Here is a 72,089-nt window from a genome sequence, read left to right on the forward strand (position 1 = left end):
ATGAACATACAGTATAGAATTTCACTAATAGTGTCTGTGTATGAGAGTGCTGAACCATGCATTTCATGATGATTGAAATAAATTCACATTAAGCTGTATGGTGTTAATGGAGAGAATGACCCATTCTGAGGATAATTGTGATCCGCCAGAAATCTCTCTGAAGCCTCCAAGCCTTCCTCAGTCTTCTGGGCCAGTCCTTATCTGTCTGTCTCCGTTGTCCATGAAGCATTTGAACATATTGAGTCCAATTAGGGTTTAATTTCCACTGAAAGCTTTGCTGATAAACCTAATATGGCGCAACTCCACCGTTTTAGATCTTATCAAATTCATGAATGTAAAACACATTTTTATACTGAAAAGGGGTGTTAAGAACACATTTTACATTCATTTGCAAGTCACTTTAAAGTGAAGCAATATTTAATATACGCCAGCACTTGGCGAAACCATCAAAGCATATTGAATTGACCCTCAGGATCCAGACACGGGTCATTTTGCCCACGGTCTGCTAATGACACCATTGTTCTCCTTACTCTCCACCTGGACTGTCGACACACACACACACACACACACGCACACATACTCGCTTAGATCCCAGCCTTGTGAGGTAGGACTTCTTCTGTATGTATGAGAGTCACCGACGAGGAGAGCCACGGTGTGCATCCAGATTTACATAATCCCACACTACGTATTCTATAAAGCCCGCGCCGCCTGCTCTCAGCGAAAGTTCTCGCTGAAACGAGAGCGTCCACCACCGTGGAGGCCGCCACCGGAGGTGATGGTGGCGCGGGCTCGCTCGGCCCTCGGCCGCCTCATTAAAGAGCTATAAAGCAGTTTGACACATACAGGCTGCCAATCCATCACAGCCAGGCCTCTCGCGCTCCGCGGCAGCCTCCGGGGGAGGCACGCTGCAGCGGCTGGAAAGGAGTCCACGCCGAAGTGAACTGTCGTCTGGTGAGCCGGGCTGCCAACACCCCTGAGGCGCAGCGCCAGCGCCCAGATCCAGAGGAAGGCAAACACGTCCCTCAAACTCACGAGCAAGGCAATTAGCAGCAGCCCCTACGGATCTCGCGTTCCTATCCCAATGATTATTTCTCTCATTCACTTCCTCCCTCCCTCTATTTCTTTCTATTTGTATCCCTCTCTCTCTCTCTCTCTCTCTCTCTCTCTCTCTCTCTCTCTCTCTCTCTCTCTCCATCTCCCTCCCATACCGCTTTTTCTTAATTCTCTCAGCGAAGTTTACCAGTCCAAGATTCATAATTCAGCCATCAACACGATTTATATACACACTTTGCAGTCTGTTTCTACATGGTATTCTGCCTGATACCGTTCAATGGCTTCATTCCTCATTATCCTAATTATGTCTTCTCCTAAAATAAAATGACACCAAATTTCATCTACACGGCCAATTAACAAAATAGCAACCTGATGTCCAGAGGGAAAGCCTCTGACAGAATTTATAATTAGATTGTCACAAACCTAATCATCGATAGCGAAGCATGAGTAACACAGGGGGGAAACAGACTTAGTAGAAGCATAGCTGAACGTCATGCTCATTCACACCTTACACTCACAAAGGTGCAGTGTAAGCTGCATAGAAAAGGTGGGGCCATGTTGAGTTACTAACAAAGAAGTCAGGTGGCTGAGCGGTGAGGGAATCGGGCTAGTAATCCGAAGGTTGCCAGTTCGATTCCCGGTCATGCCAACTGACGCTGTGTCCTTGGGCAAGACACTTCACCCTACTTGCCTCGGGGGAATGTCCCTGTACTTACTGTAAGTCGCTCTGGATAAGAGCGTCTGCTAAATGACTAAATGTAAATGTACCAAGCTTGAGAAGTAACTTTTTTTGTTTTACACCAAGAACTGCTGTGAGGACTTCTGGTCTTCACTTCACGAAATAAAGACTGTCATTCCAGAGATAACAGAGAATAGGAATGCTTTCTCAGTCGACCCGGCGGTTCAGTGTACCAGAAGCCCACAGCAAAATCCACCAGCCCAATCCATTATGCCAAGCCTACACTATGTTAATTTTACCTCCTTCATCCAAGAGCACAGAATTCAATCAGAACCACAGTGTTTGCTGTCAAGAGCACGGCTATTCTCCTCGTGCTGCTATCGCAGACTCGAGAGAGAGAGGAATGGAGAGAGAAGGAGAGCAGACAGAGGAGGAGAGAGAGGGAGAGAAAGAGAGGGAGGGGGAGAGTGAGAGCGGTAGAGCTAGAGCCAAAGAGAGCAGAGAGGAAAGAGGCAGATAAAGAGAGAGAGAGCGAGAGAGAGAGAGAAAGAGAGAAAGAGAGAGAGAGAGAGAGAGAGAAAGAGAGAGGGAGAGAGAGAGAGAGAGAGAGAGAGTGGGCGAGCGAGAGAGGGCGGTTAAATTAATAATGAAATGCCAGCAGGACCAGCAGGAGGAGAAGTTGTGAATACGGCTTCAAAGAGCTCCCCCTTCCCGAGTGAGCTCTGGATGGCAGCCCACTCGGAAAAAAACCCACAGAGCACCCTGCTTCCACAGGGCCTGCCCATGCTGCGATATTAATAAATGTCCTTCATTATTTTCCCCAGTGGGATCTTGTTAACCTCTGCTCCCCACTTAATCAATCTTTGAGCAAAACAAATGTTGCCGCCATCCAGCATCGTGTCACAACGGAGCTCATGCGCACAGAGAGAATCAAATACGGATGCTTCACACGGATAAAGACATTGGCGCAATGTTACTGGTTGTCATAAGGGATGTAGTGGTGTGCATATTTCAGATGAAAGGCATCTGTTGAATCAATAGACTTAGAACCAGTCTAGCACTGTCTTATGGTATGAGGGTCAATACAGACCCGTATTCATCTGGCCGAAACTCCCATACAGACAAGCTTTAGGGAAACACTTTCAAAGAAAACTCTGTTTATCACCATGAAAGCCATGCATGCATAAATTGTTAAGCAGATTGTCCAGTGCTGCTGCTAACAAGATTTTTTTTTTTTTACTTATGGGCGTATGTCTCCCATCAAGAGAAAAAAAAACGCAAAAAACATCAATCTCACCGCCGGTCTTACTTGAGGATTGTAAAGCTTCTTTTTTGGGGCATTCATCCGCATATGGAATAAATAGTGTGTATAGCCCTTAGGAGGTGTGAAATATGATGAGTGATGGGAAGGGTCATAAATCACAATCATATTACTAAGACTTTTGTCCTCACCTAATCCTCTTCACGTCGTGGAATTAAATACCTGCTTGCCATGGGGGCGACTGTTTGAGAAAAGGATGACATGAAAATAAAATTTTATCTCTCATAATGAATATTTTTGGGCTGTTATTGTTCTGGGAACCCCTTTCATTCTCATATATGTGAGGGGGAATGTCCCTGTACTTACTGTAAGTCGCTCTGGATAAGAGCCTCTGCTAAATGACTAAATGTAAATGTGACGACGTTTTTTTCCAATTGGGGAGTGGTAACCTCATTCGTCATAAGACCTTCTTTGAGGTCTTACCCACATGCCATTCTGAAGCAGCATATGAGTAAATCCTAGTTCAGTCATGGCACTCGGGCAGCGCGCTTCATTACACTCATTAGCTACACCTGTAGTTAGCCTGCTTCAAGCCCATTGGCCCAAGTCCGATAAGGCAACATTATAAGGCCGCACGGATACGCCTACACTCATTACAGGTTGTTGTATTATTGTGCTGCTGCCTCCCGCCAGCATCTCCATCTCCCCGTGTTGTCTGTATGTTACTATCCATCAGGTAGGATTATTTCTCTATTTGCTCCCTGCCTCATATTCTATGTGTGTTGCTCACTAATGCTAGAGGCAGGGAGTGCTTCACCTACATACATCCACTCTGCCAAAGTCAAACTTATTTCCAGGTTATCAATTGATGCTGAAATCTTCTAATACATGTGTCTTGACTGAACTGCACTTGTCAACATGAGCAAAGGATATCTCATCAATGATGACACCTGCCCCAAGGTACAGGTTGAGTACAAGGGCGAGACCAAGAGCTTCTATCCAGAGGATATATTCCATGGTTCTGGTCAAGATGAGATTGCAGAAGCCTACCTGGGCAAGATAAGATTTTATAAATTGACGAAGCAATATTTTAAACAGCCTGTTTTGACATTCAAATTGACCTTGGGTCTATTGTTATTTCTTCCTCAGACTGTTAAACAATGCTGTAGTTACTGTGCCAGCCTACTTCAACGACCCTCAGCGCCAAGCAACCAAAGATGCTGGAACCATCTCTGGCCTGAATGTTCTGCGCATCATCAATGAGCCTACCGCTGCGGTCATGGCCTGCGGCTTAGACAAGAAAGTGAGCTGCTTCAGAGACCCATTTATTTTGTTTTTTCGCTGTGATGAAGTTTATTCCTGCCATTCGTAGTTTCCACCAGAGGTTGAAAGACCAAAGATGGCCCAACACCTTCCTTGGATGTCTGAGCGAAGTTGCTAGACCCTGCTGTCTGCCTTGTTAATTAAATTTAAATTAACCGAGTCCCCTCTTATGCAACAGGTTGGAGCTGAAAGGAAGGAAGCTGATGCAAGACTTCTTCAAGGGCAAAGAGCTCGACAAGAGCCTCAACGCTTATGAGGCTGTGGCTTATGGAGCAGGTGAGGCAGAGTCTCTTAACCTCAGCTCCTCTCAGGTCGCCGTGATGAAGTTTATTCCTGCCATTCGTAGTTTCTGCCAGAGGTTGAAAGACCAAAGATGGCCCAACACCTTCCTTGGATGTCTGAGCGACAATAACCCAAGTTGTAATGTTGTTCCTGTAGGTGGTGAGGATTTTGACTAAATCTGATTTGTTTTCAGCTGTCCAGGCTGCCATCCTGTCTGGTAAAAAGTCTGAGAATGTCCAGGACTTCTGCTGGCGAAACCCCCCCTGTCCCTGGGTATCGAGACCACTGGAGGGGTCATGACCGTCCTGATCAAGCGTAATACCACCATTCCAACAGACCCATACCTTCACCACCTACTCTGCAAACCAGCCTGGTGTGCTTATTCAGGTAAAAGGACTGGATGGAATGTATTTGAAATCCTTCCTTCGCTGTGATGAAGTTTATTCCTGCCATTCGTAGTTTCCACCAGAGGTGTCAAAACCAAAGATGGCCCAACTCCTTCCTTGGATGTCTGAGCGAGATGTAGTTGATTTTTGCTTTTTAGAAGGGCCATGCATACTTTGCTCATACTGACTTTGACCAACAGGTTTACGAGGGTGAGAGAGCCATGACCAAGGACGACAACCTGCTGGGCAAGTTTCAGCTGACTGGCATCCTCCCAGCTCCTCGTGGTGTTCCTCACATCGAGGTCACCTTCGACATTAATGCCAACGGCATCATAAACGTGTCTGCTGTTGACAAGAACACTGGCAAAGAGAACAAATACCACTATTACCAACGACAAGGGTAGGTGTCCTGAACTTTAGTGTGATCTGTAGGAGGGGGGTATCACCCACTAAACTCTCCTACCAAAGTTTCTTCAATCTAGTTTTCCAGGACATTTTTCCTCATCTTCCTTGAGGGTTTAGTTGTAGTCCATGGGCATATGTGAAGCCCTCTTGACATGCTTGTAAAAAGACTATACATTTGTTTTGCTGTGCGTTAATGGATTCCTAATTTTCCAGGTCATCTCTCCAAGGAGGACACTGAGCGTATGGTCCAGGAGGCCAACAAGTACAAGGCAGAAGATGACGTCTCATCCAAGAACTCTGGAGGTCCACTGTGGAGGATGAAAAGCTGACCGGAAAGATCAGTGAGGACAAGACCGAGATTCTGGAGAAGTGCAACGAGGTCATCAGCTGAGGTCAACCTAAAGCCATTCCATCGTTTCCGCAACTACCTCTACCCCTAAAACATTAGTGTTTACCCTCTCGTTGCCTGTGCAGCAGAATGCAATTTAATACAGGAGTTTAAAGGATCATATTTGTATTGCAACATTGTTAGCAAAAAGACATAACCATTGCACAACTAAGCTGTCAATTTCACATCTATGGAATATTTTTAATTGGCTTTCAACTGCCTTTATCACAATGCCTTGATAAAATATTCTGTGACCTTCCACCTCAAGTTGGCTTGGTTGATGTTTATTGATAACATTATCTGAAACTGTACACTAAATGCTGAGACTTGTGAACAGGAATTGTTCCTATTGCCATAAGTCAAGTTCATCCTTGTATCAGTGGAAATTGATTGTGCTTCAATCACTAGTTTTCTGGTAATTCCAACTCCAATTTCCAGTCTTGATTTGGTTCAATAGAATTAAAGAAACACCTTGCTTTTCTGGAAACCGCTTAATTATTTCAATGAACTGGGAGGTGCACTAGTATAATTTAATATTTGAAACCCATTTTACAAAGCTTAGTGATTGGCAAGCAGTCACAGACAATTTAAGAATTGACAATAGACAATTGAAGACTTGACATTCTTGAACATAGCTGACAATTTGGACATCAGTGGCAATATCAGTTGGATCACATGAGGTGATCAATATAAATAAGGTGTTCCAGCTTTATTGTGGATGCAGACATGCTTCTCATGACTGCATTTACCTGTAGAATCATTGAGATGGATACATGACTGTCTGGCTTTCAGCCTAGGCTGCAAAGCTAAAGATTGTATTGCTCAAATGAGGTGGTGGGCTGAGGCTCAAAATCGTGCATTGATATTATAGTTCACAACTATATTCATTAGCGAGTGCAATGATTTGAATACAATGCTTTATTTTTTTGCAAAGATATAGTTGAGTTGTCGATTTAGTGCTGCAGTTCAGAGCCTGTCAGTGTTCCAGACTGGAGATCATTAACTGCACCTTTTTTAATGAGGACACAGTCTTCTAATTAAAGAGAGGAAAGACTTGTTCCAGGCGGTAGTCTTTTACTCATGCCTTCTGGATCCGGTGAGAGCTTTCATCCAAGCGTGCTCAAATCTGTGATTAAAAGTTGCAAGGAGAGAGGCGTGTTTCTTGTTGACTGAACACCGTAAATGATACTGTACGTTCCTTGTTGTCCATGCAAAACAAGGCCAGAGCTAGCTCAAATTGTCTATTCTTGGCTCGGCAGATAGAGGCTCCTTGGTTAAATTCAGTTGTCGATGCCTTTGGAGGGTAAGATAAGAAACAGCGGGCCACGAAAAAAAGAAAAATAATTCTGTCAAAGTCATATCGATCACCTTTGTCTTCATTATAGTAGGATGGTTAAAATGATTAGGGATCCGGAACTGAAGGTAATTCCTGAAATTGAGTCTCCATAACAAGGATTGTTATATAATCAATGTAAATGATCCTACACACAGGACCTATCAAATAGTTCCTGATGAAAGGAAACGTAATCAAGGAGTAACTGTCATCGTTTAAGATTAACTTTAGCCTTTCAGCGCCATCTCTCCACAATTACTCTAGCCTTCCTCCAGGGTCAGCTGGTGAGATAGCTTTACCTGCAAGGAAAGTTCAAATGATGAAACCTGGTGACAAAAAGCTGCCTGTCATATCTAAACCTGCGTCTGATGTCCGTTTTCACTGGACATCTACATGAACCGATGTGCAAGCCTGACTGTTTAGAGGATGAAAGTATATTACACATTTCTTTTTTTCGACTGACAGGGTTATACAAAACTAGAACACTGAGGACGTCTGACTGAAAGGTGCATCATGCCAGTCGTGTTAGGATTGCACCGCAGCAGTTAAAGTCTCTCTTCTGAGTCATAAAAGGTTAAAAAAAACACACATAAACCTTTTAGACTAGTTGTGGAAGAACTGAACCAGAACATTTCACCAATTTATATTTCAGCGTCAACAGAAAACACATTGGCTTTGACTTTAGACGACCGGACAGAAACAATTAACTTTTTAAAAGCTTAGAAAGGATCCACAGGGGCCACATGGTGACCTCTAAAGTGTTTTCAGTGTGTGATGCCAGTGACCGACATTTAAATGGACGATATCTGAGCGTGCTCTCATATGAACCGGACCAGAACGAACACGGGCTTACAGTCAGATCGTTGTTTATCATTATTAAACCGGATTACGATGCTCAGCAAACACCGACACCAAACACACTCCACTCACTCACATTTCATTTGATTTCAGGTGCCGTTCAACACCTATCGCCTATGAATATTTCATTTATTTCCCCGGATAGGGAAAAAGCAGATTGCACTGATACATCCAGGAATGAAGTCAGATAACAGACGTCCCTTCGCTCATGGTCGACCGTCAGAACGAGAGCCTGTGCTTTTGTGATATACCATACAGTAGATACCATGCATTTTTCCTACCCACCCTTCTTTTACAACAAAGTTGAAGTGGTAACAGATTATGCATCCTATTGCCATGGCTGTAAACTTGTCATCATTGAAACCAACTAAACATGTTTGTGGTTATGTTTCAGGCGCTCAGAGAAACTCAGAGGAACTCGGAGTGAACTCTTGAGTGATAAAACCTCACTGGGGTGATCTCTGTGTCAAAAAGCCGGGGAACGCGTTGCATCGAGGTTACATTCATTACATAGCAATATATTGCAGGTGCATGGGAATATGTAATTCAATGGCAAGTCAAGTTTATTTGTATAGCACATTTCAAAAACAAGGCAATTCAAAGTGCTTCACATAAAGCCATTAAAAGCATCAAAACATAATGCAAAAGAAAATAAGATTTATGGCGGTAAGCGCGGTCGATATACACACACGGAAGCGTGAGAAGGCTCAGTATAGGGGGGGGGGGGGGGCAAGGGGGGAGTTAAAGGTTGTGTTATCGAAACAAGATCATTGTTAACATTTTACCCCTTTCACTTGTATGATTACTTGCTACACACTACAAGGCAGTTCCTACTGTGTATGACTACAAGGTTGTCACTTTGGGGCATTCATGTATGGTTAATAACCTTAAGGTAAAGTGAAGCCAGGAGCTGATTGTCAGACAGACAGGCGGATCATTAGCATGCATGCTGTACTTAAGCCTTATTAGATGTTTGCTGGGTGTCTAAGGAGTCAGGGGACAGTTTCCCTAAAACAATTAGCGACTGAGCGCTAATGTGGCTAATGTTAGACAATGCCGAGATCTTAACGACATTACAGAGTACTCCCATCAACCTGACGCCTGTGGAGACAATCTAGCCGGAGAGTAGAGAGGTCATAGATTCCTCCCCCTCCTCCTCCTCCCCCCCCCCCCAGCTGCCTCGCAAATGAACGATGGCTCTCCACAAGTTCTGAGATGCGAGGGGTTACCACGGTGATGGATGGCGGTCCCCCCCGAGGAATCGATAGCATGCATACCTCCGAGAAGGGGAATGCCTACATATCTCAGCGTTGTCAGCCCGGCTTGACAGAGGCGGGTGACAACGGAGCATGCCCAGAGTGATGCCTCCGTGTCCTCAAACATGGGCGGCGGCCATGCTGTGCCCCGACGAGGGATGAAGTGGCAACCAGACACTTGGCTACCCGGGATCTCAGGAGGGATGATGGAGGGGAGGGTTAGAAACATGCCACTCTGTTTTAATAGAGGTGGCGGGGGATTTGTTAACACGGGCTGTTAGATCTTTGCTATCTTTTGAATCCGTCTATCTGATTGTGTTTACAGCCTGGTTGATGATTAATGACCTTGCTGCCTACCAGTGTGGGCCTCCTTCAGTCGGAATTCCTGAGATACCACATGCAAAGCAAAGTCAATTAAATGATTGGGTGACACTGTCTGTTATCGGAACCTGGGACTTCACAGACAGACCACTGCCGTGGTCACTCATTTGACCTTTAATTATCTTTCTTCTAAACTTTTTTAGATAAAATCCCCCCGAGCCAATGAACACACGCTGATATCCTTTCAATTATCCTAATCATTTGATGAAGGAGAACTTTCAATTCCTGTACAAGGGAAAAGGTTGGAAACCTTTCAGCGGTGAAAACCCAACGTTTTCCCCCAAATGTTCTCCTGTCACATCGTAATATTACCCTTGAAACCCTGCCTTCTGCTATTGTGGTAAGGTTACCTATTTTTTACTGAATTTAAGTCTATGATGCACAATGTGGCTGTTCAATCAGAATTTCCAGTTTCTCCGGAAGGGTGGAGACAATTTCAAGCTTTTGTATCCCAAGAGAGATAGTCTAAGGTCACTGTAATGACAGTAATCTTTCCCCTCTCAATAGTGCAGTCAATGAATTATTTTTTTCTGATCTGTTTGTTTCTAGTAATCAATTGGACTGCCTGTTAAGTATAGGATCATTTTATTCTGAATGCTTCTCGTAATTTTACATCCAGAACATACTATTTTTGTATTATACTATATTAACATTTTGCATGACTCTATTTGTGGAAAAGACAGCCTACCAAGGAAATTCAGTGTCTTGCATTTTCTTAGAAGGTCTTAAAGGACCGTTTAAATTATGTTTGATGATAATGAGATTTGCTATTTTAGAATTGTTCCTAGAACTTGGATAGCTAACCTGAAAACGGATGCCGACTTCCATTGAGAGCCAACCACAAACAGTGAAATTAATCATTTTTTTTGGAAGGGGACCGCTTCCTAAACGACATTAACAAAGCAGCTGATCGGGTGTTGCAGAAGCTGTCCCTCTGACACAGAGGCATTAGTGGCAAAATAAACAGATCTGCGACGGAATATTCTCACTCCGGCGTTCTGAGGGCTGAGCATCTGGGGTTCTGTTAATTAACTTGGCATTAGCAACGTTTGTTTTTTTTGTTTTTCTTTGGAGCCCAACTCATGGGAGAGTTTTAGAACAGTTAAATTAGAGCCGGGGAACTTGGGAACGCGCACGTCAGTTTTCCGGGCAGAATTTCAGACTGTCGAACCTCGCGAGATCCAGCCTCTCCTGGAACGGCGGCGTAATTCAACATGGCTGTCAATCATCGTTGAAAAAGGTCTCCTTTTATTCATTGTGTGTAAGTGGGATAATACGATGGCTGGATTGCCAAGGGTTCTATTGTCAATGGGTGTCTTTTTTTAAATGATCTCTAAGGCTTATAAAACATGTGTCCAACTAAATAAACTAAAGTTCTGGCATGTCTGAAGGGCACATCTAAAGTTACAGCAATTAATCATGAATTGTTTCAAAATCAGAAAACATCAGTTGTTTAAAGAGATCTACCATGTGGTTTGGTTTGTTCCTTTCACTTTGACTTTTCTCTGAATGATTACAAGAAAATGATCAACAACATTCGGTTGGGAGTCAGGCTGTTGAAAAATTATCTGAACACAAGACACAGAGCCTATCACTGCGACCTATCATTACAGAGACTGTCTAAGTAGTGGTGGGTTTAATAAATGACTCAACGATACCGAGAAGCTGCCTCCATTTGTAATGTCCTCCACATGCCCAATCACGGATTCCTCCAGCTGCAGCTTACAGTGCTAAAGATGTGTCTGAAACCGGCAGTAAATTATATTTTAATGGGAGCGATACCTTTCGCTGACTAGTGCTCTTCTCCCACCATGCGCACTTTCCCCGGTGCTGTCACCGTGCCGACGTGCCGTCTTCCTGTCCCCTGAGTCGTCCATGTCAGCTGGGGGATCCTGGATTTGTCACACTCGGCCGTGAAATACGGTTAGTGACAGGAGTCCCGGTATACAAGCTCACCTTCCATGTGTTGTCAGATTTTTGTCTCGACATTCTTCAAAGCCTGTGCTAGCTGTGGTGAGGGGAAAGTTCCCCCGGAACCCGTCTGGAACTCTGGGAAGTTCTCTATCGTCGCAGGAATGGAGTGCTTCCTCTGTGTCACTGGTGAGAAAACCATGACAACGTGGGGCTGTTCCTGCTGTCATGAAAACGCACACACACACACAAAACAAACAACAGCCTGTTCTGGCTGTACGACCAGCTGAAGCTACAGCAGCGTGTGGGACGGGGCTGTGCGTGCCGGGCAAGTCACAAAGATGCTATCGTCAAGGCCATCTTTTCCGCGCCAATAGCAACGTGTTTCTGCCATGCAGTTTATCTTAATACATCACTGGTGATGGATGGATCACCTTTCCCTCTAACAACCCTGTGTCACTTCTGACAGACCTACAACCCCACTGCTCCTCCGGTGATAGCCTACCTGCCCTGGCCGAGGTGCCCTCCCCAACACACAGGCTCTCACAGAGCAGCTTGCATCCTTCAGGATCACATGACAGCATTGTTCATTACTTACAGTGGTCCAACATAGCAGGTCTTAGCCCCACCGACTGCCTTTCAATAGCTCAACTTAATAATGTGTGCATTCAGCACAGGCTTTTAGGGAATTGGAAACTGCCTCCTTGATCTGCCGTCAAAAGCTCTTTGACTGCCACAGCTGCACCTATCAATATACAATATACGGTATGCATATCACAGTTTGGACCATCATTTATATCTAAAAGGCTTTGGTGGTGTTCATCTTGTTTATTCTGATAAAGTTGTTGAATTCAAAACTTTCTTAAGCCTTACATGCCTGTGGAAAACTATGAAAAGGACTTTATCTCTGCAGGACTGGGGGATTTGATCCATGCTTGCGGAGGGGTAGACAAAGCAGCTTACCTTTCTCATCCTCTACGCAAAGCTTATCAGTCTCGAAATCCCACTGAATTAGCAGCCACACTGTTAAGCACTGAGGCTCCTGTACCGGGATGATTCTGATGAAATCTATGATTACCATCCCGTTGTTGTCATTCCAGAGAACGTTATTGAGCCACCCAGCCAGGATGTCGGCAGACTTCCTCTGCACTCTTTCATTTTGTGGCGGGGCTGACGGATGGCATGCTATATATGTTGTTATCGCACCTCAATTATCTCGCTGAAGAATCTGAAGTGATGTTCGGCGGAATTAAAGAACCAAGGACACTGATTCTTGATGGTTGTTTGTTGGATGCTAAATTCTGTGCATACAAATGTGTTGTTGACTTCTGTACTTTAACCCTGGAGTCAGGTTTTCAGTGCGGCTACCCATTTATACAGATAAGGAAAGCCATCATCAAAAATGTATGGTACAACCTGCACCTTCTTACATTTCAAACACAGTCTGGACCTCTACTAAAGATGGGAAGTAAGATGAGGTGAGAATAATCTCAATGAGGGCGTCTGGCTATTGCTTCCAAGCCCCTGGGGAGCTCAACTACACCGCCTGTTTCAAATGGAGAAACGATAACTGCCTGGCCTGATACTGGAGCGCTCTGGGATGGGATAACCAGAGAGATTGAGCTCAAAGCAGAAAGCTCTTAGTTGCAAAGAGCAAAATCCATTCCACCGGCCCATGGAACTGAGTTATCTGAACAAGATGTCCTCCACACCATACTGAGGGATATTGAAGAAGGCCGAGGTCATATTACACTTTGGTTTCAGAGGCCACCAGCTACTGGTGAGAGTGGTTATTTGTATCGGCTGTGGAAAAGTGAGAGCCCAAACTAAGCAGAGATCATCTTTAGCATCTTCAGAGTACAGAAAAGCTTGATGGTGACAGAGTACAAGGAGGGATCCAGGATCATATGCTGTATCATTGCTACAATGCTATCGTCATGCATAATACATGTTCTTTTTCGACCCTTTGATGCAAGGTCTTTGGACGAACGCTTCTTTCAGTCTCCCTGCATGGCTGTCCTGAACACTCTGTCCTCGCATTGACTCTCTGTCCTTCATCTACTGAGCCAGAAGTCTAGTTATTCAATGCCAGCTCCTCTCCCCCCCCCCCCCCCCCCCCCGACAATGGTGTCTGATTGAGAATGTGCTTAAAGTGTGAATTTGTCACATAGCCTTGCTCATCACAGTCTTACGAGCTAAAAATCCACTGGGCCGTTTCAGTGCCACCAGACCCTCCGTGGATATCCGTTTCCAGAACATCACTCATTAATATGCTAATGGAACTCATTTCGGCTTGATGCTGAAATTAATGGAATTACAGTACTTACTGGGTCAGGGAAGGGGGGTGGGGGGTGTGGAGTGTATGGGATATCATTTCAGGCAGAAAGCACTTTCATTTATTTTACCAACATCATTTAGTTACTGTTTGCAATTAGGTGGAGGGATGACATAATCAATATCTATGTTATCCCAACACACATCAACATGTCACTATTCAGTCTTGTGGCTGTGTTTTGTTGCGGCTATGTTGGATGTTATTTCATTATGTAACAGATAAGGGTTGAATGAATGGGCAGAATTGTCAGTTTAGAGGTCGGTTAGACACAAAATCTTGTCTGTGTGTTAGAGTTAAAGCCCTTACTGCATTAAATCCCTATATAATCCCTATATCATCACATAGGGTTTGGACTTATTTACGATATGTTTCGATTATTAATTGTAGGTTTAGATAGGCCACAACGGATTTGTCAAGATGAGCAGGACCTAAAGATGCCAATGTACTGTAGCCTACCTGTACCTATACTTGAAACTTAAGCTTATAACCATGGCCCTGTTCAGGTGCATGGGTAGCTCTCACAGTTAGACTTTCCTCCTTCCTCTTCAGTCCCTGACCTGGAGTTGTTTTTGTGCTGTATTTGAAAAGTAAAATAGCAAGCATAGACTTTGTCACTTAAAGTGGAAAGAAAGACAGTAAAGGTAAACAATACATGTAGCCTATGGATCGCAGCGAACTCGACACGACAAACAACGAAGGTCGTGCTGGGGAAGATGCGTCCTTTCAGCACCAAGGACAGCTCAAAATCCATTTGACTGAATCTGAGTTGATTCCGCGGTAGCGAAAAAGCTCCATATGCAACACAGATGCATGCCCAATCATGTTGCTTGTGTTGTGCTTGGTGGAAGACAATTTATGTTGATGCTTATTTGTTTAATGTAAACTACCATAGTCATTGTGGAGTGCCAGCATTTATTTAGTGACTGTCCTGGGGCTCTGGGAATTCAATTTCATGTTTGCTCTGCTATGACTCATCGCTCAGATAGAAACTTTAGGGCGAAAGGGATTGTGTGTTTTGTCTTTTCCTCAATACAGCCAAGGCTAGTGACGGCCAGACTTGATGGCTGTATTGTCTGCTTCCACCTGATATAACAAAGTATCGGCCCTGCACACGTTTTTTTTTCTACTAACAGCAACAGCATCCCAAACTTATTCTTGCAAAAGACTGCGGTTAACTCCGATAAATACTAAACAGTTTGGCAACAGTGACCATTCCTATACACACACACACATATATATATATATATATATATTTTGCAGGCTACTAAATTCTTCTTAATGTTCCTTCCACGTCAAGAATGTATAACGCATGCTCCTTTAGCAGATATTAGGCTACAAATGGCTACATGTGTTTGAAACATGTGACTAAGTGAGAGAGAGGGGGCAAACGGGGAAAATGCTGTATCTGCTGCCGGCGCCCACCTAAATTGTCTCCTCTTCTCTCCCAGACAGCGATGCGGAGTAGGCGGGTCAAGCAGAGCGCGCGGGCTGCCGCGGACTTTATAAAGGAATATTTAACCACCATCCAGAGGCACTTAGACATTCCGTGAAGCATTACCGAACCGCATTCGTTCGCATCTGCCCTGCATGAAGAGCCCACCGGTGTTTAGTAGGAGTAGCGTGCACGCATTCCCAATCGAGTAGCGTTATTGCTCGCTCGCTCGCTCTCTCGCTCTCTCTCTCTCTCTCTCTCTCTCTCTCCCTCTCACCCCTCTCTCCTTTCTCTATCTCTCGGTGGGTAATTTCATTTGGTAAAGTCATTATCCCCTGAAAGGTCAAAGTCTCTGCTTCCAGGAACGTAAAATTATATTCGGATAACCTGACTTTGCCAATCGTTCCATAATGAAAAGCATTTCGTTCCAGAAGTTTTCCAGTGGGCAAGAGCGGTAGAAGAATTGCTCGGTTGCGCAGAATTAAATGGTAACCTTCTATTGCCTTTTTGGATTCTTTTTGGATGTTACGAGTTTTGTATCCACGGTTCAGGCTGTAACTCGTTCCCCCCGATATTGACTGCATGAAATGAGATTGTCCACAATTTTGGAAACTTGAGGAACAACCACATCATACGATTCTAGAGGAGAATGGGAGATGCGGAGTTAAACTTTCTCTGCTGTTCAGAAGCACGGTGAGTTGTGTTCATCTAGGGGCGGTGTTTTAATACATTCACAATATTTTACTAAGCCAACGACGTAAATGTACATTTTTTATTTTGAGTCCCAATATAATTGTCTTGCAAATGTCTAACGCATGTTGAATTGTCTGCATATACCTCGATTCTGATCCGCGTGCGCGCCCCCACGCACACACACACCCTCACGCGCGCGCACACACCATCTGTCTCTTCTTCTCAAACGAGAAGCAGCCACACATGGCAGCACATTTACATATATGACAAGGGTAGCGGACTCATCCTTCCTGTCACCATCCAACTCTCCCATCTCTCCTCTTCCTCCTCAATCCCAATGTTTTAATCACTCCAGCGTCCATCCTTGATCCTCAGGGACTGTTGGCGTGCTTGCCTGCAGTGGTTCAGATCTCTAACAGTGATGTGCTCTGGAGCAGGTTTGCCAATTGCCAGTGAAGCAGAACAACCAGCTCCAGCCCAGCCAAAAACATTTTTCCCTCTGATTGAATAAGTCTGTATTTTGCACGGAGGCTTTCGGGGGGCATGAACATTTGAGCGCTTGTGTTTGCTTGTTAATCTGGTGACAGAATGAAAACCAACATGCCTGCATCAAGATTGAATAAGCCAAACTTGTCTATTTGATAGCCTAGTTTTCTAACCAGTTAATCGGCCGTGAAATAGGATTGCTATTCTGCTCATTTCATTTAGGACACGTATTTGAATTCCTTTTTGTTATTAGTATTATTCAGGCTATGGTATTGCAGTTTCTCTGTTGAGCTTGTTATCCGTGTTGTATATGCGTCCATAAGGGTCTCCCAGCTGCTGTTCCCTTGCTCAGGAAGCCAGGGGAGGATTGTAGACAGGAGGAGCTGAAATCTCTGTCCATGAGATACAAGAGACCCAGTGTTCAGCAGCTCTGATGCCCATCCTGACCCGGCAGAGAGAACTCAGCCAGGACCTGAAAGAAACACTGTCTGTCTCGATGAAGAGAGAGTTTTCTAAACGTTGTCACCTGTTTGTGGAAGCAGAATCGATTCGGCAGGGTTCAAGAATCCCGTCAGGAAAGAGAGCGTGGTTTTAAAATCCGGTCAGGAGAGTGAGCGTGTTTTAGAATCAGCTAAGAGAGTGTTGTAGAAGGTGGAAACCTGCATTGATTGATTTAGAGGCAGTGGAATCTAAGTCTAGTTGTGTGTGTTGTTGTGTTGGAATGGGTTTTATACACACATGCCAACCTCAATTCTATTCAAGCCCCACCAAAACATCCATTTTGAGGAGTAGTACATGTTTCCCATGTCCTACATACACATCTACTGAATGCTGTTCATGATGAGGTTCAACCGACAAATCAAATGTGAGCCATTGACGTGCTTCCTCTGTAAGATGTGACCATAGATCGGAGGCATCAAGAGTTTGTGTAACCTGTGTAGCACTTCCTTCAGTCCAGAGTGGGGCATCTCAGCAGGGGTCCCCGAGAATCTCTGTCCTAAAGTTGAGCAAAGACAAGCTAACAAGCACTCCCATTAATGAACGAGTCATGCATGGAAATACCACTGCAGCAATTCTATCACATCAACTGCTCACCGGAGAAGGGGAGACGGACGATCGAGTCCAACATTGCGAGGGGACGAGAGAACGACGAGGAAGGGAATCGAAAAAGAGAGGCACGCAGAGAGATAGGAGAGGAAGGCAAGTCGTAGACAGAAAGAAAGGGAGGGGATAGGCGTCAAGTAGTGCAGCTTTGGCAGGATTAAGGGGCCTGTTGAATACCTACGGCCCATCATTTTATGACAATGAGAAAAACTGGTGGAGCAGTAATGCGACGGCCCTGACTGGGATCTGAAGTGACAGAGGAGAGAAAGAGGGAAGAGGAGTCAGAGACAGGATGATAGGTAAAGGGGGGGCGGGACAAAAGAATAGATCTTATCCCTGTCGGCTCCTGTCCTTCTCCATCTTCACGAGATAAAAAACAGAGAGGCCGAGGGCGGAACTGGCTTATTTCAACAAAGTTTTGCGAGACAGAATACATGCATATTCATTTGTTCAATTATTAAAGGTTATGAAAGCTCCCCCTCTCTCTCTCTCCCTCTCTCTCTCTGTTTCTTTCCATCTCCCACTCGCTCTCTATCTCCCCGCCTCTCTCTCTCTCTCCGTCTCTCTCAATGCCCAACAAATAATTCACTAGCAATTCTGTTCATTCCGTTTAAACTTTGATTGTTTTTCTTACTGGTTCTCATTTAGGAGGAACCCTTAGACCTTTCAGAGGCAGGCCACTGACTGGAGGTTTTTAAGAGAGCTCTATATGTGTTTTACTGCAATTCATAGACACTTTTCTCCTTTCTGTTTCCAGCCCCACTGTGATATGCAGCCAAATAAAAATGTACAAGTGAGAACTTTACGAGCCGAATAGCCATAATTAAGGTAGCTTTTCCCACATTGCTTTTCCAGCACAGACTTCACAAGCTGGATTTTTATGTTGTTTTAATCGATTTGGGGTGGATTTTTTATTCCACTTCCATTCCAAAAAATCCAATTCCAATATAACTCAGAGTTTACTCCCTTTAATTTACACAAACACATACACACACTCAGAAACTAATTGATTAAATCCAGTTTGAATGCTGAGTATCCATTGTACTCACCACACACATGTATTGTGTCTGATGAAACTTCCTCATCTCAGCAGGGAGGCCGTAGCAAGGTTTTGCTTTACGGCCTTGCAGAAGTCCATCGTAGGTTGTTTGTGTTGCACTGATGGGCGTGCGATTTTCGATTTAGTCATCAAATACCGCAGGGATGATACTTATATAAGACTATATACACTGACTGACACATGTCAGGAAGAGGGGTTGCTTTCAGTGTTGGCGCGCTTCTTGTTTCTGAAATAGTAGCTAAACTTGAAGAGCGGTCAATAAAAAAAGGAATCCAACGATAATAGCAGTGGATTCTTGCTTTCATGTGACACCCTCTAGGTTCTTCCGCGGTGTCCTGATTGCAGGGATAATACCGTCTGCAGAAGTCCATTTGTCACTATGACGATGAGATTGGAAGCCCCCATCTTAGCCACTGCGCCTGAGTTGCGCTGCATTCAGGTTACCATATGTATGTCAGGGCGTCCATCGGGACCACTCTGCCTTTTGTGTTGATTTGTAAACGGGGAACAAGTGTGACCTGCAGACATGCAGATTGTAATTTCACACAGAAGTGAGCCCCCCCCCCCGGCGCTAGAGAGAGAGGTATTGTTGACAGTCGTGGGAGGAAAGATAACTAGGTTAATTAGGGCCAAGAAATCTCGTTAGTCAGCACTGAAGGGAGGATGTATGGTTTATCAGTTCCTGTTTCGACACTTTGAAGGCGGTTTTGGGGGTGGCTGGAAGACAAGTTTGAAAGTACAGGAGTTACAAATTGGATCCTGTTGAAGCAATTCTAATGAAACCTTTTAATCAAATCCCCGCCAACCATTCACCCCTCCTCTCCTCTCCGCCCCTCCTCCTCCCTCTCCCCCCCCTCTCTCTCTCCATTGATATGCATTCAAACTGGAGAAACGACAAAAAGAAAGTCGGACCAATTTGCATAGTTGCAGAAGCCAAGGAATCGCAATGCTGGATTCCTGAAGGAGAATACACACACACACACACACACAGAGCCCAGTGTCAACATGTCGCCGGTGTCCTAACGGATAGTGCCTGAACAGATGTTCAGAGGTCTGAATGCTCTGTATCCAGCCCCATCCTGTGACTCTGTCTGCAGAAATGCTTTAGACAGATTAGGTTGGGGAGTGCCCAAATCTCATCAACCATGCAGTATCTTCCAGAAGCCAGAGCTGGACTGAACGTTGTACATTGTGGTTAGCCAGAGTCTGGAGGAACAGATACATTCCTGTAGAGAACATTAGGTGCCAGTCAACAAGGCGGCTGATTTAACAACACAACACAATATTCTGGTCACGTCGGCACTTTTATAGGACTTTGTCCAAACTCTTTCGGGTAAACCCCAAGGTGTTGTCTAAGATTTCTTTCCGGCAGCGGGGACAGAGTCAGTAAAGTAAGCCACTAGTAACAGACACCGTGGTCTTTTTTTTCTGTGGGCATACAGTATGTGCATGTGTGCTTGGAAGGGGACGCCAGCAACCGCAAATGACCGAGGACCCATTTAAATATCACACCCAGGAGATTGCCCCGAATCCATCGAAATAATCCGATTGATTATGAAGACGTTGATTTGTCCAATGTCATTCTCCTGCTCGGTTGGACAAGGAAGATATGAGAAAAGGCGATGACAGATATCTCCCACGACGCAGTCACAGAACAGTGAGGCTGAGATGACATGAGTCAGCTGAGCCAGGATTAGAGAAGCCCTGGTTTGGGTTAGCCGCCGTGTTCAAATGAGACCCTGGCATTTCCCTCTAAATCCCCAGCCCTGCACAGCTTTTACATGTCGGGTGTCTTCATTTGGCATTTCATGGTTTGCTGGAGAAGTCAGGTCGTACATTTGTCTGGGTTTGGCAGACTATCTTTTGGTGCAGTCTTGTTATGGCAGGGAGTGAACTGGACTGGAGGAGAGAGGTGAAACAGTTATTCTAGACTAGCTGGAACTACCTGAAGGAATGCCACATTCATAGAGGCATTAAAACCGGTACCTTGTCCTGAGTGTTACTAAGTATCACCTTAATCTAGAATGGCTAATAGTCAGTTGCTCCTAATGAATATGCCTCGTTGTAATGCTGGACGGTGGTCATAAAAGCTGTACAGAGTTTCTTAGCAGATGGGCATTAAGTCATCTGAATGGCCATTTGTCTAAAATGCTTCTCTGTTTTAGTGCCAGAATATCAGTAGTTCAAAAAGGAAATAACCCCTTTGCCACACACCCAAGAGAAATAAACATGACCTTGTCACATGCACCATTTAAATGACACATTGGATTCTGTGTGTTTTCCCACTAATGGAAACCCGGTATATTTCCTGCACAAACAATGCTGAATGGAAAAGCTTGAGTGAAAAATGGCGTGTCGTGTGACAAGGCTGAGGTGATTGTGCCTTCCGACGAACGCGGACTGTAAATCTAACCCCTGGGATGGCCTCCAAGCGCGGGCGTTCGGCTAAGAGAGGCAGAGGAATCTGTCCCTTCTCCCAACAGTCATTCAGTCATGGGAAGGCATTTGTTTAACTTTGAGAAAGAACCATCCGCGACGAAAGAGTTAACTCGTTTTTCTTGGACTTTCGGCAACTTTTATCGTGCAACGTTTCGCGCGCACGGGCTGTCGTCTGATCGGCCCATCGGCACATCAGGATCACCTGAGTGACTCAGGCTTCTCTGAATGCAGCCGGTCTTGGCATCCTGTAAGAACAACCATTTCGGTTGGCTCCCCTCAAAAGGCGGATCTGAAGGCTTTGGATGAGCACACACGCACTTTAGCGCACACGCACAGCTTGTACTCAGTCGGGGCGTAGTGCCCGAGGTTAAAGCAGGACCCGGTTGTGTACAATCATATCCCAGTGTAGCATGTGGAATGGTTGTGCTCTCCCATTCCTGATAATGAAAAAGCCTTTTTACTCGACAGACATTCTATTTGTCGTGCAAAGATTATGCATGCTGCTCGCGGCTCGAACGTGAGCGTTTTAAACCGAGTTTGATGACATGGTTGTGTTTGCGTACGGGTGTTATCAAGTAATACCCTTGTAAAGTGGGAATGACATGTACGTGGCGTCATCGCCACAGATAATAACCACAATCGGCCTGCTGTGTGTCTGATAATGAGATTATGTGGTTGCAAACAGATTCATGTTTACATGCAGGACTCTCATATTGAGCAGGTTCCCACGGCCAGAGGGGAGAGCCGGAGAGGGAGGGAGTGTCGGAGAGAGAGAGAGAGAGAGAGAGTCAGAGAGACCCAGAGAGAGAGGGAGTGTCGGAGAGAGAGCCAGAGAGATTGGGGAGGAGAATGAGATCAACCGAGAGAGGGGGGGAGAAAAAGAGGGAGAAGCAGACAGAGAAGAGAAAGAGAGAAACATGGCGAGGAGGAGAGAGATGGAGAGACAGTGAGAGAAAAAAAAAAAAGAGTAAAAGTGAAAGATAGAGAACCAGAGCCAGAGAGAGAGAGAGAGAGACAGAGAGAGAGAGGCAGAGAGAGAGGCAGAGAGAGAGAGAGAGACAGAGAGAGAAAGGGAGGGGAAGAGACAGAAAAGGGAGCACCACAGAGAAAGAGAAAGAGCAGAGCAAGCTTCTCTTCCTGTATCAGCTTTTGGCGTCTTGCCTGTGGGATGATGGGATTAAACAGTCTTTAAACATGACCCCTCTAGCCTGCACTGATATTAACAGGGCGGACAGTCCCCTTTGTGCAAGGTCACTTTTTCACAATGGCTGCCAAACAAGAAAGCACTGTACACCAAAGCCTCTGGTATGAGCGTGGAGACGAGGGGGGCTCTGTGGCATCAGGCATTATGCAAACATGCCTCCAACCCCTTCAAATCAGAGCAGGGGGAGAGGCAAAAACACCCTCTCTCTGTTTAACAAACAGGCGAAAGTTGTTGTTGAAAGAGTAATCGTGGAGAAACGCACACACTCTCCTTTGGCATCGCAAACCCCCCTCCACCCCCCACCAACACGCCCCCCGCCCCCCTCCCCCCCCCCCCCACACACACACACACACACACACAACTACCCCCCCAACCCCTTATCCCTGCATTGAGAATCTCACACTGTCCGGATGGTGTCTTCCTGCTCAGTAACACCACAGATCCCCCCCCTCCACCCCCCCCCCCTCCCCGCCCCCCACTCTAACCCCCCCTGATCAATATGCATGGCCATGCACTACTGTCTGCACTGACGAATTGGATGTCATGCAGCAAAACACCCGAGCTTTTAAAGCCGGTGTAATCACAGCGAAAAAGCATTGTAGATTGAGATGGGGGGGTCTGTGTTCGGATCCACTTATCTGTGAATTACACCCACTGTTCCATTTCGTCCTGACACACGCACATACACACCCCCACACACGCACGCGCACACACACACACACACACACACACACACACACACACACAGGGTCAGACAGGGCGAGACAGCAGAGTGATGCCCGGAAACATAGACTGAAATCAATTTTGGAGTGAATGCCAATGTGACTCATCTCAGCTCATAAAACGACCAAGTCCACATCTTCCTGTGAGGTCAAATATCGGTAATTAACCCCCATCTTGCTTTCTCTCTCCCTCTCGCTCCATCTCTCTTTTCGTCTCGTTATATCTCTTTCTCTCCGTCTCTGGAATTCCTAAACCTTCTGCTCCCTTTCGACACACCCACCCCAACGCACACACCAGGGCCCCCCGACACACACACACACACACGCCTACACACCCACCCACACAGTCCTAGTTGGCACTGGCGCTGTTTGCGAGAAGAAAAAAAAGGATTTTTGAAACCCTTCCATGCATGTGGTCACATGGCTGACTTCACTTGATAGATTGTCATCAGAATAGTGTAATGGGACTTTTTTTTTTCATCAAAGCATCTGGCTCGGTCACAGCTGCTGGGGATGATTGACAACCCTTAGGAGGGAACTGAAGAATAGTCTAGGCCCTGGACAAGGGCTACACCGGCAGGTTTTCTGACAACACGACTGGTGATGCGCTATGGCAGTGTCACGCTCTTCCTTCACTCGTTGATGCAAAAGAGCGATTTGTTTTTTAATACCAATTGGCTTTCGAAGGTTGGCATTTCGGCTCTCTCGAACGCCGCCTCATCATCCATCACGGATGAAGCCTGTCGAGGCACAGCTGCATACGAGTCAAATAACACATTGCGAATGGAACCCAACGTGTATACCTCAGGAATGAACAGCAGAGACACTTGTTTCCTTTTACAGCTCCCTGCCTGTGTGAGTCACGGCGCAAATGAAAATCTTTGGATCCGTACCGTCTCGGATTGTCTGACTCAATGTCCATGTGTGTTGCCTGCCTGTCTGCGTGTGTGTCTGTGTGTGTGTGTGTGTGTCTGTGTGTGCTCTCTCCCACAGGTGCTCAGGGGAACGTGAGGGTATGCAGCTCCCCAGGTGTTCCCAGTGGAGGAGAAAACTGACGTGTGACTGTGGCTGCTGATCGCCTCCCCCTCCTTCTCCTCCTCCTCCTCCGCCTCCCTCGCTCCCCCCTCTCCCCCCCCCCATCGCTCCCCCCCCCCCCCCCCCATCCTCTGATGGCTCCATGGGGGCTCCCCAGCCTCCGCCTGCACTGCTGGGCCTGGATGTGGCTCCTGGCCGCAGCCGTGGACAGCCTCCCCAACGAGCAGCCGGGCGGGCCCCTGGACTGGCTCCTGTCGGACAAGGGCCCCTTCCACCACTCCCAGGAGTACACCGACTTTGTGGAGAGGAACCGCCAGGGCTTTTCCACCCGATACAAGATCTACAGGTGAGCACGTCTCGAAGGGGAAGGAGGCGAGATGCCCTGGGCCCCGTCAGGCGGACGGAGGAAACGTAAGGGAACATGACAATGAGCAAGGCAGGGCTCAAAGACAGTCAGCTGTGACGTCGTAGTCTTGCCGGATGGCCCTGAGGGTCGTTTCTGGCGAGTCTGTGGTGAAGTCGTGTTCTCTGTAGTTCAATTCCCCTGAGTGATCCACACAACTGTGGCTCGGCAAGAGTAGAGGAGGATTGGCTTTGATAGTTAGTTTTCCTAATCGTTTGATCATTTCTAGCGCTTTGAGGGAGAGTTGCCTGCTAGTTGCGGAAAAGGCCATCAGAGGTGCTCTCTAATGCGTGTCGGTGATTTGACATACGAGACCAAGGTTCATAAAACGACACGGATCCAGGTGAAATGTAACAGAAGAAAAGATGTAGGGCAGTCAATCAGCACAGGTGCTCTCGTCACATAAAACAGCCACATGACTTACTGGTTGTGATTGATAGCTGCGGTGAGCATGAACAGTAACATGCATTCAGCGCTACTCTCTCCCCTGGCTGAGGTGCTGGAAAAGGATACTTCAAAAGTTTGTTTACAAATCCCCTCATTTCGCTGCCGAAGCGCCATGCGCCAGAGGCACCTTGTTATTTTGCACCAGGATGTTATCTTGCGAACATTTATTAGGCTTCCCAAAGGCTCTGGTAAGTAGATTATGTTGATTGGCGCCAAAAAAAAAGAAGAAGAAGATTTGTCACGATGTTAACACATTTACAGGTATTGGTTTGCGATGGAATGAAGGGTGTAAATTGCGTCATAAATCAAACCCATCATCGCTTGGCAGGATATTGAGCAGGCGAGAGGAAATAGCAGACGGCAATGTGACATCTATGGATCGGCGCTGGGGTGTTTTACGGCTCGGGCGGCTTGGCGTGCGCGTCAAAGCTTTTTCATATTTTCTCCTCTGGCTCAAGCCTGGTCCATCCCAGCCCCGCCACGCGGGTGGTAAGATTAATAGTCTTATCGCGGGGCCGAGTGATTAGTGAGCTCTTAATACTTATTACTCTGCATTATCACAGACTCCCCGGAGAGGGTACTGTCTGCTACAAGGTTGGGTTTGAGGCCTCCGAGGTTACAGCCAGCCATGATATTATGAAACCCTATCTGTTTTGGATAGGCTGATCATCTGTACCGTCAGATGTGTGCTCTCTGTATCAAATCCCAGACCAGCATTGTAGGTTATTATACGAGACCACATTTGTTTTGACGACCGCAGTTGCTAATGTGTATAGCCATTAAGGCATTGCTGTAGCATTTCCATTTCGAAGTCCCATCATACTGGGTGGTTGAAAGATCATTATTTGACGTTTTTTTTGTTCTGCTGCGTTCTCTGTTTTCGAGTCAGGACCATGACGATGTCAGGTGTCACGAGTAACTACCTACCTGTGATGGCTTTCCTCGCCTGGTTGGCCATCTCACGGCTGTTAGAAGCCGCTATACGTTTGACCTGGATCGAGATCGCCCGCGTCCAATTAGAGCGGGATGTATCTGTTCCGAATGCAGAGCAGGGCCTGTTTAGAACCACAGGGACAAAGCAGGTGTTCACATGGAAACAGGGGTGAGGTCACACCCTTCCCCGCCCCCCCCCCCCCCTCGCCCTCCCCCAGTGGCCCCTTAGCACCGAGTTGTAGAACATTGTTACTGATGTTTCCAGTCTGTTCTCCTCTCTTAATCTTCCCTCAGAGATTTCCGTACGTCAAGGATGGTTCCTGGCCCTCCACATATCAATGATGGGCCGTAGTCCTAACAGGCTTTCTGGGAAGTGGGATTAAATCTGATGTTTTGCTTTTTAGCTAAGCTTTCACCTATGATGCTGTGGACATTTGTGGGTTTAAACAGATGAGATGGTAATTGCTCTGCTGGATGTGTCCCAGTTAATATGAAAAATGTCAATATGTCCATTACTAATTCACAGTGATAGCAGTATAGCCAAACACTCCTGTCTAGCTCGGTTTATTTGCTTCCAATTACTTTACGTTCCTGACAATCTATTCCCTGGCCAATACTTTATAATTTCTGGGAAAAACAGACCTGAGCAGATTAAAAGTGACAATATTCTTTTCAAAAACTGCATCTCCTCCTCTGCAGTTTGAACTTCTGCTAAATTCTAATAATCCTCAATGACAGAGAGAAGATGAATAACTAAAAGTGGTGCTTCTAGTCACAGTGGTGTGTTACGACAACAACTTTGGGATAATGAAATCTCACCATCTCATACTTCTTTCAAATTTCCACCAGTGTTACTGATTGAATTTGAAAGTTTTTTAATGAGTCCTAGGAAATAGTCTGAGTTTTTTTTCTTCTTCTGTGGTTCATCACAGCAGAGACTGCTTTGGCAAGGGAAGTATATGACTTCTCCAGCGAACACCAAGAGGAGGAGGGGGTACCGTTCGGCCACCTGTCGATAGAAGCCGTTACCATGGGAGCGTTGCCATGCACTAGGGTGCCGACACGCATGAACATATGTATCACGTGTGTCTACCGTGTTTTAGCCACACTGCTTGTGGCGTGCCGTACATGGATGTGATGCTTGTCAAGGTTATATCTAAAAATAATAGATTTTAGTTGGATTTGTTTGTTGGAATAAGCCATATACAAACACTTGAAGAATGCTATTATAAAAACATATTTAAGCCTCTCATATGCTTATGAGATACTGCGTATGAGATCAAACACATCACCTAGATATTGGATTATGAAAGATGTAGCTGACAACTCCCTGATAGCTGACAGGAAGCAGTTTGAAATCCTGTAGAAGATGTGAGACCCATCCCACTATTTTTATTCTCTGTTCAGTTTCAGCTCTGTGAAATAACCTGATGATGTCAGTAGGAAAACAAATTTGCCATGTCACCTTTTAGATTGTTTTTTTTTAGTTTGCGAAGATGGCCTAGATATCAATAATGACTACTCCAGTACCAAGCAAGTCTTTAGACCCCTCCCCCCTGGTTTTAGCATCATGGTGAAATCCATTTCATTTCGTTCGTTCCCTGTAGGATGAACCATTTGGCCTATCGGGGGGTTTAAGATAAGACAGGGCTAGCTTATCATAGTCAACGATAACTGGAGAACCCAACGACAGAACGGATTTCAGGATTCACTTTCTCCACCCGTTCCTGCTCCCCTGTGCGCTTACTTTCAACGTGCTGTGTCTTTCAACTAGTGAGCCCTCACGCCACAGGAAAGCAAAGTGGAGCTCTGTAGAAGCCCAACTGTGGAGGGCAGTTAGTTGCACGTTGCGTAATGAGCTGAAGACGAATGGCTACACTACACATATTTGTCCTAAGAATTATTCACGATCCACATCTTAAAAGCACAATGTCAAAAGTAGGCGTGTGGCCTGTTGACACAGCAAAACAGTGAGCAGACCGTGATCCCACAGTACAGGAATTTCGCCAGCCCGTACCACAAGAATGCGCGAATGGCTTTGACTTGCGCTTTATTTATTTACACAGCGTCTGTCAGAAGCGAACAACTCTATTCTGATGAGAATCCTGACAAGGAGTGCGTTTCAAGCATCTTCCTAATTCTCAAAAGCTCCGTCAGAGGCGGAGTGAATTTAGGGGCTCACCTCGGATGAATCAATCAAACATGTCGGGGCGGGGGGGCGGGAGAGGTTCCGTCATTACTCCTGGTTTAATGTGATATATACCCTTTCAAAAGACCCCTCTCTCTCCATCCATCATGAACAGCCAAGGTTGCCCGGCCTTCTCTGATTAGAACAGTCAAGCCTTTACCTTCCAGTACGATGCGTCATTTAGAACGGGGATTGAACAGTAGTTCAGTGTGCGTTATATTTCCTACATGATCAACATTATACAATTCCAGAAATGCCAGTTCGTTGATGCTTTTATCCAAAGTGCTTAATAGCGCTGTAAGTGCAATTGCAGCTCCGCGTTGTGTTATGTGAGGTTGTGAATAATATATGTGCGTAGAATGTGTGAGTGCCTATGTACATTTGCTTCAGTCGAGACGTACACTCAAGTCAGAGAGAAAAATGAAAGACAAGAACGAAACTAGGAGGAAAGCTGGCAGTAGAGCTTGTACTTGTTACATTTTACAAGGCCGCGCAAATTGCCAATTTATGGCTGTGTAGTACAGTAGCCTGAAGCCAACAGTGGCAAGCAAAACCATGCTCTGTTTGACCTGATTCACTGAAATATCATCTCAATCTGTCAGAGGCAATTAAAACGAACAAGCTCTTTGGTACTGTAATTACTAAAGAACAACAAATTAACACAAACAGTGATGGTATCACACTCAAGGTTGCAACAACTGGCTTCACATAATAGCAAATGGAAACAAAACAAAGTCAGATTCACTGAGGATTATTGAAATGTTTTGTTTAGCTGTTGAGCGTTCATAACTTTCACATGCCAGTTAGCATTTTCCGAACACCTTTCTCGTACTTTTTCTTTTACTAATAGGTGGATTTCAGGGATTGGGCCATTTCTATCGGTCTTTTCTTTACTTCTTCAGGGGCTATTTTTGACAGGAGGTGAAGAATCATGATGTGACTATTAAGGAGTGCACCTGACAGCTGCAGGTTTTGAGGACTGTTTCCTCCCCGGCCACATTCCACCTCCGAACGATACCTGCTTTGGATCTCAGCCTCCTGTAGGCTACTGTTGCTCACCATCACTCCACTCTCTCTTTTATTCCTCTCCCTTTCTTTAACTCTACCTCTCTCCCTCTCTCCTAGACCTCTCTCTGTCCCTATCGTTTTCCACTCTTTTTCTCTCATTCTCTCTCTCCTCAGTTATCCCTCTCTTTCTCCCCCATCTCGCCGCCCTTTTTCTTTCTCATTCTCCATGTCTTTAGCTGTCGCTCTCTCTCTCTCTCTCTCTCTCAGAACTTTAAGCTAATGATGTGGATATGCGATGTGGCAGCTGCCCCTGAAGACTCACCTCTCCACGTCCCTGCCAGACGCACTTTCATATAAAAACACATCATTAACCATGGTCTTGTTTACCTGACACCCGCCTCCAATGGCAGTTTCACATATCCCCCCACCCCCCACCCCCTGTGGTCTGCATGTGTTCCAGGGAGTTTGGGAGGTGGAAGGTGAACAACTTGGCCGTGGAGAGGAGAGACTTCCTGGAGTCGCCGTTGCCTCTGACTCCAGATTTCGTCCGCAACATCCGCCTCCTCGGCCGTCGGCCCACCACCCAGATGATCACCGACAACCTGATCAGGAAGTACGGAACCCACTTCCTGTTGTCGGCCACGCTAGGAGGTAAGCTAACCTGTCTTTGTAACCCTGTGAACGTTATGCAGGTGGTAGAAACGGTTAGGGCAGCAACGCATCTGAGGTCTGGGGAGAAGATGTGAGATGAGCCAGCTTCACCAGCAGAGCGCTGATTCAAAACGCTGCGGCACAATGATTTGATAGGAACAAAGACAATTAAAAAAAGCTATTTTAGTAAATCTGCATCACGTGGACTGGTGTTCAGTTGATAGCTGGATGTTTGAGAGACAAGGTCGGAGGGGGGTGAGGGAGGGGGTGAGGGAAGGGAGTGAGGGAGGGGGCTTGAGGGAAGGGGGTGAGGGAGGGGGGTGAGGGAGGGAGGGAGGGCACTTGGTGCTCTTTACGGGAGAGGATCTCATTTCAGTTCCAAATCCCTGTGCATGTCTAGAACGCGGACAGAATGGCTTTCCTTTTAGAGAGCAACACTTGTCGATTACTGAGGCCCCTGTTGCCTGGACCCTGGAAAGGTCTTGGTTATGATTGAGTCCGTGTGATGCGGAAAAAAAAGAGAGAAAAAAAGAAAGACAGATCTTATACAAGCATTGCAACTCCAAGTTCTGGCACACAGCCAATTCAGAGTGGTATGAAAAGATGAAAATGAGGATCTGGGACTTTGGGGCAGAGCCAGACATGGGTTGTGTGGGTTGTAAACGGGCTGCCTCTCCGGGCTCGCAAACATATGGACTTCATGAAATACCAAAAATAGAGACTAGAGTTCTCTTGTAGAGAAAGGAAAGCCAGACTTTTTTTTTCTCAAAGCCACTACTTGTGCTAAAACAAACGTTTCCAAGCACCCATATAAATCTTTGCGTCAGACGATTGATTTCGCTAATGAAGCGCTGTATATTTATCGATGCAACTCTGTCACTTTGCGAGACGAACAATGTGCACAATGTCCAAACAGTGCCGCGATGTGAGAAACGTCTACCCCATTGTGTTTGCAGGAGAAGAGGCCTTAACGATATTCGTGGACAAGCGTAAATTGAGCAAGAAGGCGGACGTGAGCGATTTCTCGGGCTCTGGGAACTCTTCCTCAGTGAGTCTGGAGGCTCTTCACCAGCTGGCGGCCTCCTACTTCATCGACAGGGAGAGCACCCTGCGCAAGCTGCACCACATCCAGATAGCCTCCACCGCCATCAAGGTAAGCTGCACGCCCCTCACCTATGGACTGTCGGATGTGATGAAGAAAGGGTTTTGTCCGTCTCTTCATAAACGGAGTGATTACGTTCAGTTGAGTTCTGATGGAAGTATTATCAATCGTATTATCAATCTGCAGATTGGGAGAGAAAACCAGACCTCTGACAATACATGGCAACACAACACCAGGCTTAGGTCTCAATCATGTCTCTCTCTGCTCTGAAAGCCGGAGGACCATCTTTTATAGAGCACAAGAATGTAAACATAGATAGTGACAGTCAGGAAGTTATGTAATTACAACAGTGTTAGAGAAAGAGACTCACAGCTCCCAACGCGACAACTCTCAGACTAGAGAGATCATAGTTGGTGCTCTCCTTGTAGTCATGACAAGGGACGTTTACCTGAAAAACAGTGAATGACTGTGTACGGTCGCTCGGTAGGAGGGCGGCACTACTGGATAGGAGGGAAAAAGTAAGTCTACAGACGTGTTTGACTTCCAGCGTGGATAATGATACGAGGGCACAGTTACAGAGAACAGCGTGTGTCAACTTCACAGAGCCCATCGCGAATTGTTGTCCACCCCCCACCCCCCCCCCCCCCCCCTCCCGTCCTGCGACAAGGCTCGAAGGTCGGTGCGGTCTCACCGCGGCGGTGGCGGTCAGACGTGCTTTGCTGCTTCCCCCGCCTGCGAGGTGGCGGCGCCCTCCTCCCTTTCAGGCGCGCCGGCGTGACTGACAGGAGAGAGCGCCGCGCGGGGGAGGACCCCTCGCCGGAGGGGAGCGAATGGCAGCCCCCCGTCATACTCTGGCGCTCAGGCATCATTTCCTGCGGTGGCGCGGACTCCCGCGCGGCCGGGACAGGCACCGCTAAGCGCTCGGCTGTACGGGGAGAGAAATGGAGCGGGTTCCGGAAAATCGAGGGGGGATGGGGGGGGGGGGGGGAGAACTTCAGGTCCCCTGCTGCTGGTGTGTGGAAGGGAAATTTCGGAGCTCATTTCAGAGGAAAAGCCAGTTAGAGTTCTGTTGTGCTGGGTAGTGGTTGTGGAAATCTGGTGCCCCTTCAAGGAGTCACGGTGTGTCCTCTGTTCAGAGCGGGCTGTTGGTATAATGAGTAACGACTCAAGCTGTTTTAAAGCGGCGGGGATCATTTTTGTTATGATTTGACAATTTTCCGGAATAAATTGATGTCGATATCCCCACCTGACCTGAGCAACTGTTGCCAGTGTGTCTCCGGGAACGATGAAGAATGAGACCGACTTTCAAAGCGGCGGGGACTATCGCAACAATGCGTCGGCTTCGTATTGACGTCTCTGAGGGAAGACTTTGAAGATCGTCACCGGGGCCGCGACGACACGTTTTCTCTGTCGACGCCACGCGCCTCCCGTCTCCGGCTGGGGAGCCGCCGTTTGCGTTTCGTGGCCGCCTTAAACAGCCTTGTCTTTTCCTCATTTCCTTCGTTTCACTACCACTAATCTGCCTCAGACAGGAACGGCTTGTTCTTGTCAACACCGTAGATGTTGGTTTCGCTCCCTCAAGCCCCGAAGGCCACGAAAAAAAAAAAAAAAAACGAGTCGAAGTCCTTTCCAGAAGCCTCTCCCTCACCAAACAGCCGTTCTGCTGGGATACAGGTGGCTAATAATGGGCCATTAGGCGTTCTGTAGTATGACAGAATGTATCTGCACCGAATGGCAGCTGCTTTCAGTGGAGGAAATTGAATGCCCCGCTCATCAGTCAATGTTCTGCCATATGGAATATCCTGTGGTTTATCAAATAACGGTCCGTACAGATTCAATATTCGAGGGTCCTGAAAAGTTGGCGGTTGTTCTTTATTTGCTCCTGTTGGAATCCCTCACAGAAGAAGTGTGGGATTCACAGTAAAAAGTAAAAAAATCACGCTCAGATGCCTCCTGATCGCTCCAGTCCTTCCCCCCCCCCAGTCACCACCCACCCCCCTCCAGACCCTCCCCCCAATCACCACCCGGTCAGCCCCTCCAGTCCCTCCCCTCAGGCTGCTGTTCTCGGGGGTTCGACTGAATCGCTCGACGATATTTCTCTTTTGCGGTGTTGAGTTCTGCCTCCTCTGGGCTCTTCTTGATTGTGCTGCTGATGGAATTGACGACCATCGATTCGCCTCATCCATCAGTCACCACCCACCAACTGCTCTGTGACGGGCCGGTCACGGGCGCTTCTCTGGGCTAACGATGGTGGCCCACTCTCACAAAGGAAGAAATATGGGAATCAATCGGTGTCTCTCTCTTCGTCTGTCGCTGACTGCACTGGCAACACTAGATGGATCATAATCAGTTCCTCTCTTTGCCAATGAGGAGAGGTTCCGTCAAAGATGGCCGTGGCTAAGGTCAGTTTGGCTCCCTCAGTCTGTAGACGGGAGATAAATATCACTGCGGAGATGTTGGCCAACTCTAGCAGTGCCATTGGCTGTCCCATTCGGTGAGCGTGGGCGTGTAAAAAACAATCAACAGTTCCTCGAGTTGCCCGAGATGTCAAGAGAAGTGTTGTTCCTCGTGAGAGCTATCTGCATGTAGACACGGCGCTTTAGAAAGCAAAGGGCACTTTTCCCGTGCTCCGCACCGCGAGTCTAAGCAGGCGCATCCTCACTCTGGTGACGGTCATCTACCGCGGGCCTCGGCGGTGAGTCACATAGAGTAGGAAGCTGGCTGAGGATTAATACCGCTCACCAGGGAACGCGTTTGTTTTTTCCTCCCGTTCATCTAAATCTCAGTCTTTCCAGGACAACTGTTTTTCTCACTCTTGTTGAGATCTTCGGGGTGCTTTGGGGAATCGTCTGCCACAATGGCATCGCCTCAGGCAGTGAGAGGGGGTGTTGGGGAAAAAAACGACATGATTTGAAAGAAATCCACGCACACGGCCATTTAGAGGAATGCCAAAGCATGCAAACTGTTGGAACCTAAATGTATGCTGCATGGAATACATTTATATAACACTCTCGCTGGCTATGTTGATGTTTAAAAGGAATTCTTGAAAAATGTGTCCTGTTTGTTGTTGCCCAGGTAACAGAGACCCGGACAGGCCCTCTTGGCTGCAGTAACTATGACAACCTGGATTCTGTGAGTTCTGTATTGGTTCAGAGTCCAGAGAACAAGGTTCATCTTCAAGGTTTGTGTCGTTTTTGCCTTCATGCCTCATAGCATTTGCATGTCAGACTCACAGAGCAAAACGGCGCAATTTGACGATGTCCGTCAAATGCGGCCGTTTGGTTTTCAACAGGGTTGCAGGTGATTCTGCCCGACTACCTGCGCGGCAGCTTCGTCCGAGCGGCGCTCAGCTACATCGCCTGCAACGGCGAGGGCGCCTTCGTCTGCAAAGACAACGACTGCTGGTGCAGGTGCGACCCGAAGTTCCCAGAATGCAACTGCCCCTACACGGACATCCAGGCCATGGAGGAGAGCCTCAGGCGCGTCACGGAGACCTGGGGGACGCTCTACAGAGAGTTCGAGGATTCAGGTGAGGGGATGAAAACAGGAAGGAAGGACCTTGTCACGTGACGCGCCGCTCGGCGCGCCCGTTATAAATGACGCTTTCTTCGAAAACCGCCGGGGTGTCGACGCGGAGGCCCGTCTTGAGGCTTTGAGAAGAAAGGGATGACGTTTCGGTAAGGGATGAAGGGGGAAGGGTGTCGTCCCGCGCTCGACCCGGTGAGAGATGCGAGGAGGATGAAGGGCTCCAGACGCTGCACTTTACGGGGCTGAACCGTCTGAATTGTGAAACTTGGCATGCGATCTGCGCGCCACAAATCAACAGCGTGGCAGGGTTGGAAAATAAAAAGCGGGGAGTTTACAATATGTGTGAAGGAGATTAATCAGCTGTAAACCTCATTTATTGCCAGTCCGGCATTTTGCTATCACCAGAGTAGGACCTTATGAATGAGAGCACTTAGCACAATGTTTGTGTATTGCTGCGGTGGTGGGTCATCTCGTCGGGGTCATTAATGCAGGGGTGAAACCTAAATGGATGCCTTTTTTCCTCTTAAATTTGGCCGAAAACATCTCTAAGTGCAATTACTTTCAAAACTTTATGTTTTAAGAGCAGAGGGAGACAGACTGCCAGGTCTGCTGAATGTCGTAAACTCGCCCTTCACTGAGCGATGTCAAAGACGCTCAACTTTCTGCTTCGCTCAGCAGCAAAACATGCCAGGGGGGAGGAGCGTCTCCGTGGAGACGGTGGTGTCAAAGCGGTCCCGTTATCCCTGTTGTCCTTTAGGCTTCAGAAATGTAGTGGCTACTGACATTTTTTGGGGGGGTTAGGATTAGACTACTAATGTTTGTAATGGTTCTGAAAGCATCCTCGTCGGTTTGTGGCAGAACAGACTGCCTTGAGCATGGTTTACACATTTCATCGCCATTCTGACTTGTCTCACACAAGACCTGTGGAGTCTTCACTCTGTTGTAACAACCCGTCCACCGTCTTCTCGACAGACGAGTTCAAAACCTTTCTGACGAGGCTTCCCCAGAACATCTTCCTGAACTCGACCACGATCCAGCACCTGTGGTCCCTGGACGGCGTGTTCCAGTGGCGCTACGAGCAGCTGGAGAACAACATGCGTCTGCTCTTCAGGAGAGCCCAGCGGGTCGTCTTCAAGCTCTTCAGCCTCAGCAAGAGGTGCCATAGACAGCCCAGCATCCGCCTCCCCATTGGACGGTGAGCTGCCCCGCCTACACCAACCACAAGCCCCACCCACACCTGTCAACACGAGTCAAACGACACTTTTACCGCCGACCCGGGAAGCTGATAATCCCGCCTCCTCTAAGAGGGAGAGGAAGGAAGGCTGCATGTTTGTTCTTTGTTTGTCTACGTTTTGGGGTGGTGCGCCCAACGTAAAGCTGGCGTCACATTCTTGACTCTTTCTTTTTGTTTTTTAAGAGGTAAATCTCCATAGGCTACTGAGTCAGAGAGTGGAATGTTTGTCAGTTTGCCTGGGAGTGGAGCGCAGCACTTGAAAGGTTCCACTACGCCCCGCTCCCTGCACTTCAGACAGATGAGAGATACGTGATTGATTCCACTTCCCGGGGCCAGCTCCACTGTGCTGACAATTATGAAGGGATCATCCACTGGGAGAATGCAACTCGGTTTTCGAAGTGGAATAATGATAAGATTTCGAGAGTTTGTAAAAAAAAAAAAGTACAGTTGGCGCTCAAACTTTCACCATTAGACCTAATGATGCAAGTGGGGCTCTCTGGTCGTTCCTGGTGCTGTGCAAGTGCCGTACACCGCCGTCGATCATTTATCTCTTGTTTAATGGCCGTTTAGATATTTCAGAGACGGTGTTTCAAGTTCTGATGTGTGAGACGTTACATTTAAGTAGACGTTCACGCTCCATGTTGCTCCATTTCTATGATAACACTATCATCCCTTATAAGATATAATAAGATATGTAACATATCGTCAACCAGTGAATCGACACAGGAACGTGAGTGGTCTATGTCAAACTCATGTCAAATTAGACGAATGCGAACATTTGTGCTTGTACATGTGTTTGAGTGTCCCTGTGTGTGTGTGTTTGTGTGTGTGTGTCTGTGTGCGGGCGTGCCTGCGTCTCTCCCAGGCCCCAGTCGTACTGGCTGAACCACTTCCAGTCTCTCCTCTACTGCTCCGAGAACAACCAGCTGGGCTCCTTCTCCGAGGAGCTCCGCAGATGCTCCTGCAGCCACGAGCACAGCCCCTGCCAGGCCCCTCCGCCGTGCTCCACCGGGGAGGGCCACGCCTGCGCCGCCTGCGCCCCGGACAACCACACCCGCTGCGGGAGCTGCAACCCGGGCTACGCCCTGGTGCAGGGGCTCTGCAGGCCGACGGTGGCCGACTCCACGGAGAACTACCTGGGCTTCGAGACGGACCTTCAGGACCTGGAGCTGCGCTACCTTCTCCAGAGAGCCGACCGAAGGCTGGAGGTAAACGACGTCGTTCGGCGGACACTCTTACACCTTTCTTTCCATTGCAACTGAGTTCTGTTATGATACTGAATGATTGGGAACCACTGAAAGATCAGAGCAAAAGTGTATCGTCTTTGCCAGCCTACACAGGATGGTCGGATACATTGAGGCGACGGCTTCACCTCTGTGTGTGTGTGTGTCTGCCCGCAGGTGCACGCCATCTTCATCAGCAACGACATGCGCCTCAACAGCTGGTTCGACCCGTCGTGGAGGAAGAGGATGCTGCTGACGCTCAAGAGCAACAAGTACAAGTCCAGCCACGTCCACATGCTGCTGGGCGTGTCCATGCAGGTGTGCCTCACCAAGAACAGCACCCTGGAGCCCGTGCTCACCCTCTACATCAACCCGTTCGGGGGCAGCCACTCGGAGAGCTGGTACATCCCCGTGAGTGAGAACAGCTTCCCGGACTGGCAGGCCACGAAGCTGGACCTCCCGCTGGAGTGCTTCAACTGGACGCTCACCCTGGGGAACCGGTGGAAGACCTTCTTCGAGACCATCCACATTTACCTGAGGAGCCGGATCAAGACGCAGGGGGGGGGCGGGGCCGTGCCCGGGAACGACACTGTTTACTACGAGCCTCTGGAGATGGTGGACGCCTCGCGGAACCTGGGCTACATGAAGATCAACAGCATCCAGGTGTTCGGCTACAGCATGCACTTTGACCCGGAAGCCATCCGCGACCTGATCCTGCAGCTGGACTACCCGTACACCCAGGGCTCCCAGGACTCGGCCCTGCTGCAGCTGCTGGAGATCAGGGACCGAGTCAACCGGCTGTCCCCTCCGGGGCCCCAGAGGCTGGACCTGTTCTCCTGCCTCCTGCGGCACAGGCTCAAATTAACTGCCAGCGAGGTGGTCCGTATCCACGCCTCCCTCCAGGCCTTCGGGGCACGCTTGCCCAACTCTTTGGATTACGAGACCACCAAACTGTGTAGCTAACAGCTGTCTGAGGATCTCTGAGGAGGTGGGGGCTTCCAGGAGAAAGCGGAGGGCTCCGCGACACCTGGATCGCATCCTGAAAGTGTGGATTTCGGTTGCGACAACAACTGACTGGATTAGCATACAGTGCCACCAAATAGTGCAGTTAACTGTGTGGGGGGAGAACGGGGAACAGATGGAGAACGTTCCGGGATGTTTGCTTCTTGTTGAGTGGCAAGGACTCGCCACAGGAGAAACTGTCAGCTGGAAGACAAACAAATGACAACCATTAACAACACATCTACAATTTCCAACATGTAATTCTCTTGGTATTAAATTGACCATCTTGTTCAAACGCAGACCTTCTCATTTACACAGTATCCACCGAACACGAATGAAGAGAACTTTGAAGATATATGGTCAAATATGGTTGTTTGTAATTTTTATATGTTCTTTTGCTTCAGTGACAGTGCTATTTCCATGATGACCAGAATACAGTGGTGTCAGTCAGTTTTGTAGATAAATTGTTATTAAAATATCATGTAATAATACACGAAATGTGAGGACATTTGTTCACCTTTCCCACAGCTAAATTTCAGCTTTCAGAGTCTGAACACTAATAGGCATTAGTTGAAATCCCTTAACGGCACAGTGAATTCAATTAACCATTGCATAATCAGGTTGAAATAAGCATGAACCTTCATTAGATTTGTGGACACAGAATCCTGATAGTTCGTTTCCGCCTGTGTATGTAATACTTTAGTTTACGTTGTCATAGAAACACTTGTGAACTGTGTCAAAAACAACACCGCAAACAACTATTTACCTCGCAGCATGCACACACCATAGCTATACCACCGGTGTACCTGAAGCTGTCCACGTCTAAACTCGAGGCACCAAACGGAAGCTGTCTGCGCCGCCATCTGGTTTTCCAGCTAAAGCGACGGGTCTCTTTGACCCTGACAGACTAGATAAACTTCCCACGTTATAGCCCACGGCGAGACGACACCAGATCAACGTCCCTGCCCTCGGACGCCCCCGGGCTCATCCCCGGCCGTGCTGATGTCAGGGGAAAGGTGTCACATCTCGTTTACTAACACGGTTCCCCGGCTGGATCGCCTGGGAACCTGTCAGGGCGGAGAGAAGGCAAGGTTCAAGCACTCGTGAAGGTCAGCAGGGACCGCCTCCATTTGGCTGCTCCTCTTATCAAACCCAAACCGTGCCACAAGTTCAAAGCCAAGGAGGGCCGGGAGGGCGATGTGAGGCTCGATGGGCGGCGAGGGCTTGATGCTTTGCTGAAGGTCAGGACGCCCTTTTCGAATAGGTGGTTGTCACTCAGGAGGAGAATAATAACCGCCGTGAAAAGCCCCCCTCCCCGCACGCTGCTCAGCCGAGGAGCGCCGGACGCCGTTTCTTTTGTGCGTCTCTCCACCCGTGAATACGCGGCCTCCTATTCCGACGGCGATCTCGAGATTGGGCCGGAGAGCGGGCGGCTCCGATAGTCGTCGTGAATGTCAGCGTGAATGTCGAAAAACGTCAACGGTGAAAGGCGCCCACCCCGTTTGAGGTGCCTGCAGCCATTTTTCACGACAGACAGCGAGACACCATACTGCATGACCTCGCATAAAGTCCCAAAAGGAATGAACCTGACACTTCCAGGGCTTTTAGAAACCAAAGGCAATTTGGTCATTTGAAAGAAAAGACAGAATAGAACAGGAACCATTCTCGGGAAACAATCAGGCTAAATAAAATGGACCCCCAGGTAGTCACCCGTAATTATGAGGTTTGACGTTCAGTTTATTCCGCAATTACAGGGGCTCACATCCTGGAGAAGAAGGTAGCCCTATATCCAGAACTCATTACTGAATTATTGTTAATCAAAGAGCTTTTTTTCCCTCCCCACAGACTCGAAGTGGGTGGAGAGAGGCCAGCTACGATAACAGAGGACCTGACCTTTCTTTAGCTGCCAATCAGCAGCGGCGGTTTGACTTGCCTGTTCTTCTGTTCTGTTCAAGGAGAGATGATTATGTTGGGTTCACTTTTGACTTGTAATTCAAGTTTAATCATTTAACCCAACACAGTGATTCTGACATATGTTATTGATTCATGGGATTTGGCAATTATCTATATTTTAGTGTAGACGCAAAGCGCGAGAAGGAGAATTCACAAAAAATAAAACAAAGATAAGGAACCAAAAGGGTGCTTTAGTGGAGAGGGCACCAGGACTGCTGTTTTGGGATTGTGGAGGAGGTCTGCATGAGTAAATAATCCTTCAGATTACTTAGTTACAATACATGGGATGAAGAGGGAGGGAATGAGGATGGAGGGATGAGGAGGGAGGACATGAGGGAAGGGACTAGCGCATTCCTGGTAGATCAGTCTCATCCATCCCAGGGACATAGCAGTGGACCGAAACAGAGAACACAAGAAGAAAAGACGAAAGGCAACCGCCGTCCGCCGATAGATCGATACGCTGCTTTATTACCTGGGAGAACAGAAGGTTCTGCAGACCAGATCAATATCCACGCGAGGAGGTGGCTCCGACGCTGAAACCCTCTGGCATTTTGTCCCGTCGCCACCCCCCCCCCCCCCCCCCACCCCTCCCCGTCCACATCAGCGCCAATATATTACTATGTGCTGCTTTCTGTCTGATGTGTTCTGTATAAGCGCAAATCAATCCTGACTTTTATTCCTGAAGATGAGGCGTCGTGAAATACATTAGCTCAGGTGTCAGCTGAGCGCTATTCATTAGCAAGTGTAATCACACAGTCCCGCTATTCTCAGTGGGGCAACTGCACGATCACACCTGGAAAAATGTACAACTGGTAAAGACAGAGAAGGGGAAAGTCATAAAAAATATATGGAAAGATATCCTGTGATATTCGTAGGATAGGATTAATTAATCATAAAGAGAAGTTGTTTGGCTGATCTTCTCTGTGAAATATTTTGAATTTTTTGGGGGCTGGGTTTTTTTGTGGTGGAAAGAGGCACCATAGGATCCAGAGGAAGGTGCCCTTCCGTTATCAAAACAGTGTGAGTGTGGAGCAGCATGTGGTCAGTTCTGGGAATGAAACACGGCTGCTGACAGCTCTTGTGCTTTCATCACGCTCCCCACCTCTTCCACCACACGGACTCAGATCAAGTTCCTCGGACACGGACGCGCCGTGCCCGACGCTTGAGGGATGTGAGCTCCCTCGTTGACTCGATGCTAATTTCAGAGCGTTCTGCAGGGGGGACATTATTGTTTTTTTTGTTTATTTGTAAATCTGTCAGGTCATTCTCTGCGTTTCCGGATCATTCGGTTTGCAGCCTACTCCCACAGAACACTGTGCTGATCAGATCAGATAGGGACAAAAGAATGTGGATATGAAGACTGACAGACAGAGAGAAAAAGAGAGGGGGAGAAAGAGATTGAGGGAGGGACGAAGCAAGGGAGGGAGGAAGGGAGCGAGAAAGAGGGCACAGAGAGATAGAAAGAGGGGACGAGTGAGAAAGAGACAAACAAATGGAGAAAAACAGAGCAAGAGACAGAGAGAGAGAGAGAGAGAGAGAGAGAGAGAGAAAGGGACAGAGAGAATGTGCCTCCAGTTTTCCGTGCCTTTGCATCTCCGGATCATAAAAATAAATTTACATTCATTAAACATCGCATTCACTAGACATAAAATATCTGCGAGGGGAGTCTGTGTTTATTCTACCAGCTCTTCATCTATGTTCTAGTCAATAATACAACGTCTTAGTCTGTCATGAATCACCCACATTTCAGGCCTGAGAATACAGCATCTCGTTGCCTCATTCACTGGAGCCCACCGTGTGAGAACGTTCCGGAAAAGAGTGGACTTCAGGACAAAAGCATCAGACCTGATAGGATAATTTGATCTGAGACCCTCGTCCGACACAGAGAAGGGAATGTTTGTAATCCAGGAATGGCCAGTCCCAAGCGAAGCCAACCTAATCAGTCAAAGTCCGCCGAGATCCATCTTGCGAGGCAACATCAATTACCGAAGAATTGCTTTAGGGATCTGCAGAACAGGCTTCCAATGCTTCACTTATTAGACGATCCTTTGCCAGGGCATGGACTCATCAGAACACAGGAGTGTCAGATTGAGAACAAAGTGATTTATGAACTATTTGGATTCGTGGCACATATTACAAACTCCTGCCCTGTCATCAACGCCTGGCTGTCTGGCAGTGAGTGAGGAGATCTTGGTGACAGCTTGATCCCTGAACCCAATGTCTGAGATGTTACTATGGCGCAAAGATCGATTGTTTTAATTATTTTTATCTATATATATTATTTAATTATGTAATATATATTTTATCTAAACCATGTATTTGGGTATTTTGGTGATATTAGCTTTGAAAGTTTTGCTGGTCAGATGATCTTTTTTAATTAGGAAACTTTGGCTGTCAGATGATCTTTTTTAACTAGGAAACCACCAAAAGAAGGTTCTTGACCAGTAAGCCTTGAAACAAAAATTATAAAAAATTGGTATGACACAGGCACTTTCAAGGCCTTTCATGAATGCCTCAAGTGTTTGTGAATGATAGCTGGTGGTCTCTGTTGTGCTGGTAAATGCCTTGATGGAAGAACTTCTCTCGTAGCAAGCTTGGCATCTCCACGGCAATCAGAGAGCAATTTGTGTTCCATCAACATGAGTAATTACGGTTGAATTCAGAACATAATCAACTGCCAATCAGAGGATGCATTGTGAAGTACTGTTGTTGTCAAGGAGGCAACGTCTGAGTTCCCGTCTTGTTATTGAGGATCGGATGATGGCAACAACACAACGTTTGGAATGAGCATGTGAGCAGGTGCCAAAATCCACTGATTTGCATGTGCTAAATTAAACAATTTACTCACTTGCCCACTCACTTGCCCACTCACGCACTCACGCACTCACTCACTTTTGGAATATTCTGCTCACGCTGACGTCAACTGCAAAACTTGAACAAAGTCCAGACCTACAGTTGATACCGCAGGCATAATTCATCCATGTCTCCAACCAGAACAGGAGAGAATCTGCCTCTCTTGGATTTGAAATTTCTCTTTTATTTCTCGTCGGGGGATGTGAGTGATGGAGTTTCCACCTCTTTTAGATTTCACAGCGAGGGGTTCATAAATGATTTATCCATGAAAGTACGGCGCTGCAGAGATACCGATGGGCGCACGATCTGCGACTTTAATTAAAAATGTGTCATCATTGTAATCATTTTTATTCATAAACAAGAGTCACCAAAAGCCACTTTGGAGAGTAGGAGAAACCGTTTTTATTGATTGAGAAGAGATTAGAAATTAATGACCCGTGTGGCCCAGATTGCTGAATCCATTTCAATTAATATCAGTTTCACTTTGCAGCTGTGTTTCAGGTGTACCAGGTCCCGCCTTCGCCCCAACCACGCTCCACCGTTCAGAGAGAGTGATTGGACAAAGTGCTCTGACCACATCACGATCAGTCCGAGAACAAGGATCTCCCGGAGTACCACCAGTCCATCCTTTACAGACAAAAACTCAGAATGGAAAACTCACTTCAGGACCTATTTTTTCGGAGGTTATTACGTCTCTGCTGACCTGTGATCTGGTCAAGCTCATCAAGCCACATATCAGACATGCGATTTGTGTATACGTATATGGAGACGTACATATGGTACAAGACAGCTGTTCAGACGGCGCAAGCCTTGTGTCACTGGTCAAGCCGCCATGCTACCCCCCCCCCCCCCCCCCCCCCCGTCTGCTCCAACGGTCGCCAGGGTAGCGCCACAGCACCGAGAAAGACACAGCTCTTATTAGGTATCGAAACCCAATGTTCTATCATCTAGCTCTGACTTTGTTTGACAACACGGACACACTGACGGGAGCGTGTGTGCGTGCACGTGTGTGTGTGTGTTTACCTGTCTGTAGGTGTGTCTTGCCAGTTAGTAGGTAACCATCTCTCTTGAGAGCACTGGAATTGGTCATTTGAATCCAAATTGAAAAGATGAGGTGATTGCTCAGTCGGAGCCAAGTTGACATCTCAATAGGCATGCTCTCATCACAAGATAATAAGGCTATTTTCACCGCGGAAAGGAGACCTGCAGACCATCTAATCAGAGAAAAAGGTTTTAGCCAAATTGTACCAAAGAAGATGCCTATTAGCGAAGCTCAATTTGCATAATGTCGTCTGTCTGATGTATGATGAATATGTCCAAAAATAGATCAAAACTGCCGTTTGTGTTTGATGAAATTTTACCTTGATCAGGTTGAAGGAATGTGTCAGAACAGTGACAGACTGGTATCGGGCGCACATAAATCATTGTCATGTCATATATTAGATATCCATAAAAATATCTGCAATCTAATTTGACATTGTTTCACCATGTATCATAAGGGAGTTCTGAAAAGACATACGTATATAGATATCAGAACAGCAGAATGCCTCAAATATCTTTTTTAAGGGTTTCTCAGGGAAAATGATCTCTCCCAGGCTCAGCTGAAAGACTGCTGTGATGCTTTTATCACAAAAAATAAAGGTCACAGCGGTATGAGATCGATGCAGGGTAATGACAAGGTGTCCACCATATGATGGAGCCCCTGATCATCCATCATCCCTCCTCTTCGGCTTGCCCTGGTTAAAGTGTTAAGCCACCCCATCCCCACAGCTTCAAATGTAACACTCTCACCATCTCTGTCCCTCCTGCACGGCAACGACAACAACAAAAAACCAAAACAAGAATGCTCGGTCCTAAAACGGCCTTTAGTCCGAGTTTTTCAAAGTCGACTGAGTTTCAAACTTTCGAGCCCTGCTGATCACAAGTGTCTCAGATGGCCTCCAAACGCCAGTCCAGACTGGACCCTGGCGCCCGAGTCGCCAGCTGGACCGTATTTAATGTCAAGTGGCTTTGACACGTGAAGCAAATTAGACTCTCAGCCCAAGAGGGACAATCTGAGAGCTGTGCTGTGTTTGACATTTGAGTCATTTCGACGAAGGTTCCTCTCAAACGACAGACATGTAGTGTATGCAGAAAGTGCGGCGTAATTATCCGTCTGATGAAAGGGGCGGTGTTTTTCCAGGCACAGTGCAACCCTCGCAACATCTGAACTCCGGTGCGAGGATAAACATCTTAACCGCTTTACTTTGCAGACGTCCACAACATCTAAAAGAGCTGTTGCCATCATCATCATCATCATCATCATCATCATCCCTTTCCCCTCCACTGACTCCCAAAACGTTCAGATTATTTGGTGTTTACTGAGAATTATCTTTCAAGGGGCTTCAGAAAATGTACAAGCATTAATTACAAACCCATTAAAATACCAGATTGATCAGGAACGCAGTCATTATACGGTGACATTCCATTATTTGATCCTCCGTGGTGTTCTGTATGCGAGGGCGGCAGCAGATCCTTGTGAGTTTATGCAAAAAGAGCATGAAAGCCATCTGTTTACAGCGGCTTGACACGCAAACTGAATATTGATGAGGATGCCTGTGCACCGGGCGATGGCTTGCTTGATGTCAGCTTGTGCCTCTTAGAAACGAGTTCAAACAGTGGGACACCATGTACCTGATGTCAGGAAGATCAGTCTCACAGCAACAAACACAGAATCCTTGGTGCGAGCCTTTGTCTTGGACCTGGTGGTGAAACTAATGCTATCAGGGTGCATCAGGTACCTGCTTGTTGTTTTATGAAAAGGTCAAAACAGACTGGGTTTGGCAGTTGGTGTCAGATACCGGGAAAATATTCTACTGTGAATCTGGTGTTCAATCGTTTTAAACACTTTCGGCAGCTCTATGTGGCAGATTGATTCAAGAGTTCATGGAGGGAACTTTGAATTTAGAATGTCTGTGTGGGTGCGAAACTCACATTCAGACATCGGTCGATTAATTTATATTCCCGAAGTAAACCCAATCTTCAAGGTGGCCATTCACTGACCATTTATTTTTCCATTTCAATACTCATTTCCAGAAATACTTCAGTGTATAATAAGATCTAACCACAGGAAAGTCAAGGTTATTTTCTAAGTCCAGATGGCAACAATTAGGTTATTCAGCTTTTTGTCTGAACACACAAAAAAAAGGTTTCTTAAGAAAGTAAAGCTCCTTTGAGACATGGCTACTACGATCATCTGGAATGGCATGCCACAGAAACTGTACGTCAAAAGCCTTCACACAGGTTGAAGCTTAACATAATTGTCTTTTTGAAGGACAAGCTCATTTGGAGCCATTAGGAATGCATCACCTTTGAGTTTGAGCAGTCACAGTGTCAGAGTCATAAATAAATCTGTCGATGAGGTCAAATAGGAGACAGTCATCCATAGTATGTCCCAACAGCCACTCTTCTGATTCCCCTCCACACTCTCGCACGGAAATCAAAGAGTGAAACAAAAGCCACAGGAACAGGGGATTCGACTCAAAATCCCACAAAGTCTCGGGCGAATAAAGCAGGGCTTGAAACACACTTCTCTCTACGAAAACGGACTTCTCTGAAGTGTCAACAAGCCCCACGACTTTGCAGACTCACGGTCACAATCCCAGACATGCCTTCTCACAAAGAGCTGGCGTTTTGGCGCCAAGAAACTTGACAAACAGCTGTATTACCGGAAAGCAGGAGGAGAACCCCCCGTTAACAAATACAAAGTTGTCAGCATGGATAAGCAACTCAGAATAAGAACTGTCTACAAATATGACGCTAAAAGGGTCTGCATTGTGATCACACTCAACATTATTGACCCAACTGATGCTTGATTAAAGTTTATTGCTCCCTTATGTACTTTGAGCAGCCATAACAGATTGCATGGGGCTTTTTACATCACCATCACAGTGCCGATTGAAATGGCTTCCTTGGGATGCCACGCCGGGAGAGATTTCCACCACGGCTAATGTGAGATACCATCCATCACATTGTGAGCACCACGAGAGCGCCAATCTGGAGCTCTCGTGTAGAAATTCAAGTCTTGAAACGGGGATATTAGCAGCCATCTCTCTCCCACCCCTGAAAAAACAAGGCGTCTCTTTAATCGAATTTGGCTTGGCTGTCTACTCATGACGTGTGATTTAAGGGACTGGCGACTGAACAGCTGCCACCATCAAGGACCAGAAGAAGAAGTCGTTTTTTCTCAGTCAGCCAGCGAATTACCCAATATTCAATGGCAAAATAATACTAGCGGCGGTCATGTTCATAACCCAGCATCTGCACTGTAACTCCACTGAATCAGAGGAATCCATGTGTTTCCTCATCGTTTTGAAACAGACGCCTCTGTGACAAAAGCCAGAGGGGTTAGCATGCTGATGTTACAACAAGAGAACAAGAAAAGCAGATGGGAAAACTATGAATTAGCATTTACCCAAACAAGGCCATACACCCAAGCAAAACCACTAAGCAGAAGGAGCAGAGCTGGAAGGTAATGTGCATCGCACAGTTGTAGCCGGGTGATTAAAAGCAAACAAACAATAACATGTTTTATTAGGTTTAATTAATCTTTTATTCCCTGCATTTCTGATTGTGTGGCATTGCGTCTTGTACCCTAGTGTAAAGTACCATTGTTAAAAGCTTTTTGTTTAACGCAGCATTTAAAATGAAGAAGAGAAAGATTTTGCTTTAAACAACAACTGCAGGTAGGTTTGAAAGAAAGCAGTGAATAGTTGCCTTGTTTAGACACCACAGGGATACGTATAAAAGATATCAACCTGTTTTAATTAATGATGCACTTTATTGTAATTACACTACATTGGGAACTAGATCAAAGGAATTATTTAGAATGAGGAGTTTCAACCCCATAGCCATCCACGGAAGCTGTGTGGAAAGGGAGAGAGAGAGAGAGAGAGAGAGAGAGAGAGAAACGGAGGGAGAGCGAGGGAGGGAGAACGTGTGAGAGAGAGAGGCCTATAATCCACCAGAATGTGCACTGCTTGTGAGCAAGTGAAGCGCTATTTCTGTGACAGTTTTTGTTCCCCAAAAATGGGCTTCCAGCAGGCCTGTGTGTAACCAGAAGACAACCTGCAACCTGCAGTCAGTCAAGAAACTTTGTAGGGCAGGGGCTAAAGAAATCGGTTCCTTCATTATATTGATTAGCATGTCCCCTTCCCCAGGAAAATACCTAAGTGTTAAACTCTGTCTCAGGCCCTATGAAGAAAAAGACGTGGCATTTCCTGGAGGAGGTTTAAAAATAACATCCCATTAAAAAGTATGAATCCCAACTCCAGTGTCAGAAAAAATAATATCAACAGAAAATCTACAGAAAGGGAGACAGTGCATCTCCCTGGCTTGTAAAAATCAATATGCTGTAGTGATAGATCTTAGTGAATGTCAAATTCACTCTGTGAAAAGAAAAAATATAATCCATGTGTAGCACCTAAAGGCATCAATATTGTAGCCACAGTTTATATGAACTATAACTCAATTGAGTTCTATTAAAAAAACGTTTTTGTGTCCAACCCAGTCCACATTGAAATAAATGCTTCCCATCAAGGTTACACCAAACATATTAATTTCTAGATTTGATGAGGCCTGCATACTGAGTGCTGAACCTGCTTATTAAACAGTGCACAGAGAATGTTAATGGCGGCCATTTCGGAGCCTCCCGTGGAGCGGTTGCGTCTGGCTGCATTTTCTGAGTCATTAGCGCCGTGCCACTGCAGAGTGGGTCGCAGCCACAGCACAGTGAGGTCAACAGGGAACGGGGGGAACAGAGCTATTCCTAGCCCATGTGCGAATATCGGCTTCAGAACTCTCCTCGTCCTCCCTCTCTATTCTCCTCCTCAGGAGGGGCGGTGCAGTGGCTCAATCTAAGCTGTGTCACCTGGGAGGTAGCCTTTGTACAATGCACATCTATGATGGTTTGTTCTGTTTCAATGGCTCTATATATTTGCAGACATAAAGATGAATGGCTGACTGTGTGCATTGATTTTTACAGCCAACATGAACACCAAATTAGGGCGTTATCTCGAAATTCCTTCGAGAAAAAATGAATCTAACGTTTATTTTATATCTGCTTGAAGAAGATGACTTCTTGGAGTGACCTGATTATTTAGCAGTGAGATGGTAACGAGGGCATGGTGGGAGGCTTCGCATCGAGAGAGGGGAGCGTGTTTGTGAGCGATGCTTGTGATGGAGCGGTTCTGAACACTGCTGGGATCAGCGCTCGTTCCTCGGCTCTGAGATATTGCGTTGACCTCTGCGGCCCGTATCCCCAGATTACCTTGACATCTGCCAGGCGGGTTTCAAAAAGCTAATTAATCCCTGGCGACCTGAAGCTGGGACGATTCTGCTGCGAAAGCAACTGGTGTTCCGGGGTAAAGACCCACGATAGGTCACACCACGCCGCCTCCCTCCCCTGTGTTTCTCATCCGACAGAGTTTTTGAATTCTTTCTCAGGCATGTCTCGGCCCGACATTTCATATTTCACATTTTGAACCGGTGGAACATTTTTGAATCATTTATATTTGGTTATTTTTTATTTTGTGACAAAATATTCTCAACCGTAGGTCAGACTAAATTAGTAGGTAATAAAGACTTCGTTCCATTTTCCAACATGACACGTGTGTTCAGTACGTCAGTGGATGATTCCTCTGCCTTTGGTTTTCTGGTCACCAGATACCCACAACCCCCTCTTTCACATGGGTTTCTTTATCTCATGGCCTTTTATAGCCCATTGAGTATTGTAAACAGTTTACACCGTGAGGCTACATTAATATTCATGAGTAATGTTATGCAGAAAAAACACAACAAAAAAAAATGGAATAAATAAAGCATTGCCACATTTGGCAATGTCACCCCCAAAAAGTGCTAAGGGCCCTTGGCTCAGCTTGTGATTTTTCTTCCATGGCATGTGTAATTGCTACAGTCAGGAAAATACCAGGCCTCAGTGATATTTCCCAAGGTCCTTGAGGGACACAGATTCGTCCCTGTTGTGGTTTATTTACCACAGGTTGTGAAAACTGGGAATACTCGAAGATATTTACTAATTCGTTATTCTCGTTTCGGGCAGGTGAAGAGAGCCCAGGGCAAAATTAGCTTTAACAGCAGTGTTCGCAAGGAATACCACCGGGAAACAACAACCCTTTTGGTTTGTCATTTTACAGAGACAAGACTGTTCAGATGCTCCACCAGGGGAAATCACTAAGATGTTGTCGACATACAAAATGTACCTTTGAAGTAGGCTGTTCTTCAGGCAAACCACACATCACTTATTCTTCATTATCAAACAGACAGGACAGGAACGGTGTTTATTCTTGTAAATTACGAGTTACCTGAATAAATCATGCAGCGTTTGGCTTCCTCCCCTTAGTGAAAAGCAGAAGACATACTTCCAGGCTATTTTGGTCACCCACAAATTATATAAAATGTATAAAACTATTATTCGTGCTTCAACAGGATATGACAAAAGGCATTTTTTCTCTAGATGTAGAAGCCAAGGAGTATACCTTCACTGTTTACGTAATATATTAAAGAAACCATCTTGTGTCTTCAGACTCACAGAACCAGAGTGGCGTAGCAAACTGCAGTCAGATGCGATCTGTCAGAGAACTCGAACATTAAAAATGACCATGCATGTACCCTTTTTCATCAGCTCCAGCGAAGCACAGCCCTCAAATAACCTCCACCACCCCTTGGGTATACATCCCAGAGAGGCTGACCCCTTCTCTTGCAACCTCCAGACTGACCTTTCACCTCTCTCCTCACCTGTCCATTTCCCTAGGCTCCAGGCCTCCTGTCCTCCTCTTTTGACCTTCCTCTTTACCTCCCTCCCTCTCTCCCTCCTTCGTTCCCCTTGCTGGCATCCCAGGAAACCTCGGCCCCAGATCTCTCCCCCGGTTCCCCCCCAAGCCTCTCCAGCTCTCCCTCACCTAACCTTCCTTGCACCTGACCCCTGGGTCCATCTCACTGTTGATGCTGGTATCCTGCTGCTCCCCCAGGTCCCCCATGACCCCCATGACCCCTGCTGGACAGAGGTGACGGGACGCAGCTTTTATCATGAAAGTGAAAGCCACACAAACATGTCCGGTCATACGAGAAGTACACACCACTGTAGCTTGATGGCGCGCCATAAGAACAGGCTGTTATGACGAAGCCCGCTAGCGCCCGCTACAGGAAGCTAGCTTCATGACCTCCTGAAATCCAAGCGGTCATATTTAGTGGATGTCTGTCGTGTTATGCAAAAATAGCATGCGAAATAAAATACTAATCACCCTTGTCAGAGGTTTATGTGAATGTGCCTGGCATGGATTGAATTTAAAATCAGGGTAAAAGCTTGGATTTTGGTGTTAAAGAGAGGTTTTAGAGAGATGAGGCCCCCCTGCTTGTTTGGAAGGAGGCCCATCTTTCGACCTGGGGATTGGTCAGGCCCTAGGCCCCGCCTCCTCCCCTGGGGGGTTCTCATTTCCTGGTGTTGTTATTGTGCTGATCAAACGGCATTTGCAAGAACTATGCGCGGGGTTAATGAATCGTGAAAAATATTTGATTCAGCGTTTCTCATAATCCTTGATCTGATTTTATGGATGAACAGATTAATTTACATGACATTACAAAAGTGGAAGGAGTTTCCCACTCATCCATGCAGTAATGTAATAACAATAAATGTAGCATGGTGAGTTTTCTCTGCTTTTACCAAGCTAACTAATCATATTGGGAGGTTCATTAGACTGGAAACTGTTTTTGTGTCATACGAACATTTGACATATCTCTGAACTAATTTGTATTTAATTTGATCACTATGTTTTTGTCAACAGGATATTGATGTTAATTGTCATTTACATGATTTCAAGCCTGTATAATAAAGCTCACATATTCACACAGTTTACAGATATCATTTGGCATCAGTCTATTTATTTCACGTTAATCTATTTTATACTAGCTATACAGTACTGGACATTATTTACATAATGTTGGTTAAATAATTTTATTTCATATCTTGTATTGTCCATGCTTCTTGTCTGCACTATAGAGAAAGCCTGACAACAAGCATTTCAGTGCAAATAACTGTTCCGTGCATTGGACCCTAATTAATCTTCATATATCATATACATTTTACCTCAGAAACACACCCAGTTGCATTTATGTGTTCCAGGTGACAGGCTATGCTTCATATAGAAATCTAATTGGCAAGTGCCCACCCAGTAAGCGACAAATACGAGGATGCATAATAATGTGGGAGGTACATTAAATGACACCATATCACTGCAGTTTATCCATGATTTTCATTCCCGTAGGAGGCAACAGGAAGTTTCCAGAGTGTAGGAGGAAACACAACAACTTTTATCCACCTCCACAGCTGTACAACTTACGAAGTACGAATAACAACAGAAGGAACAAAAACAGCCTTAAGACCACCTCTTAAAACCACCCTCTCCAAATCCACCCCCACACCCCCCATAATAGATTGTCTTTATTTTCAGTTACCACACACTCCTCTATTGGAACATATTTAATCTCCAGGCAGATTGTCTCCTCCCAGGTTATCTTGATGGGGGTAGTGTTGCGACACAGCAAGGGTAATGTCCCTGGCCTTGCTTGTACACTGCACGGTCTAATGGACAAATAGAGCACTGTGCACCTCTTAAAAGCCACTGGGCGCCGGACTGTGTAATGATGCCAGGGGCTTGCTGCACTTTACAACCAGGCTGGATTCTTACCATGGAGATTAATTGCTCTTGATTTGTTTGATCCGACACTCTGCCCTTCTGAAATCCATTTGCATATTTTGCTAGCCACAATTTGCATGATCAATATGCATTGAAAGCTTTAAGGTACAATAGGTAAGATTTGTCAGTAACAGAAGAGAAAATAACAGATTTTGCCTCCTATAAACATGTATTGGAAGATGATGAGGCCATCTGAGAGTTATTTAGCAACACAGATAGCTTGGTGCCAGTGGAATGTCATTTTATTATTTTTGGAGCGGCCCGCGACTTTCTAGCCAATTATGTTCCAGAAATCCTGTTCCAGCCAATTACCTTCAGGGAGACAGGCCTTCCTCATTGGCTAATTTAGTTAAACCCGTTTCAGTCAAACTTGAGCTGGAGGAAAGCACGGAAGTTCAGTCAAGAATTAGGGACACTGTTTCTCATATTAATTTATTTTATAAAATTAGCTAGTGGAGCTTTAACAGATAAGGTTTACTGATGTAATATGTTAGATTTTTGGGGGCCCTACAGTCATTGTATAGTTGAATGACTGGAGTGGGAGCGGTGCATGTAAATGCCTGAAAAATGTAAACTTAACATTGTGTGGAGGATCCATGTAATCAACTGAGAAGCGGTGAAGCTATAATTGAGAGAGGGTGAACCTCTTAACTGTTTTCAGGTCAAGCAGGAGTCGTTTTTTAAGTCAAGTAGGTTCCAAGACAGTCAAAGAATCATTGCCATTCATCACCCTGTGCAAGGTCACCTTATCTGTCAGTGGTCTTTTCATCCACCTCTTAACTTCCATATACAGTAAGTCTCCTTCAGTCCGGCCCTAGAGAATGTGAAGTGTTCTCATCTTCTGGTCTTCTTCCACCCCTCCCTTCTCTCCCTCCTCCTCCACCTCTTCCTCTTCTTTCACATCTCCCACCTCTCCCTCCTCCTCTATCTCTCCTTCCTCCTCCACCTCTCCCTCCTCCTCCATCTCTCCTTCCTCCCCTACCTCTCCCTCCTCCTCCATCTCTCCTTCCTCCTCCACCTCTCCCACCTCTCCCTCCTCCTCCACCTCTCCCATTTCTCCTTCCTCCTCCACCTCTCCCACCTCTCCCTCCTCCTCCACCTCTCCCACCTCTCCTTCTTCCTCTCCTTCCTCCTCCACCTCTCCTACCTCTCCCACCTCTCCATCCTCCTCTACCTCTACCACCTCTCCATCCTCCTCCATCTCTCCCTCCTCCTCCACCTCTCCCACCTCTCCATCCTCCTCCATCTCTCCCTCCTCCTCCACCTCTCCCACCTCTCCTTCCTCCTCCACCTCTCCCACCTCTTCTTCCTCCTCCACCTCTCCTACCTCTCCCACCTCTTCCTCCACCTCTCCCACCTCTCCATCCTCCTCCACCTCTTCCTCCCTTCCTCCACCTCCCAGGCCCGATCGACATCCTGCTCTGTCCTCTCACCCGCAGTCTAGCCTGATCATGATGACCAACCCCAAGAAGTCTTCCACATGCAGGGACAATCAACATTTTAAAAGATTGTTGTGCAGGCTGATCTAACTCAAGGCCTTTTTTTGTGACAATCTTTAACCATGCTTTTGACAGAGTTAGCAAGCTGTTTAGATCTCATAGTGAAAAAAGTAACAAGAAAGAAAAGACCTCCTTAAGTTTGATGGACAGACTGCTTCATCCTCTCACCTCTGCAGGGTGGATGAAGGCAGCAGCCTGGACAGCCCGCCCTCGCCAGGGGCCAGCACGACACAGCCAGTGCCGGAGCGAGAGAAAAATCTGCTTTTCCGACGATGAAAGAGAAGAAAGGGGTGGGAGCGAGAGCGAAAGGCAGAGAGACAGAAAGAAAGAGGACGAGCCTGCTGCAAGGTGAAGTCCGTGTTCGGAGCGACCGCCCGGTCGGGCGACGGGCGGTCTTTGTTCCTGGGGTTCGTTATTATCGTCAAAGGCTTTAATCAATGCCTGCCTGGGGGCTGGAGAGACCAGGGTCAGGATGGAAGTCTGTCCCTGACGCAGGAGCACTGCAGACGTTCACAGAGCCAATTAGCAGGGAGTAGGTGTGCAAACAGTGAGACACAATTAAGCCAGTGAGAAACGTCTTCACACACAACATGTTTTTCTAATGTTAAACTTCCCAATGTAAATATAACCCTATTTAATAAGTGTTGCGTGCGTAGCCTTGCAGCCTTCCAGGAAAAGGAAAACAGAAAACTGATGTTTGAACTAGACAGAGCAGCAACAGATGCTTTCATTTAACGTGTGAGGTATAGAAACAAATTGCACGCTCGGAAATCATAATCCCTCTAAAGATTTATTGATATCAGCGTCTAGCATGCAAGCTTTCATCTGCACATTATTTTGTATGTCTGTCTGTCTGTCTGTCTGTCGTTTTAGAGAGCACAGTGACCTTTGAAACCTGAAATCAAAACAAATTCTGTCAAGGTAAAACGTGTGCTTCAGATGGCACCATTAAAATGACATTAATGGGAAGAACTCTACAAAATAAAACTGCAAATAAATGACGATCAAAATCTCTTTACAGCCCTTTACGGCTCTTTACTCTGAATGAACCCGGACCTTTCAGAGAAGAAGACGAAAGACTGCCGTACACCCGGACACATGAAAATAACATTCTCTTGCAAGGGGAAGCATGGAGTTGATGGTCTTGAGTTATCAAAAATATAGCCTCATGTCTATACCTGAAAAAAGAGTTAGGACACAATACTCAGTGTGGGAAAAACTGTAAAAGTAACAAACATGGTTTGAAGAAAATACAAGATTCTATTGAATTTGGTATGAAGATTGATAATCTCTATTGACCCCAGACCTTTAATTTGATTGCAAATTAATTAACCTCTTTCATCTGGCATTGCGGTAATGAAGGCCATGAAAGTGCCTGTGGAAGTGGATTATCTTTTCTGTAGCCTGCTGTGTTCTGAAGTGGTTCTGAAGCCGCCATTATGGACCAGGAGCCAGAGTGCCAAACATGACCTTGGAAACAGGGAGCTCTGAGCAGGGACTTTCATAGGAGGGGTGCTTTGAAATGGATTAGATGTTGGGTAAAGTCACAGGAACAATTAAATAGTTATGTAATGTTTGGTTGTAATAGGCTAGAAATTAAACTGAAATTCATAAGAATCTAAATGAAATAATTAATTTGTCTAATTTTACTGTGGATAATTGTACTCAACTCAACACATTAATTATAAAGTCTAATCAAATTGACTAGCCTTAAAAATGATTCCACAAGCAGATAAAGCTATCAAATAATAATTCAAACGTTTGTTCAAAGCAAAAGGACTGTAGAGGCTACCTTGACCTGACTCAAGGCCTCATAAAAAATTTCTGCATCTTTGAAATAGTTGTCTGCTGTATTTTCAGTAAAAAAAAAAAAAGAATTCCATCTGTTTAACTTTCCAGGAAGCATCTTGTCTCTCAGCGGAGCGTTGACGAGTTCAGATGAAATCCCTGTCAGCCGTGTCACCTTATTCAGGCCCAACCTCCGAATCCCTCCCAATCGTACGAACACAAAGCCGTTATGAATTTGTCACCTCTTGTGTTTTATCTCGGGCTGCAGGCAGTCTCTCTCACAAAGAGGAAGGAACACAGAGAAGCGCGCTCAAACGCGGGTCTCCTTTCTCCGAGAGACTCCCAAACCTAACAGGGTGCTCTCAATGTTATCAGAAAATTATAGAACAGGAAGTAAGCTCCCATATCTTCGTACGGTAAAACCCTCTTTCTGTCTTATTTTACATGATTTGGACTTGTACTATACCCAGAATGGTGTATTGTCCTTCTCCTGAAATAGTAAGCCCTCTCACTCAATTAGCCATTTTAACCCTCTGTTCAAGTTCTACAAAAGGACAGACGGGTGTTAAACTGGCTGATTACATTCTAATTCTAATGAATGGACTTTTCAAAGACTCATTTTATCTTACTCTGCCTGGCCGGAGGAGAGAGGGAGAGAAAAAAAAGAGAGACAGAGAGAGAAGACAGAGAGAGAGAGGCTGGACGCGGGGTGAACAGCAGGGCGAGCCTCTGTCTGAGGCTCACGTATGACATGTGACAGTTCAGACGTAAAAGGACACCTTGTGATGTGACTGAGGTCGGTCGCACACGCCCACGCTGTCCTCCCGTCCACCACCCCCCCACCTCCCTCCTCCTCTTCCCATCTCCTCCTCCCTGAAGACTCTGTTCTCCCGTCCCTCCTTCCCTCTCTCCTCCTCCTCCCTGAAGATACTGTCCTCCCCTCCCTCCTCCTCCTCCTCCCTGAAGATACTGTCCTCCCCTCCCCTCCCTCCTCCTCTCCCCTTCTTCCATGTCCGCAGGTCTGAGCCAGTGACGGGCAGATGAGATGAGGCAGTTCTGGAAGATGGTGAAGAGCAGACGCAGGGAAGGAGGTTGGGGCTGCAGTGTAGCGTTGCCATGAACCTGAGACCTTTGGCTCAGCAGTAACATATTCTATCACTGAGTTATACCCATCCTGTAGCCCTCTTAGTAAAAATGTGGGCCAAGGTTCTTGTGCTTGACGAATGGGTGACTCCGACGTCCTTCGGGCTGTGTAGACTTTGTAAATGTGTTTCATGATTTGTTATCTTGGGTAATTATTAGACCAAAAGATGAATGATTTCTCGACCAGGAAAATTATCTTAATCGAAACGCACTCTGAGGACAATTTGAAACGACTTGACTCTTTTTTTAAGGAGCTAACCGTAAAGCACAGTCATTAGCCTTTCGTTACCTTCACAAAAGCCATCATTCAGGACCAGACATTCTCCATGCACTCTTTCAGGACACATCTGTGAGTGCTTCATCAACCTACCTCCACTACGCTCTCCTATGATAGAAAAAGGCATGTATATGTCTCCTGTCGTTTCATGACTCTAACCACCAAAATAAGGAATTAGGATAGAACTATGCACTTCTGATATAGTCGCTTGGAAAACAATGTCTGCTAAATGTTTTCAAAAAATATATGTAATTGTATGAGCTTGCCCGGGTCCTGCAAGATCCAGTATGTTTGGCCTGGCTAGCAAGTAGCTATACAAGACACAACGATTACATATACAATATTTTCTGTACGTTTAACATCTTACTCCAATTCAAATTCCTCTCACCTTCAGACTGACATCAGTGAAAGGTGATTTGTACTGAGGAGACCATCTGTTCAGTCGTGGGAGTATACAGTAATGACTCGGGCCAGTTGACCTTGGCATGGACAAGCTTGGAGGTGCCGAAATGGCACTAATCATGTAACAGTCAGACACCAGAGGTCTGAAGCTTGGACAAGTCCTGCTTTCAGCTCCGGGTGAGAGCTTTGGCCAGCATTGCAACAGATTCGCCTCAATCTATTCTGACTCCACAGGGCTTTTGTTTGCATTAGACCTATTCTGTTTTGGGAGTGCTTTGGTTTGTGGATCACCTGGATCTTTTTATTTCTCGTTTTATTTCCAAATCCAAGCAATTCTTGTCAAAGAAATGATTAAAAAATAGATCATTTTGTCGTATTTAAAGTGTTAATATGTTAATATGAGTGATTTGTCATGCACCAGGGTGACTAAGAGAGCAAAAAAAAAATTCAAAAGCGTTTTTTTTTACAAAGAATATTCAAGACTTAATAGATTGAGGCTAGGATTCCCACCAGACACATTTCTCCAATTGTTTGCAAAATAATCCTATTTCCCAAGATGTCAAAGAAAGACTGTAAGGTGACATTTCTCTCACATTTGCTGCGAAGGGAGAACTCAGGCATCTCACCTACACACCACGAAGCACAGCGCCCACACTACCCAATGCCTGCCAAATCATTTCTCGATGCAAAACAATTGACTTCAAACAGCCTCCCAGAAGGAAACAGTTGAAGTTGAAGCGATGTGTTGCATTTCATGGACTGTACTCTAATGACAGATGGCATTTTCACAGGTGTTGCCAGTAGCGACCCCAGGACTCTCTCAAACAAAATGTAATTGCTGGAATGACGTCTTTGGTGAAATAAGGGGGAACTAACCTTTGTGTGCTCGTTGCAGGTGGGTGAAGATATAACGGTCACACAGAATCATCAATATGAATAAAATATCAGATGCTGTTTCAGCCGAAGCTGCAAGCAGCAAGAATAATAAGCCCAATGTAAGACACAATATTGAATTCACATCAAAACTGTTGACAACATGAGAGGAATGAAATGTCAAAACAAGTCTGGAAGCAGTGCTTGGAGACACATCATTAACTGTTGAGCTGCTGTGTATCTTATCAGGAGAACTGTGTACCTCATGAGATTTTGACACTACATGTGAGACCATTACTGGTACTTGCCACACTGTCACAAGCTCAGGATTCAATTCGATTTACAACAGCAAAGTTCACACGATGCTTAAGTGTTTTGCTCCAGAGGTATGTTAGAAGAGCAGGCTCATTCATGAAGATGACACCATGTCATTCACCGACTAACGCATGAGACAAGGACATTTTCCCCTGCCAGAACGAAGAACAATGACTGTCATTTCACCTTAGAAACTCATTAACTTCACAGCACATTCAATTACTAACCGTAATTCTGACTCTGGCCTTAGACAGGGTGTCTGTTGGTCTCATGATGGCCGTAGATGATACTGAGTGGGAAGCTAATCGCTCTAGCTGCTTCCAGAACCCTCATAGCAGGCACGTGTTTACAGCAGGCCTGTGGAGGAGTCCAGGGTATTCGTCTGACTGTTTATCTGAATCAAGGGACCAATGTGCTATTTACATACAACATTTCAGACAGGTCATGCATGGTGAGGGCTTGAAGTAGCAGAATTGAATCGGATTTAATGATGCCTCTGTGGTGCAGTTGACTGTCCCTAAACCCCATCCATGCCACTTCCCAAATGAATGAGCTGTCCCCTCGAGATTTTCATCACAAGTTATTCACTTAGTCATCACAAGTTATCTACGATGTCTTAAGTTATCGACAGTGTCATCGCAAGTTACCCACGGTGTCATGGAAAGTTATCTACGACGTCATCACAAGTTATCTGTAAACACCAAGTTGTTTACAATGATCGAGGTAATGCTTTACACTCATTTCAGGAGAGCTCTGTACGTTCCTTCATTTGTCGCTCTACGTCATTGGAACTAATCTTCATGGTCTGTGTAAATACCACTGTCAAAATATCTGCCAGACAACAATAGCAGGACACAGAGAGGAAATCACACGATTGTGTGAAGAGATGTTTTTGTTGTCTTTCAATGAGCTATCACCCTTATTGTTACTTTTACACTTAAACGGTCAGTGATTCAGTGGAATAAACAGACAACCCTTCACACAAAAGCACATTGGGTCGTTCAGACTAACCTATCCTCTCCAGATGTAAAACAAGCTATAAAAGCCCAGATAGGTAGTTCAGTAACACAACCCTTTTAGCGAACGCAATTAATTAGTATTTCAATTCCTTCTCAACAGAACAAATGAACAGTGCTTTCAGATATTGAATTAATTGGTAAACTGGCTTTGGGCGTCTGTGCAGGGCAGGCTTTGCTGTCACAGAGAAAACTTGATTTATGCGGCATAAATGAGGAGGAGGAATTGCCATGCTAGGTTTCTTACGCCCCGCACTGCAAAGAACATGTTGTGCTCCGCTTTCTCACAAATTGACAAACATAAGTACCCAGCAAAATTGATTTTGTTTTTGCTCTATAACCCATTTAACAGTTTGACTCCTCAATCATCCTGCCATCGCTTTTGCTACGGTGAAGCCCGAGTCTTTAATGTTGCCTTTCTAGTATAAGCCCCGTCCTTCTTAACTATACAGACTTACTAAATTCATTGGAGATCATTCTTAAGGTAAAACAACAACAGAATAGCAATAGCATTACACATTGCAATAGGACAGATTGCATCAAATACACTCGGAGAGAAACAAGAAGCGCATTAAATGAAAATCCCGAAGAGCATCCAGCGATGCCGTCACTCACAAAGTCACTAGAACAAGACGCCCCATTCGTTGTACAGTACTGTACCTTCACCTCCCCACCGAAACCCCCTTTATGAAAAACATGGCGAGCACACAGGAAGCTTTCCTCTGTTTGGGAGTGGGAACGCATTCAGTGGGAGCTGCATTCAGCCATCTCTCTGGGAGGGTCTATTCCCCTGCGGATGTGAAGGGGATAGGGATGTCAAACACAACACTTAGAGTGAGTAATGGCGGAACAAGCCCATAAACGCCTTCGCTGACCTTTATATATTCATATCCAAGACAAGAAGAGAGAAAAAGGGAGCAACACTCGAGCATTAATTGTTCCCAAGCAGACAATGCGTGTTGTCAGCGTGTGAGGAAAACCCCCTGTAATAAGCGCCAGAGGATAAATACTAATGAAGGGGTCCGGGGTTATCGGTAGATCTGGCCGACGCGACCCACAATGCACTGGGAGAGCTCTAATTTGCCCTAAACTGTTAGTCAGGGTCAAAGCTTTGAGGCTTGGCCACTGGACGGGTCTTATTACAGTAGGAGTGTGGGGTGTTCGTAGCCTGAATGTGTCTTCACTTCTATTTGCTCGGATGGTGCGTTGACCTGGTTCTTTGAATCATCTTCTGTGGGTATTGGGTTGCTTAGACTGTATATTCTATGACAGGTGGGGCAGAAGTGCTGAAGCCAGGCTACAGAACAGCAGCTACAGGGAAGGCTACAACCGATAATTATGAGAAGTCATAGTGTTCAGAGTTAAATGATCAGGTTACGGAAAAGTTGCCCGAACATATTTTATGAACGCATTGTTATATATATGAATGTGTTGTTCAGCCTGACATAAACGGAGAGCTAATAAAGAAAGAGACAAACTTGTTTCTAGTTCTTTTGTAAAAATAACAAAAAAACAACACAAAAAGCATGGGGCAGGTCACCCCACCAGAACACAGCCGTCCCTGGTCCCGCCCCCTGACCCAGTTCTGCTGTTTCAGCCGGGTTGGCACTTCCAGTGACGGTATGAATCATCGCAGGACTTGGGTCTGCGTTTGATCGATGGACCCATCAGCTCCACTAACAGTCAGCTCTGCTGCTGACCACCTCTGCCCTGTTCATTGTCAATGTACTCTTCGGTGTCACTGGTTGCTCTCTGCTAATTGGCACTTTCCCGTACATAAATCACCACCAAAATACATCCACCAAATTTACGGTTCCCTCTGAGGGTTATCTGCTTGATATAATTAGGAAAGATGTTTTTTTTTTAACAAGTCATTGGAGAAAACCCTGTCCTCATAGTTAACCTACATTTCTTTATGCTGACGGAAAAGGCCACTACTATCAAGACTCACTGGTTTAACTGGAAAAACGTAATATATCAGGAAATTAGTGTATTGGTGTATGGTTATTGTGAAACCGAGACCAACACAAACTGTATTTGATATATTTGTATTCGGACAGCAACAACAGCAGTGTTTGGCCTTAGAATGTTTTAGCTTCAATAGACGCAATACTGAACACAGGACACTGAACTAAACTAGATCCCATTCAGCAGGAATGCGTGAAACACTCCTGTTCGGTTTCAATGTCAGGCACTGTCATTGGAACAAAACTCTGAGCAGAGAACTAAATAAATGACTTTCCTCAAGCCACTAAACTCATTGGATGGGCTGTCATGGCAACGTTGAGTGACTCATGACTGAGTTTTCTGTGAAAAATACTTTTAATTTAATTTAATTTTAAATACTTGACGTAAAATGTGTTTTTATGTGCGCCGTGCAATTAATACCTATATCCAAAAGGCTAGCATTGGTTTCCTTTTAATTATCACCCTCCAGAATGATCTGACACAATTTGCCAGAGGGCCCTCTGAATTGTTGAGTGCGCTAAGCAGTGCTTGTTCCATTAGCAGTGATAACATTTCTTCAGTCATTCAGATTGATGGTGGCATGGTCTGAGCCTGCAATGGGATTGGAGATGGAGAGTCAGAGAAAGAAAGAGGGCGGGTTGGGCCAAGACAATGCACAGTGACGCAGCGCACTAAATAACATACAGCTCATTAAATGGATGGAATGTTTTTAAAAGCTATTATCTGCCTCATTTCACTTTAATTAGTGAAATCTCACGAGACGTGTGGAACTGTACCCATCTTATATATGATGTACCTCTTTGTCAAACAACAGATGAGGGTTGAGTGGAGCTAATTCCACATAAAAAAAAACATGTTAGCACCCACAGCGTGAATGGGCCGGGGAGCGAAACTAGACCATCGCTTAGAGAGACGAGGAGAAGGGAAATCGATACGGATGACTTAGTAGTTTGTGTATGGCTCATTTAAAAAATAATTTCTATAATACAAATTTCAAACTTTCCAAGATATTTTGTATTAGATCTACCGACCTTCATGGCGGGTAGTGCATCTGAAAGAGAATATTGTTGAGTGGTGCAGTGCTGCAGGGGAGGTCCCTGGGTAAGAATATCCAGTCCTTGCCATTGTACGTATCACAGAAGGGGGTCACTTAAAGCCTTAGAGCTGTGAGCAGAATACAATTAAGAGGGCTTAATACTTTTCAAGTGATAATTTTGCCCAGCTGGAGTAGGAGGAAGTGAGGTATGATTGTTCTCCGCAGGTCTCACTAAGACAAAGGGACGGACCTCCTAACGAGAGCCACAGTTTGAATCACACAAAACTCAGAAATGGAAAGTTCAGGAAGGAGAAACTTGCTTTGCTATAAGGTGACCTTGGCTAGGCATTCAGCTTTAAATGTATAGTTGAAAGAGGTTGATGTTGTGTATACAGTATATTATTCAAAGGAGGCTACAGATATCCATGGCCAACCACATTCGACACAGTTTATAAAAAATTGTTACGTTGGACGCAGGGTCGGACTGGCCGTCAGGAGAGTCGGGAGATTTCCCAAATGGCCAGTCAAACGGCCGCGGCATAATGAAAAAAAAATTATATATAGTAATAATACACGGTCGTGGGCCAGTCTGCGTTTCAAAGTCCCGGGCCGTTTTTCAGGCGCAGTCCAGACCTGGTTGGACGTAAGACATGGGAATTAACTAAAAGTATTTAATTACACTTCATGGTCATAAATCATGTTGAAATATGAGGTTCATTTCCTGTTCCTTTTAATCTTTATCACCGCATGGCTGTGAACAGACTCTTAACTGCAGGAAGAAGAGGGTTTTAGAGGAGTCTGAGATAAATGCTGTCCATAGCTGCCATCGCTACAGGGGATTGGGTCTGCCACGTACAGAAATATTCCTCATTTCAGATTGACTGATTCAGCCATAAGCTTTTTACAGATTACAAAACTACAGCTGGCTTTGTCACTTAAAATGAAAACATTAATCCAAGTATGAAATTGTTTCAAATGTGTATTTGACAGTATAATCCATGGACAATAGGTGGGCTTGTTTTAAGTCAACAAACAAACACAACAATAGCAGCCCGGGGTTCATTTCCCCACAGCAAAAATGGATGCACTTAGAGGTTACAAAAGAGATGCCGAACCCTCTCCTTCAATCACATCATATTTTATAATTTACCCCATACATCTTCAAACCAACCTACACAGTACACAACAGAATTTTGCTTCGCTGTACACAGAGGGCGTTTCCATCGCACACTGACAACGCGAGAAAATGGCTCCTCATCAGTGAGTGTTGCGCACGCCATCGCCCAACGGAGCCAATGAGTGTGTTTCCTAATGTACAGCAGTCCCTAATTGCTGTTGACGAACATTTATTGGAGTCAATTAATGAGCTTCTCCGGCTCTCGGTGAAAATATTGCCTTCCTAACCGTCACTGACACGCTGGCGTATCTCAAGCTGTCCTCGCGGCCGTCTTTTCTCATTACCTGTTAGGCAGCGTAGAGGATGTCATGGGTTCCTCGGTCCAGATGACTACTGGCGTTTTATAGCGACTCTATATCATTACAGGCATGTGGTAAATTGAGCCTCGAATCCTTCCGAGTTTAAGATGCACGGCCTGTGTTGTAGCAGCTCAGCTGTATAGATGTGTTAAACATCTTTTCACATCGAAAGATTCCGTTGCCGAAACGGCGGTGCGATCGATGGCGGAGGAGGCGGGAGAGGACGAACATGTCATAACAGCTAATTATATGTTCCTCGGAGTTCATTTCGAGACGTGATATTTAACTGTTGTCCATTGAATTCCAAGGTCGTGTTGGCATACAACAACCTTCTTCCTCCTCTTCATCCACGGGAGCTTCTCTGCTCTGAAAGGAAGTTAACATTCAAATACAGAAGTCGTCACAATGCCCACACTACCATGCTATTGAGGACACATTTACATTTACATTTATTCATTTAGCAGGCGCTTTTATCCAAAGCGACTTCCAATAGAGAGCTTTACAAAGTGCATAGGTCACTGATCATAACAACAAGATAGCCAAAAAACATCGCGAGTAGCCAAAACATGAAGCACACATTGTGAACAACCAAAGCAAGTGCCAAAAGGAAGAACAATAAGTGCATGTAGTTAAACAAGTTACAATTAAACAACATGAACCGCAGTGTGACACCAGAAAAAGATTTCCTACGTCCTTATACCCAAACTAGTATGGTAAGGTATGAGTATGCCTGGTAGCAGAGATGTGGTTTCTATGTGGTTTGTAAATACAGACCATTCCTTGGTCCTGATCACCGCACTTCTGATCCTTGATCTTCAGCTGTAGTTTCATTGCATTCATTTGTGCATTATTTGTGTGGCACTTTGGATAGAAACGCGTGGTAAATGGATGAAATGTAATGTAATTTGAAAACAACCCATGGTGGGTTTGAGCCATGCCCAACAGTTGTGTTTATCATAGAGAAGCATACAATGCTTGCCTAATTTGTTTATGTATAACAGTGTGCGTGTGTTTGCTACAGCATTAATACCAGCATGTATGTGCGGATTATAAACGGAAGAAGCTTAGGAAGATTTTCACCGATACCTTTGTTTCTGTTTAATTCAAGATATTCAGAAAGAACAGGACTGGGCCTGCCCTAATCCATATTCCCCCCCCCTCCCCCTCTCTCCCAACCCCTCTCGCTCTCCCTCCCTCCCTCCCCCTCTCCCTCTCCCTCTCCCTCTCCCTCTCCCTCTCCCTCTCCCTCTCCCTCTCCCTCTCCCTCTCCCTCTCCCTCTCCCTCTCTCCAGTAAGTCTCCTCCCTGCTGGCTCTCACGACTCAGAATAACCACAGTTGTTTCCTCGGACATCACAGCAGAAACGGTCCTGTCTTCACACAATGACACTGTGGTGTAAACTCGTAAGTTCTGCCACCCCAGACCAAGTGTGCAGTGTGCTGTGAGACAGACTTGGCCTGTTGTAGCAAGCTGGACTCTGCTTCTCTCCGATACCATTTCACAGTCGATTCAGGGGAAGAGTGGAACTTCAGACAGTTGTGCAAATTGTAGAGGTTCAAGCTATTTCACCCACAGAGATTTCCTGTTTGGGGATCGACTGATTAGTGTTGAACTGCTTGAGCTCAGGCGTGGATTCCAATAAGTCCCCTTTCAGCATGGCCTCACATCAACTTCACGTGGGTTAGGAGGGAAACCAAGGTGAAGCATTGCTGCTACACTGAAATTACAAGCAGGTGTGTTCCATCTAACCTTGCTTCCTCCTTGGTCCACATTGGAATTTGTCCACGCTGTGCGAGTGCGAGAAGGCATCCCACATTCAACACAAACGTAGCTGGCACGCTAACCACTTTTCTTCTCAGTAACAACTAACAGCGACAACAACTTTTTCTTCTCGGTCCAAATAACAACACCGTGGCAAACTGATCTATTATAGCAAATCGCATGTGGGGACATTGTGAATGTGCAACTTCTATTTGAGAAATAACCACCTGAGTGATTTGTTCCTATTTTGAGATTAGCTTTAATCTAATCTAACGTCCATGGGGGATCTGAGTATGTTGGAATGTGCTGTAAAAGAAAAGAAAAGGACTTCTCACTGATAAGCCTTGCTGTAATTGTTTGATAAGATCTTTTAAAATACCTGTGGTAGACAGATAAGATGTAAGGCTCTCCAAAGTTTTCGAGTTGACCACTGTAGTTTCCAAACAAGTATGAAAGACACTACATAAGGTTGTACACAGACATGCATTGACAACATGGAATATATACTGCACGTACATGATGCGTGAATTGCTACTCCGAGATCAGAAATCACAAAAATGCGAAAATGTATTGCTTACAGTGAGCATCTGTACAAATGCTCACTGTAATGGTGTCATAAATACTGGGGGGATTTCAATGGTCTTATTTACATCGATGATTCTCAAGGTCTGAATGCTTCTGGGCTGAAAGTGAGAGTAGGTGGACAGGAGAAGAGGCTAGCCAATAAGAAAGAATTGTCTCATGCTCAGCAAAGCGCAGCCCACAGAGGCAGAAAACTAATAGCTGAATAATCACTCAACATATGCAGAGCTGTTGCCTGCACCCTCACGCACAGAAGAAATACAATTCAATTAAGTTCCGCAAGAAAAGGTTGCTGAAGGTGTTGTTTTGTTACCATGGTACTTTTGTGAAGTGCAAATTGAATAAAATTGAGTTTAAGACTATTTGTGATTATCCTTTTGCCAAGACACAAACGGAAGTGTTCTTCGTGCACACCTTGATATGAAACATACGTATGTCTTCTGCTACATGGTGCATCCCATAAAGGTCAACTCATTGAGGTGATGAAGTTTCCAGACTATCTGGAGCCTTTTCAAAAAGAAGAGCCATGCTAACCAATGGGGTCTTTCATTACTAAATTCTAAATTGTTTCTGTGAAAAGTGAAAATCCCATAACATGTATTCAACTGCAGTGTTTCATAACAGTGCCAGGTAACTGACAGGATTACTTTTCACTTCATTACTTTATATTCTAACTGCCTCACCGAAGCTGCCTCCGACATATGGGTACATCTGATTAGCAACAAGTCGTTCCATCCCAGAAATTACAAATCATGTTCTCTCACCAGAAACAGCTGCAGTAGCATCTCATCTGACTCTGATGCCACAAGTCCCTGGGCAAAAAAGGGGTGACCCACACATAAATCATCAAGATACAAAAACATTAAGACCTGGGGGATGGCGATGCTATAGATATGGAAAGTCTATAAATCTAACGTGGACTTGTATCTGGGGGCACTGAGGGGAGTGTAGATGATGAATGTTTGGCACTGCAGTCTTCTCCAGCCATAAACACCACGTTGGGATGAATTAATTGCTACTTCTTGCCACATTTGAGAAAAGAAAAAAAAATCCAGCTCATTACTGTGGCTTACGGGTGGCTGTGTTTATTGTGTGTTATGATAAATATTGAAAAGAAAACATTTCTGGCTGCTATGAGACAACATGTCTCGAATGTGAAGCAGCCTTTAATGGGTGATCATTTTGAGCATTAAACCACGGTGATGGATCCACCTGCCAAGTGCCTTTCAGGGTTCACATTGAAAACTGAAATGGAATAAGGCTCAAAACAAAAACCCAACACAAAAACACAAGACCAGACCTTACGCTTGGAGTCGAAACGGTCCCAAAGCAAAAGACATCCAAAACAAAGACTGACTGGTTCACCTGACAAGCTCTTTGTCGACAGATAGATAGTTTGCTCCAACCCTCACCACCAACTGACTGTTCTTGAGTGTGTTCGTCAGTGTACTGATTGACCCAAGAGCTGCCACGTTGCATTCAGGGCCGGCAGTAGGAGAGGAAGGCTTTCCTCCACATCACACTGCATGCGAGCGGGCTCGTTGTGACGGACTCCTGCTGAGAGGACAGGGCATGGTGGACGTCAAGCAATTCAAATCTCCGGGAAATGTAAACAAACGTATTCAGCACTGACGATAACGGATACCAAGATAAGAACGATGTTTAAGTTGTTTAACAGATCAACAATTCGAATTAAGTGCTGCTACATAAGTGATTTTGTTTACGTAATACACTGCCGTATTGTCTTTTGTTATTTTGTTTTAAATAAGTTCTTGGGGTGGCCTTTCTGCGAGAGTTGCCAAAAATAAACGAACCCGGAAAAGTAATTGTGTCCTGTGTGGGTCTCAGTTCAGCAGGCTACACCTAGTTCCTTCTTGAAGGGCAGGGCGCAGCCTGGTTCATTGTAGAGACCTTTGGTGACCTTAACCTAGTGTATCCAGGAGAATGTTTTTATCACCGACAGTATTGGTGGGATTTAGTCTTAGGCATAAGGGGACTTCTCCACAAAACTAAATGCTACAGTAGCCTTTCAATGGAGTATATATGGATTGCTAAAACTCCCAGTTTTAGCAGTGCCACTTATTTTGTTGAGCATCAACAACATATAAAAATCCATATTTGAGGACATTCTACAGATGGGGTTGCTGGTGAAATACCCACTTTGACCCACTTCAACCCTACAGCACAGGGACAGAGACCAAATGAGACAGGGAAGAGGGACATGAGAAACATATGCCTGTAATTTTTCAATTTCAATTAGATGTGGTCTTTTTAATGAGCTTGGGTCCAGTTGCTTGGTTCAAAGTAGTTAATGAAGAGCAAACTGGGGCAGTTCACAGCAGTGGTACTCTCTGTGAACCTAGGGGAACCTTTCAGTGATAATCAAGCTATTGGCTAAGGTAATTGCTGAATTAGCAACTGCTTCCCGCAGTGCTAATTACTTATCCGGATTCAAAGAAGAGGACCTTCGACAACTGAAGTTCGAAATCGGTAACGTCTCACCAGAAGATGAGAAACCAGCTCACCTTCAAAATCTCTCATTTATTCACTTCAAAAGATGAGTCATAACTACAAGAAAGGAAAAGTTTCGCTTGAACCCAGAAAGATCACAGCTGGTTTCTTCAACATGACCCAGGTTAGACATCCCTGCCATAGCATGTGCACTTAATAGGCTGGTACAGAATGTGTTAGGGTGTAGTGTGGGTGAAATTTCAACAGTTTTGGGAGACTGGCTGAGATGGGAGATCTTGAATAACATGCATGAGATTGCCTCAAAACAAACAATGGCCTTTAAAATATATACCAGGGGGCAGGACAATCACACATTTCCTGCAAGGAATACAATTTTGCTGGAGGACTGTTTTGTTTTTACCATATAGGGGCAATCTTTCAACCCGGGAGCAAATATTATTTATACTTTTCATTGTTCATGGCCATATACCGCACAACTTGTGTTCCACACCCCATTTTCAGGCACATTATTATTCAAACATTTGATGTACCAGATTCTATTTTAGCATATCTCTGAATAATGTAATTACGGTTTGTATTATATGTTAATATCACAGCCTGCTAATACAATTAGATTGGACTTAATCAGACTTTTGTTTCAGTGCCCAATAGAAAATGCCTGAGCATTTACAAATGTTTTAGAAACAAGGTGATAAAACACATTCTCTCATTTATTTTAATGTGTTTTATTCTGGCAAAATGCACTTAGAGTGCTCTCATCTTTAAATATGCTGGTAAATATAATGTGTAATTAACAGCAGTTGTATTGAGACTCATTATGCAGTACTGTTTGTTGAAGCAAAAACTAAAAAGTAAATCCTCTTTTGAGTTGCCTGGAAATGCCGACGAAAACTACAATGCAACATATGAGTTTGGCATAGGATATTTAACCCAGGCTTGTGGTTTTATTCAATCATCAACAACATTATGACCTAAATTGTGTGTGCCTCAGGTGTGGTTGGGGTATTTCATTGGAACATTCTTGAAGGATACTTGATAGTAATTGTTAATTGCTCATTTCCAGACCAAGAAATTACTCAAACTTATTTGAAGTGATTTCTTTCTGAAGGACCTTTATGACAACCAAGGCATGTTTGGTCATTTGATTTAACAGACGTTCTCCAATGTGAAGGAATGCAGTGGTCCAGTTTCTAGGCAACTGTATCAAGTCACTAACGTAGCCTGCATTTACACTGTATATATTTGGGACAAGAACATTCAATAAAGACTTTTCATTCTGTACCAAGCAGCAAATCAACATGAGAAAGACCTCTTTCTAAAATAAAAAAAGACTAATCGACCGTTCTAAAGAACAACAAAATGCCTGGCATTCCAGCAAGCTTATGTAAGCCTGGTGACTGTTTACATCAGTAGTCCAAAGCTCTACAGCTCTGAGCTGCATACTGTAGTTAGTTCTACGCGAGGTCTTGTTTCTATGCATGACCAGTATTGTTATTCACTGATAAAGAGATTTACTGAGGTCAAGTCACCTCTAAAGCGATATGATCCCAGTGATCACATCAAAGCCGCGTGCGTTCTCTTCCTTTCTTAGCATCTTGTTTTATTTAACAACCGTAATTGCCTCATCACAGGTGTATCTAGTTGCTTAATGAACTGATCTAAATGATAATGATGGTGTAATGGCACCTCTCAATAAATATTTAATCTAACCACAACATGCTCCGTCACCTTCAGAAGGCCGAGACATAACAGATCACCTTTTCAATTAAGGGTGGTTCGGGAACGGCCGGCTCTGTTGGTGTAACTGATTCTGTTGCGTTTGAATTGGCCGTGTTTTTTTGTGGTGTAGGGGGTTTAGGACCTGGCTGATGACTGCGTAGGCTATGAGGGATGCGAGAGCGATTCATGCATTATCATCTCTAATGGATGCATTTTGGTAGTTGATAGCTTCTAATGACATGTCATTATACTGATTCTTTGTTGTGCTGTGCTGTGAGGGTCAAACCCAAAAGAGGAAATGATCTGTTCCCGCTGCTCTGTTCCTAAGAAACCCTGAATGGAATCATGTCTTTTAACCTCTCTGTTTCTTTTGCTTATTAGATTTTAGCGTAGAAAATGATGGATGTGAACAGGGATGCAAATTCCGGTTTATCTTTTGACGGTTGTTGGAATATAATATCCAGGGATTCGATCATTGTTCAACTGCGCAATATTTTACCTTGAATTATATTCTGGCTGGCTTTTGACATCGATGTGATATGCGATTGTCAGCCCAGAAAAGACAAGAGGTGTCTATAATGTTGATAATGTTGCATTTTATACGGTGTAAGGTGTAGTGTGAACCGCTGCCAAACTTTTTTCCTGTGATTGTTATGCTGTGCAGATGTATCAAATGTGCAAGAGTAAGCAAATATGAAAACATGCCATTCATTGATGCTTTGACATTAAAGGTCAACATGTTCAATCACCTTGTCACAACCTTAAAGACATAAGTTTTGTTTTGGAATAGTAAACCTAGGAAGATTATTGAAATACTAGAATTTCATTGAATAAAGAATGAACGTTTGACAATCCAGTCAGATAATTCACCAGCATTAAATTTCCATTTATGACACAATATTTAGTCATACAAAGGTGAACATTAAAACAATTGTAAGTACTGGGTCTGTAAAGAATCTATTATGAAAGAAAGCTCAGCCTTGTGTCTGAACAGTGAATTATTTGTACAAGTTGTTGTTCGAGTGCCTTTACAGGTGCCTTACCCACACATGGCATGCTTGATCGGTAAGATCTAGAGATGCTTCAAAATTGCTTTCGTATTTGTTTGTTGTTTTTTGTTTCATCCTACTTGTAAGATATACGCATTCTAGTTTCCAGGGGGACATTTATGTTTGCTTTTCATGGAGGTGGGGATTGTATGGAAAAGACGACATGTTTCAGGAAAATATACAATGTATTTATTTATTTGGAAAGGATTGCTTTTTAAAAAGAGAAGTGCACTTGTCTTGTCATTGATGTGGAGAATAATGATTCTGAAGCAGTTTGTGTGCATGTTACAGGATGAAAGATTCCCTAGGGCCAACTGAAACTGTTCAGCATCGTACCCGCCGCTCATTATCTCTGTGGTTAAACGTACAAAACTTTGAAACACTCACCATCTGGAGTCAACAGCACTTGTTCCT

General features: G+C 45.4%; 1 protein-coding gene, 3 non-coding genes and 1 pseudogene across 4 annotated transcripts; all 5 read left to right on the forward strand.

The window, feature by feature from the left end:
- The first annotated feature begins 3,936 nt into the window (after positions 1–3,936).
- Positions 3,937–6,242, forward strand: LOC136936595 (heat shock cognate 70 kDa protein-like; annotated as a pseudogene).
- LOC136937088 (small nucleolar RNA SNORD14) lies at positions 4,332–4,425 on the forward strand. The gene has a single exon (XR_010875215.1). It is a non-coding gene; the product is annotated as a small nucleolar RNA SNORD14 (small nucleolar RNA).
- LOC136937090 (small nucleolar RNA SNORD14) lies at positions 4,629–4,722 on the forward strand. The gene has a single exon (XR_010875217.1). It is a non-coding gene; the product is annotated as a small nucleolar RNA SNORD14 (small nucleolar RNA).
- LOC136937089 (small nucleolar RNA SNORD14) lies at positions 5,024–5,117 on the forward strand. The gene has a single exon (XR_010875216.1). It is a non-coding gene; the product is annotated as a small nucleolar RNA SNORD14 (small nucleolar RNA).
- A 17,918-nt stretch (positions 6,243–24,160) lies between the features above and the next one.
- Positions 24,161–37,706, forward strand: LOC136936843 (BMP/retinoic acid-inducible neural-specific protein 3-like). The gene is made up of 8 exons (XM_067230494.1): positions 24,161–24,372; positions 29,466–29,656; positions 30,613–30,809; positions 33,834–33,939; positions 34,051–34,287; positions 35,259–35,481; positions 36,386–36,728; positions 36,921–37,706. The coding sequence occupies exons 1-8, from the start codon at positions 24,161–24,163 to the stop codon at positions 37,704–37,706; spliced, it is 2,295 nt and encodes a 764-aa protein (XP_067086595.1).
- The last annotated feature ends 34,383 nt before the right edge of the window (positions 37,707–72,089 follow it).

This window comes from Osmerus mordax, chromosome 27 (assembly GCF_038355195.1).
Source record: "Osmerus mordax isolate fOsmMor3 chromosome 27, fOsmMor3.pri, whole genome shotgun sequence".
NCBI classification, from domain to species: domain Eukaryota; kingdom Metazoa; phylum Chordata; class Actinopteri; order Osmeriformes; family Osmeridae; genus Osmerus; species Osmerus mordax.

Bases quoted from the DNA above. Each gene is read 5' to 3' on its own strand.
- LOC136936843 (XM_067230494.1), top strand. From the start codon at position 24,161: ATGGCTCCATGGGGGCTCCCCAGCCTCCGCCTGCACTGCTGGGCCTGG. The intron at 24,373-29,465 runs GTGAGCACGTCT...CATGTGTTCCAG, and splicing joins ACCCGATACAAGATCTACAG to GGAGTTTGGGAGGTGGAAGG. The intron at 34,288-35,258 runs GTGAGGGGATGA...TCTTCTCGACAG, and splicing joins CAGAGAGTTCGAGGATTCAG to ACGAGTTCAAAACCTTTCTG.